We start from the raw sequence: 71,442 nt of genomic DNA, 5'->3' as shown, positions 1-71,442 counted from the left end.
CTCTTTGCACATGTGTCTGTGGTCAGCCCTACGGAGGGCGGCCAGGGAAGGCGGCCAGGACCCGTCCCCCGAGGGAAGGAGACATGTAGCACAGGGAGCCGTGTGTGTGTGTGCACATGTGCGTGTGTGTGCACGTGTGTGTGTGTGTATATGTATGTGAAGGCACACGCCTGCCTGTGAGCCCTCTCCTGCCCGCACCTGTGTTGGAGAAGCAGGAAAACCTGCCAAAAACTTACAAGTGTGTTTCTTCATTTCCTGCTCTGCTGATGGAGGCTCAGTCAACCCCCGGGGCCAAACAGAGAGATGCAGAGCGTCCCTTCTCCCCTCCTCCCTTTCATCCCTCCGTCCCTGTGTCCCTCCGTCCCTCCGTCCCTCCGTCCCGCCTGCCTTCCAAGTTTCATGGTCTGCTGGTTTGCTCCTGGGAATCGCGTGTTGATCCTGACAGAAACGCGTCTCCCGTGCTTTCTGCCGCTGCCTTCGTCAGTGATTTGTATGAACCTCGGGGCCCTCCGTCCTACGGCTTGTATGCGGAAGGTGCACATGTGAGAAAGTAACTGCTGCCCAGGACACGCCTGGGGCACACACACACGGGCACACGCACGCGCACAGCCCCTGCCCCCGCGGGCCCCACCGGATCCCGAGCTGAGTCCGTGGGGCTGCGGTCTTGCTCCCCAGCCCCAAGACGGAGGGTGAGGCTGAGCGGCAGCCGCCCCACGAGGCGGGACCCCCGCTGCCAGGTGCCTGCCGTTGCTCTCCGCCCAGAAACCCGGCCGAGAGCTGAAGCGCGGTCCGTGTCCCTCCGGCCGGCAAATGAGGCCCAGCCTTCTCCCTTTCAGTTCCTCGAGTGCAGTGACTGTGACGCACTTCTGCCCGCACAGAAGATTTGAGGGGACCCCAGCGGAGGAACCAGCAGGAGCAGCAGCCCGCCTCGTCGTCGCCCCTGCCCTGACCGCCCCTCTGCAGGGGTGGAAACGGGCCCACGAGTCCACGGTTTTTCTCACTCCAGCACAGCTGAGTGACACGGGGCAGCTCAGGGTGGGACGCAGGTGCGCGTGGCTCTGGCCCTTGCCCTCTGAGTGGGAGCCTGCATGCGCCGCCCCCCCGGAGCACGGTGATGCTCCAGAGAAGCCTGGCTGGAGGCTCCCGCCCGCTCCTGGTGTCCTGCTTCCCTCAGAGCCCACGCCAGTCTGCCTCTCACAGAGAAGCTCCTGGCAAGCCGTCAGAGGGCCTCCCCTCCAAGAACCTTCTCTGTCCGTCCTTGGGACACGGGCATGGTCTTGTGTGACCGTCTCTGCTCTGCATTTGTCACCCTCCACGGTCTGTACTATGAGCTCCCAGACGGCAGCACCGGAGCCCCCCTGGCCCGCAAACCTTGGCAGAGCCTCTGTGAAGAGCGAAGGAGTTAATGTGTGTGTGTCCTTCAGGTTCTGACGGAAAACGGAGGCTCGGGGGAGCCTATGTGCGTGTGCACCTGTGGAAACCGAGAGCGGTTTGTTTTAAGCAACTGGCTCATGTGATTGCACGTCAAGTCTCAGATCCCCAAGGCAGGACAGCCCGCTGGACACCAGGCAGGGCTCTGTGTTCAGCCTAGAGAAGAATTCCGTCTTCAGGAAACTCCAGTCTTTGCTCCCGGGCCTTCAGCTGATTAGATGAGGCCCACCCACATGACGGAAGGAGATGTGTGTCTCTGCAATTCTACTGATTATAGATGTGAATTGTAGCTGGAAAAAATACCTTTACAGACACATCTAGGCAGATGTGTGACCAACCAATGGGCACCATGGCCCAGCCGATCGGACATAAAATGAACCATCGCTATATATGCAAAGCCCTTCTTCCAGCAGTGCGTGGCTAATAGGGCACAATCAATACTGTGAGTGATTTTGTTGGCTATCACCAAGTGAAGGCTCATTTGAATGCCGACTGAATCATTCAAGAGGCTTAATGGACCTTAAAGGTATTCAAGGGATTTGGTCATTGACCCTGAGATCCTAATAGAACCATACACAATGTCGTGTGGCATTTCAGGGCATGGTCTGTCCTCATAAGCAGTTGGATGGACTCTGTGACGATGAGCAGAAAAAGTTGCCTAGAGAAATCCTCTTCTTCTGTAATCCAACTCCTTACGGGGCTTGTGCCTTCATAAAGATAAAGTAATTAGCAGCGAAATGGGTGGGGAGTCTTGTGAGTTTATCTTTTCTGTTTCGAGGCTCTTAAAAATGTTGAAAAAAATCAGCAATATTGATATACTTCTTACACTCTTCTCTTTTATGTGTTCAGAGAAAATACTTTTCGTCTTAAGCCAAATTATTGCACGGGCAAATTTCTACGCCAGACTTTGATCAGCCAAGTGTGGTACTGACATTCTAGCACAACGGTGTTCCTCCACGCGAGCTGTCAATGGCCCTTGGAAGCTGGTGCGGTAGATGGGGACATTTCTAACTAGCCGGATGGGCCTCCAGAAAACTCAGAGCCATTTATGAATTTCATATTACTGCTGTTGGAATTGCATGTACTCGGAAAAAAAAAAAAAAACAACGAATGTTTGCTTACATTGAGCAGAACGGACTTAAAGTTTTTTTGTCAGTCGTTTGCACGAATTCCACAAACACATCTCACACATTCGAACAGCTTCACTTTATGTCCCTTGACGCAGGGTGAGATGATATGACATTTTCGTGACTCTACAACTCCCTATTGGAATGGATGGAAGTACAGTGTTAGCCGTCGGAACGCTTCTCCGGTTCCCAGCGCGTGAGCGGAAGTCAACAGGCTCCTGCAAGTTTTTGGGACATGGGTCGGAGAGTGAGTGAACACAGTGAGAAATGTTCCTGGCAAAGCTTGGACCGAAGAGATGTGAAATTCCTAAAAGCTACCCATTTGTGTTAAATGAGTTCTAGTCCTCAACCCCCAAGAAGTAACAAAGAAGGATGAGAAGAAGGGTGTTTGGGGTGTTGCTGGTTAGGACCAACGGCCCTGGGCCAAGACTGGAGAATGTGCCGGATTTCTCCCGGCCTCCCCGTGCCCACGTCCTGAGTGCTCTTTCTGGGGTTCTCCATCCTCGCTGCAACTCAAACCCCAGTCCGTGTGGTGTGGACTCCTGTGTCTCTGTGTGGGCTCAGAGCTCTCCTGGGAGCTCCAAACAGGGGTTTGCAGGTGCCGGCCAGGAAGCTCCCCTGAGACATCAACCAAGCAGCAGTTTTGACTCCGTCAAAGACGTGTCTCAGGAACCTCCCTTTCCACCCTGCGCTCTGCTTCCTGGAGAGAAGAATCCCCAGCTACGCAGTTGCTTATGCAAGGAACCCGAGAGTGTTTTCTTCCGCAAATTTCCCTCAAATCCCAGAGCCAGTCACTAACTCCTGCCAGCTCTTCCTCCTTAAGTCCTTCTTGAGCCCATCCTCTCTACACCACTCTGCCACCTGCTTTGGTCTGAGCCACCAGGGCTTCTCACCTGGGCTCCTACTCACCTGGGCTGCTCCTCACCTGGGTTCCTATTCACCTGGGCTCCTAGTTCCCTGGGCTGCCTATTCACTTCAGCTGCTGCTCACCTGGGCTTCTACTCTCATGGGCTCCAACTCAAGTCCTGCTCTCCTCCAGCGTATTTTCTGCGATACAATCAGAATGACGATACAATCAGTTGTGTTTTTAAAAATACAACTCAACACCCCTGACCATGCTAGAATCCCTCCAGAGCTTCCCGTGACCTCTCAGTTAAATTTCAGATTCATCACCTGGCCCCGGTTGAACTCTCCTCCATTCTCCTCTGGGTGACCCTTCTAACTAACCTTCCTTTCCCCTGACCGAGTGGCTCCTCCAAGGCCCAGATCCCCTGTGTGTGCCCGTCACATGCTTGTCAAGAGCCCTGCCACACTTCACCTCCCTCATGGCACTCAGAGGCCAGGTCCCCAGCCTTCCGCACGCGATCCAGACATCAGGCCAGGACAGGTCCTTGGACAAGCTCCTTCGTGTCATCCTGTACGTAAGACAACTGCCCTTAAAAGCTACAGCAGAAGTTTTGATAGAGGACTTTCCTTTGCAGGGTAATTAAATAATTGGTATAAAATATTTAGAAGTAAACTTGATGTATGTTAATTGGCTAATACATGTTAGCTGTTATTACTGTTATAATAATTATCACGGTTAATATTACTCTAATCCCCACCCAACGCACAAGCAACTGTACAAACCGGAATGCTAACGTATTAAGTCACAAGGAGAAGTACAACAGTCACTGAAGCTGGAAACATCAGCGTCTCTTACCTGAATAAACCTAAACTGTCGTAGTAAAATTTAATTCAAGGTTTTGATTTTGAAAAAGCGTCATGAAAAATTAATAGGAGTCACTGTCACAGTCACAATTTTTTATTGTTTTAGTCCATTTTGGTTCTTGCCAAACACCTCCTCCCCGGAGTTCTCTGAATGAAGTCACTTTCACTTTCCTGATTTTACTGTCACAGACCCAGAGAGGGAAGAATCCCACCTCTAGCTATGGCAGAATAGTGTTCCTCCCACTGAGAAATCTTAAAACTATGGATGAAATTAAGAAGAAAATAACGTTGGAAGGTTTTGGAGAGACAGATCTGAGGGACTCAGGTCCAGGGAGAAAGGATGTTTAGATAAGAAAAACTAACACTTGGGATGATTTTCCCCAAGGCGTTTGCCCAATGTGAAGTGACAGAGAGACAACAGCAGAAAGACTGAGGGCTGAGAGGAGGTCATGCTGCCCCATCGTGTTGGCAGTCCGAGTCGGGTACTGAGGGAAAGAGCCCAACGGACACCCCAGGCTGCCAGCTGACCTTGAAGGACAATCACCTAATACTGAAGACACCGGGGATGCAAAGCTTGAAGCGTAGCCTCCAGTCAGGCCAGAGCCTAATTTAATGGATGTGTTCCCTCTCCATTCACATGCTTGTGAGGGAGGATAAAATGAAACTCTTCAGAGGAATGTACCATTTTACGGAATCTCTAAAACTTTCACATGCATGGCTGGAGCCAATTTAAAAACCAGTAGGCATATCAGAACATAGAAGCTAGAGATAAAACTGTCAATAGAATGAGACCCATGGGTGACCCACAAGTAGGAGGAATCAGATGGATTTAAAATAACAAAGGAGAAAACAAAAAAACACAAACCATCAAGAATGTACAGGAGAATGTGTTGTAGGAAGAGTCAGGACAGCTAAGTTCTTGTTTCAACCTTATTGTCCATGAGTCTTATGAAAGTGGGCAGTTTAGTTACCCTCCAGAAGCTTCAGTTACTACCAATAAACTATGGACAATAACGTTTCATCTACCCAGGGGGTGGGGACGAAACGAGATCCTGGGAATCACGATCTCCAACCACAAGTTACTGCTGGCGTCGCTACCTGGGGGCCTCCAGGAGTCTTTGGGCTCAGGCATAACTCAGTAACTCCCGGTTTGGAGTAAGACCTGAGGTTCACTGAGGACATCCCTCTCCTGACTGTTCAAGATTGTTACAGGCTTGTCTAGTCTATGCCATGAGCACTTAATAAAAGTTTATAAATTTACCAATTTTGATATGGGAACTTCTCTTTTCTCATCACTAGCTCAGGCTCCCTCTTTTTCATTCTAGAATTTTATTTATGCTTATGTACTCATGTATATTTTTTTGATTGGACATTTAGACCCAAATGCATATTGGTAATAAATTAAAAAAATGTTGACAATTTTAAAACCATTTTTGATTTCCTTTTTTTTGGGGGGTTGACTATTAATTGCAGAAAGAGTTATGAAATGAGTGGATGAGGGTTTTGCCGTGTGTCAAAGGAAACCCCTGAAAGCCTTAGATTCAGCTCGATGTTGAGAATCTGACTCTGACATCTGGTAGTTTTACCTTCAAAATAGATTCCCTATTTGTATACACCGCCCAAAGTGTCTATGATAATTCCTTTTGTTTCTAAAGAGTTAAGCAAAGAAATGTAAATTGATATACTAGTGTACCAACTCTGCATTTATTTTCTTTTACTTTTATGTTTTTAATTTAAATTCAATTAGCAAACATATGATACATCATTAATTTTTGATGCAATGTTCAATGATTCATTAGTTGCATGGAACACCCAGTGCTCCTCACATCACACGCCCTCCTGAACCCCATCCTCCAGGTACCCCATCCCCCCCACCCACTTCCCTTTTTGCAACCCTCAGTTTGTTTCGTGGAGTTAAGAGTCTCTCATGTTCTGTCTCTCTTTCTGATTTCCTCCCATTCAGCTTCGCTCCCTGTCCCTATGATCCTCTGCGTCATTCCTTATGTTGCCATATGAACAAAACCGTGTGATAATCGTTGTTCTCTGACCGACTTGTTTCACTTGGCATAACACCCTCCAGTTCCATCTATTTAGAGAGAAAGCAGAACTGAGCTGCAGATTTTAGAGACTCTTGAGAAGTAGTTCAACCTTAGATCTAACGTTTTTCTTCTCCTGTCGAATAGCCACTAATTATTTCTGTGTTAGAAAAGTGCATGCACTTCTATTCTGTTCTGTCGGCGTTTGTCTTCTTGTTACGACTACACATATTTTATTTGCAGAAAGAGTTCTTGTTTGTACTCACCTTGCCGGATGCTCGGCTGTGCTGAGTTCAGAGGTCACCTCTACACCACCAGTGTGGTTGCTGTTCTGGCAAGTTCGTGATGACAGGAGCGTCTGCATTATAGGCATTGAGCCTCAGATGAGTCTGTGGGGGAGGCACCACGCCCTGAGCGGATGATCCTTTGGGAGGTCTCACCCAGGGAGGAAAGAAAACGCATAATATGACTAGGAGGGGCGACTTTACTGATCGTCCTGTTGCTCATAAAGTAAGCTCTCTCCTCTTCCACCTCTTGCCCTCTTCTCCTTTCTAGGGAGAAATACACTTTCCTGGGTCATTGATATTGGACTTGGCCATCTACCTTCCTTTGGCCACTGGAATATGGGTGCAGATGATATCAATAGTTCCTAACAAGTTCTAAGAGACATTACAAGGGGCACTTAAGTGGCTCATTGGATTAAGGATGTGACTCTAGATTTCAGCTCAGGTCATGGTCTCTCAGTCGTGAGGTCGAGCCCTGTGTCAGGTTCCAGGCTGAACATAGAGAGTGCTCGGGATTCTCTCTCTCCCTCTACCCAACCCCCCCAAATGCATTTATGTCTCTTTCTCTCAAAAAGAGAGGGAGAGAGAAGCTCCCACAACCATTTTTGTGCTCCCCCCTCCTCCAGGAGGATATCGCAGTGCAGAGAGTGTGTGATCCTCTAGCCTAGGACCAAAATGAGATGATCTACCGAGAGCATACATGACCCTCGCTTCTGCCTGGAGCAGAGCTCCCAGGATCTGAGCTCTTGGGGGGAAAGAAATGTTGCCTCAGCCACAGAGACTTTGAGGGCTTGTGTGTTAAGCAACATTATTACAACAAAAGCTGCCTAATGCAGGCAGATTAAACAAAAGTTGGCGTTGATGAGATTGGATAGTTGGAAGGGATCGTCCTCACTTACACTGTGCACCATGTTGGCTTGTGCATTAAACAGACAATGTGCTTAAAGTAAACAAAACTGCAAATAAAATGTGGGTGCAAAAGGTCAAGTGACATCAGAACAGGCAAGACCCTTACAGGAGCAAACTAATTGAAGAAGTCACGAAACAACTCACATCGGTTTGGCTCTATCTGATACTTAAACGTCTGCAGATCAAGAAAAAAATCAGTAAAATTACAATTCACAAATTGTAGAAAAAATGTCTGTGAAGTACATATGGCTTGACCCGTACTTCCTAGATGGAAAGGTGAGGGTTGGCACAGTGCAGTGACTGCAGAAGTGTGTGCACGGGGCGGATAGACACGAAGCCCACAAGGGGACCCCAGGCACGGCCGGCAGCGTGCTTACGAGCCGGCTACTCCCTAGAGTCTGGTCTCGTCCCTTTGGCCTTTTGGTTGCAGCACAATTTCACATAAATTCCCAGTGGATTAGACATTTTCTTTTATCAAGGAGTCCGAGTTGTCGTGTATTAAATCCCACATACACAATCGACTGCCCAGCGCAAATTACATCTTTCAGAAATGTGATTCAGCTGAATAGTGAGAAGCGACTCCCGGGACGGAAGACATGAAGATTTGTTATCGTTGACAAACAGAGATTGGAAAACAAAAGCTTGTGCGACGAAGGTTGAGTCTTCGGTGGTGTAAGCGTGGCAGGGACCATTCTGGAAATCTCATTTGTTGTCATGCCCGCTGCTCTTTCCACGGAGTGTAAACGAGAGCCAACGGCGAGGACACACTTGCGCTACCTCTGACTGGAGCTAAGCGGCCCGTTCGGAACAGCGAACCTGGGGAGGTGTCTGCAGGCTGCCTGGGCCCCTGTCTGGCACCGTTCATGCTGTGGCTGGCCACTTTGGAGAACACGATGCAGCCGGCACTGCTTCTCTGTGCTTAGATCGGGTCAGAGGCTTTCTCCCATGGGGTTCGAGCATGTGATACGGCCCCCCACCGCGTGATGAGGGCCCTGGCCCATTCACGCTTCCATCGAAGACAGATGACACATGGCCCAAGGCACGTGGGGCTCCACGAGATGAAGGGAAGTGAGAAGGGGAGGCGGACAGACCGGAGGGGGCCCAGTTCCTGCACCCCGGCGGTCATGCCCTCGTACTGGCCCCTCCCCAGTGGTGGGATCCGCACGTGACCCCAGGGGCTCAGGGCTGTCACTCCCGCGATTCCTCCACATAACACAGGACTCCAGTTCCCTCTCTCTGGACACTCTCTCCGACGCTCCCTTCAGTGGTGTGATGATCTTCAGGGCTGCGCCGGGGAAGCCTGTGTGGTAGGACGCTCCAGCGTCCGAGGGGGGTGTCCAGCTTCCAGTCTGCAAGGGGCCGTGGCCCTTGGTCCTGCTGTTGTATGAAAATAAGTCCTCCAGCCACCCAAGGGAGCTGGGAAGAGACTGCTCAATATTTGCTTCTGATGGGACCCCAGACCCGGCCAGTGCACTGACTGCGGCATTTTGAGGTGCTCAGGAGAACACCCCCTTAGGTCCCACTAGACTCCCGATCCTTGGAAACCGTGAAACAGTGTGTGCTGTCTTGAGCCACGACGTGTGGGGTACTTGCTTCCCCAGCCACGGATAGCTACTACCAAGGGGAGAGATGCAGGACACACAGCCCGCAAGGGAGGCCGGGCCAGGCCAGCTGAACCGGACGGCCTTTCCGGCAGCGCTCATCACTTGGTTTTGAGTGGGAGGGAAGGGCGGCTTGTTTTACGTGGATTTGGGATGCCAGATACACGGTTAAGGGTTTCTCCTGAACGTGTCTGCATGTTTCCTGAAGAGATCAGCATGAGAATTGGGGGCTGAACAAATCCGACGGCCCTCCCCACTGTGGACGTGTCTTATCCAGTCCGTCAGGGGCCTGGGAAGAACAAAAATGGAAGGAAAGGAGGATTTGCCCTCTTTCCCTGACGGCTTGAACGAAGACATCCCTCCTTTGCCTCTGGTGTTGCTGCCCTGGGCCGTCGAGTCATGGCACCAGCCCTCCCGTGCCTCCCGGTGCAGACGCAGACCATGGCGCTTCTCAGCCTCCAGGACAGCCCGAGCCAAGTCCTCACACGATCTTCTTCCAGATTTCTGCCATCTCTCTTCCATGGTTCTGCTTCGGGTTCTCTGGAGAGAGACTCCGACTCCCACAGGGTTTGTTACCGAGAATCACTCTACAGGAAGAGAATTTAGTTCTGGGGCTTCTGGAATTGGCTCTGTAATCTGAATAGATTTAAAGATGTGGGATGACCCCATTTCCAGGTGGGAAGAGGGTTCTGGCAGTCTGTAGTGTGGACGAGCAATCGAGAAATGACGGATGGCTACACTGGGTGCTCCTAATCCACCACGTACAAGAGGCAAGGAGGTGGGGGCCGCCATATATGCTTTCAAATGTTTTTGGAAAACTAACGAATATAATGACTTTGGTCTGTTCCTCCTAATTCTGCTAGAAAACACGGGAAACCCAAGGAGGAGCTCGGGGACTGGATTTCCCAGCTCAGGCACAGGGTGAAGGACCTGAAAGTTTCTCTGTGGGTTTCTGAAGGAGCCCCTTTTCTGCTGTAGGGGCCAATGTAGGGTTTTGTGCAGAGGGGGACACGATCTGATCTCTACTTGTTGGAAAACTGCTGGTTTGCCCAGAGAGGACTATAGGGAACCAGGTCCGAGCATCCAGGAGGATGGGTAGTCTAGGTAGCCGCTGTGGCAGTTGGACAGAGCCGCTACAGGCTGAGTTACAGGTGGAAGAAATTCTGGGAGTCTGGTTCCATTATGAAGAGGTGTTGATGGTACTTGTCCATGGGCGGGCCTTGGGGTGTGAAAGAAAGCAGTTACGGATGATTCTGGGGTTTCAGTGTGAACCACTGCCGGGGAAGACGGACCTGCCTCTCACTGCTGTGATGAAGTTGTTTGAGGGAAATGGGTCGAGAGCCCTGGGTGGGCTGGAGTGAGTCTGCAATGCCCATTCGTCATCTCTGTGGAGATCACAGCTTGGTGGACCCACCGTAGCACAGCCGCAGGGTTGGGGAGGAGGTCTGGGCTGGAGGCATGGCAGCGGATCTCCAGAGTAGAGGTGACAGCTAAAGGCAAGATGAAGTCAGCACAAGAGCAGCGTGAGTGTGAGCTGCGAGTCAGGCCAGAGCTTCCCAGCCGACCTCAGAAAAGGTGGAGCGTGTCCAACCCCAAAGCTGAGCTGGAGAAGGAGTTCTTCTGCGCATCCCATTGGTCATGGTGGGTCCGTCTCCAGGGGTGGCTGGAACGGTGTCCCCATGCACTGCCATCTTTGAAAATCCCTGGCCACGGTTTTCCATACCGGATGTCACCCCTCGCCCCATGGCAAAGTTCTTGCTGGGAGGGAGGTTTTGGGGGGCAGCCAGGAGCTCTGAGATTGTGGATAAGGGGAAGAGGGATGTCACCTTTAGGCAGAGGGAGGGAAAACAGAGAAAAGATGGTCTCGGTACCGGAGCTTTGCGTAGCCGTCCGTCTGCGGAGATGTGCGTCTCTAACCCCATCTTCCAATCCGCCTCTTGCTGCCAGTGAGCTTCTGCTCCGTACGCCGTCAGTCACCGCGAGACGCGTCTGAAAACCGCTGTGCTGACCGACCGCGGCTCTTACGTAAGGCAGGGGACTGTCTCGGGCCGCACCTGTCAGGCTGAACTGGGGCAGCTCCTGTGATGGATTCCCAGCCAAATGAGACGCGGCTGCCGGGAGCTGGGAGAACGCACATCCTCGGGTGGGAGCTCGGCGCTCTGGCGGCAGGGCCCGGGGGGCTCGCACACACTGCCCGAGGAGGTTCCTGTCCCTCTCCATGCTGCGTCATGGCTCCCACACGGGCTGGTGCCCAGGCAGCTTGCGGTCGGCGGCAAGGAGCGCCAGGGGGCAGACCCCGCCGAGTCCGGCTGGGTGGGCTTGTTAGCCCAGCAGGTGGCTGTGCCCGGCCCCATCCAGTCCTGGGATACGCCGGGGCTGTGGGATGACTCACCCCTTCCAGCAGGAGAACCGCTGGCAGGTCAGGGTGTTGAACCCCACGTTCCTCGCAGCAGGTTCTAGACTGGGACTGGCAAGGCTCTGCAGGGAGCCGCGGTTCACCCTGCTGGTCCAGGCCACGGGCCTCCTCCTGCGGGCACTCTCTGCACCAGCACCGGCTGGGCACTGCCAAGGGCAAGTGGGCCACAGCCATCTCCACAGCACTAAGTGAGTGGCCCCGTCGGCTCAGCCCTGACTCCTGCACCCCTGCACCCGTGCTCCGTGGGCTCCTCCTCCGTCCTCCCGGAAGCATCTGTCCAAGGGCAATGCAAATCACGGCCCCACTTCCACGGGGCGGGGGCGGGAACTCTGAGCCCCGTGCCTTCTCTGTGACCAGCCCCCACTCCCCCCCACTTGCCTCCACGTTGTCCATGGGCCCCTTCCCACCACCCTCTCCAAGCCCGAATTCCAAACCCCGGGCTCCCCGAGTGAACCTGCTTTCTCTGCCTTCCTTCCTTCCCGGGTGGCCCCATCTTTGAGCCCTAGTTTTCTTTTCTCACTGCCAGAGATGACGGTGATCCCCTTCCAGGCTCTTCCTACTGTGTGGGTTAGAAATGGCGGCTGCGGCTGCGGTCTAGCCTCGTGCCTGGTATATAGCAGGTGCACAAAGAGCGTTATCTAGCCTGCCAAAGCTCCCTCTCTGCTACATCTGGCTCCTTCCTCATTTGTCCTTTGGGACTTGGCTTGGAGGACTCCTCCTACAGGAAGCCCACTCTGATTTCACAAGGCAGACCTAGGTGCCTCCCCAGCCGCTTTGCTTACTCTCAGAGTCTTTGTTCCTCTATTAACGTGTCTGTCTTCTCACCGTGGGTCATTCGAGAGCAGGGATGATTCCTTTCGATACTTTGTGCAGCACACAGATCAGTCACAAAATGGGTTTGTTGAGTGAATGAAAGAAACACAGCGAGTTCTCTCTGATCTGGTACGTGGCTCGCTGGCTCACCTGCCCCCTGTAGCCTGACTGCTTGAGGGTTGATCCCCAACTCGGGATGTGGAGCACAGCTCCCTGACCCGGGGTGGACGGGACTCCTACTGTAACCTACATGCTAGTACTGCTGGGTCCCTCAGGGGCCGGGGACTTAATTGATCAAGGACCTTCTTTTAGAGCGAGATTGTTTGAGGCGACGGAATAGAACTTTGTATCTTGATTGGGTGTCTCCTTCAGGCATTCAGCAAACATCTAGAGAACATGAAATATGGTCATTACGGCAGGCAGGATGGAGTGGGTGTCTGGGGAATTCTGACCGAGTCCGGCTCATGCGGCACCTGTGATTTCCCTCCGCCTACTTCCTGTCATCTTATGTCATTTAGCTATTGTTGTACAATGAACCACCCCAAACGCTTAACCAACGGCTGTTTATTATTTCTCGCAAGTCTGTGGCTCAGCCGAGTGGCTCCTTGGTGGGGTCGGTCTTGCAGGATTTCGGCTACACTCACGTGTGCTTGGCTGTGGGTGGCCGGAGGCTGCCAGGTCGACGGTGGGTGTGGTTGGCGTCTGCAGACTCTGTCCTGCAGGGTCTCCCGTCCCGGAGGCTAGCCTAGACCTGCCCTCCAGATCCCAGGACACGCAGAGCAAGTGTCCCCGACCAGCCAGCATCTCCGAGTCAAGAGGACCAGCAGGATTCAAGGAGACGCCACGGCTTAAGGAGAGGGTCTGAGGGTCTGCACGGTCATGCTCGAAGGCGATTGGGAAAGAGCAGGGTGGAGACCGGGACCGGGACCGGGTTTCTGTGACTCTGCCCCATCGCGGTGTATCGCCGACCGACTTCGTTCCCTGCCGATGGGCCTTCTCTTCCACGATCTGTCTCCCGTGGACCCATTCACCCACCAGCTGCGCCTTCATTAAGGACCCAGGCCATGTCTTTCTTAATGGACTGTGAAGAGCCGTGGGGCATAGGTCACGTGCAGGTGTGCCCGTCTCCGATGTGCGCCCCATCACGCGCTTCGGGAACACCCTTCCCACGACTGGGAACACAACGGTCCGACTTCTCAGTGGCCATCAGAGGAAGCAAAGACGGAGGTCCCGGTCCCCACGCGCCCTGCTCGGGTGTCCCTCCCTCCTCCGCGTCCGCACCTCCACCGTTAGGACGGAGCGCGCACTGCATACCTGAGTCACTTATGGCGAACCCTCACCCCTTGCTTTGCCCCAAACACTGATGTCCTTGCCAACCCCTCCGGCCGTCATGCCTCCAGGACCAACCTAGTTCTTCACTCTTGTTTCCCTGACTGGGCTCCAGACCCCATGGGGCTCCATCGTCCGCTTGGCTGACTCCATCCTCGGCTCCGCTTGGCTGACTCCATCCTCGGCCCCATATCCCGGGGACACTTCCTCTGGCTCCTGGGTCCCACTCGCAGGAGCGGGCGCCTCCCCTCAGCCCCGCGGCTCCTTCTGACTCTCGGAAGGATGCTCAGAGCCAGCTCCTCTCTGGGAGGCCGCCCGGCTCTGGCTCGGCGGCTCCTCACGGCCTCCCCCGCACGCCTCCCCCGTCCCCGCACTTCTGCAAACAGCCGGCGGCTCGCCTGCCTCCAGGCCTTGGGGCTCGTGGCTCCTCTGCGGGGAGAGACCCGGCCCAGACGCCCACCCTCTTTCTCCGTGAGGATTCCCTCACCTCCTGCCTCTTTTGGCTTTGAAAACACAAATATAGGGTTCACGTCTCACAGAAGCCACCATTCTGAAGCGTGAAATTCAGTGTTTCCCTGCACACTCGCGAGGTCCCTGCACACTCGCGAGGTCCCTGCACACTCGCGAGGTTTTACGTCCATCAGCACAGCCGCCTCCAGCACGTTTGCATCAGCACAGAAAGCGGCCTCGTGCTCGCCGGCGGCCACTCCCCACCCCGCCCTCGGCCGGCTCCGGACACACACCCGCCTTCTCCGTCTCCGAGGACTCGTGTCCCTCGACATTCACGCGTGTGGGGTCGTTCATGATGTGGCCCCCGTGTCTGTCATTGCACAAGCTCAGGGTTCCCGGGCTCACCCACACTGCAGCCCGGGTCCCGGCGTCACTCCCGTCTATGGCCGCACGCGGCCCGCCTGGGGAGACCGCGCTTTCTCTGTCGGCCCCCCGGGTGATGGGCATTTGGGTGGCTCCGCTCTTTGGCTATTATGAGTAACGCCGCTATCAGTGTTTGTGTGGAAGTCTTTATGGGAGCATATGTTTTCACGTCTCGGGGGTGTGTGGATATACATAGCCGCGCAATTTCTGGGTCACACGGTAACTCAGTGTTGAGCATCTCCAGGAATTCCTGGAGCGGCTGCCCCGTCGCATCTCCCCACCAACAACGTACGTCTTTGCCAACACGTGCTATTTCTCGGCGTGCGTGTAAGTGGTGGGGGGCGTGAGGGGCCATCTAATGGAGGCTTTTGTGGTCACCCTGTGACGCACGATACGTTTTCCCCAGCCCCCGCCCAGATCGATGTTTCCTGCAGAGCACGTGCTACCCTCTTACTCTGCATATCTGCCCACTAGCGGCCTGCCCGTGTGTACACACCCTTCCCTACGTGTGTGCGTGTGCAGCACACGCCACGTACACTGGCTTTTCTCCAGGGCTGTCAGGAGCCTCTTCCCTGGCACGGTCTTCACCACGGCAGGTTTGCCTCCATCTTGCCCTTCTCACTCCCAGCTCCCTCCACCTTTCTGTCCACACAGCGGCCACTGTGAGTTTGTCCTTGCCCCTCTAGCCTGTAAACCCCTGATTGTCCCATCCTGCGGCAGCCTAGCCTCCATGATGTGGGGTCGGAACCCTGAAGCAGGGACAGAGGGAGGACACCCGGATGTCTGTAGATTACCCGCATCCGGCTCGGCCCACAGTGGAGGCAGCACGGGCTGGGGTATAGTGGGAACTTCAATCACACTCAGTCTGCAGGACCTCACCGGTGAAGGATCGACGTGTGTCCACCTGGTCTAGGCAGGTGTCCTGCAGTGGGCAGGGGCACTGAGCCTGAGCAGGTGAGTGTATCTTTAAGGAATTTATGGCTGGCTGCTGACCCTGAGAAATGTGGAGACAAACACAGGGCATGCTGCAGGTGGTTGGAGGCTACGAGAAAGAAGGTGTGGCCCGGCTAAGCTGGGAAGGTGTGGGACTCCAGGTGAGGTCTTACCACAAAGGCTTGAGGCCGCAGATCATCAGTCTTCCAGAACATGACTTCTGAGCTCAGGCTGCCGCCTCCGGAGGCCCCATTTGGATTTTCTCACGGATACCGTTCTCTGTTCAGGCAGAGACTCCCATTTCTTTGGGTTTTTTTAAAAAATTAAATTCATCTCTTGTGATTTATTGATTTTCCTAAAAGAAAAGTAAATCCATTTTTTATTTTTTCACAGCTTATTACCAGACACTTGGGTCTGGGACACACTGAACAAGAATTCTATTAAAAGTGTTCAGAAATGTTTCCAAATCAAAATCAATAAAACGACATGGGTATATTTTTTTAATGCTACAAAGGAAAAAATGTAGAAAATCTCATCAAGGCATGTTACCTGATGCCAGCAGGTGCCGGGGCTCAGCTCTGGCTGGAACAGACACGACAAACCGTGAGGACTGAGTAGAAGAAGCATAAGAAAAATTGCGTGAGTGCGAAACCAGGAAGACTGAGCTCTGGATCTACGTCGTTGGATTAAGGTCTGAGGTCTGGAATCTGAGGTCTGGAATCCGGGTCGTTGGATTAAGCAACTCCTCCTTCTGTTCCCACTGACTGCACTGTGCAGGCTGTCCCGGACGTGCAGGGAAACAAGTGAAGACCATGGAAGGTGAGTGGTAGCAGATGCCGCGGGAAGGACCTCCCAAACCCCATGTGTGGTGAACAAAGCTTAGTGTTCCTCCCTCTCCGGCTCTTCCAACTCTTTAATGCATTAGGGACCCAGACATGGGCTGCCACAGAGGTTTCCAGGAGACACTCTGGTTATACCTCAGGGACCAGGAAAGAGGACACCAAACACAGAAAATTCAGAAATCCCCAGTTTTCTTTTCCTATTTTAAAATTCTCTGTTCTCTCATGCCGCAGTCTCTTAACCGGAAACTTAGAGGCAAGGCCAACAGTCAGAACCAAGCGTCCACAGGGACCACAGCTTTGGAACGTGTGGGTCAGATATCCTCTCTGCACTGCAGACCTGGTGTCCCAAGATGGGGAGACCAACCCCACATACTCCTTTTCCTTCTCTATTCCTGCGCTGCTTGACCGTGAACGAGAGTGTGGTTGCGACCATGTGTAGCAGAGCAGGTAATTAATGTCTCAGTTTTCTGGCAGAGGAACTTGGGAAAGCGACCCCATAGCCTTGCTTATGAATTCTTGGGCTCAACACCACCCTGCCCACAAGCTGTACACACGTGGTTGTCACCCATCAGAGCATTCCAAACATTCTGAGCACTAAGACCATGGACCAGGCTTTAGATCAGCCATTAAGTGACCATGTGCAGGGCAGACACGAACAAAAGTGAACTGACTGCGCACCACAGCCAGCCCTGAATATAAGCAGGTCAGCTGCCTGCATAAACAAAAGCATGACGTTCTCCACTGCCTGTGAGCAAGACCCACAGCCTCACAACAAAAGATTCAGATTGTCCAAGGTGCAATCCAAAGTGGCTTCGCATGCGAAGAAACAGGAAAGTCTCAATTCTTCTGGGAGGAGTCAATCAACAGACCAATACTGAGACCATATAGACATTAGGATCACCTGGCAGAGACTGTAAAGCAGCTATTATTAAAATAGCCTAGTGAGTAGTCATGAACATGTTTGAAATCAATAAAAAATTAGAAAATGAAAATTTAAATCCTGACGAAAAGCAGATAAAAAAAAAAAATGACTCACACAAAGTCTCAATAGCAGAATGGGGCAACAGGGATCAGAGTCATTGAACTCCAAGACAGATCAATAGAAATTATCTGAAAAAAAGAGAAAAGGATTTGAAACATGGATTGACCCTCAGGCTGCCTCTGGGACAATAACAAAAAGCTTAACATTTGTGTCATCAGAATCGAGGAGGGGAGAAATAGCATCCCGTTGAAAAAATATTGATGAAAACTTTCAAATTTAGAAAAATGCATACACCGGGGTGCCTGGGTGGCTCAGTGGGTTAAAGCCTCTGCCTTCAGCTCAGGTCATGATCTTGGGGTCCTGGGATTGAGCCTCATGTTAGGATCTCTGCTTGGCAGGGGGCTTGCTCCCCCCCCCAGCCTGCCTCTTTGCCTCTTTATGATCTCTGTCTGCCAAATAAATAAATAAAATCTTAAAAAAAAAAAAAAAAGAAAAACGCACAAACCAACAGAATCAAGAAGTTCTGCAAACCCAAAGGCTCAAAGAAATCCATGACCAGACATACCACAATCAAACTATAAAAACTAGACACACAAAACTCTGAAAGGAGCAGAAATTACCATAGGAGAAAAGCCATGTGAAAAGTTTGGTTTTCTCACTTGAAATCCTAAAAGCAAGGCAGAAGTCGCACCATATTGTTCAAGAGCCAGAAGAAGAGAATTGTCAGCTCAGAAATGTGTATCCAGAGAAGATACCTGCAGGAATAAAGACAACATGATGATGTTCTCAGCTGGAGGAAAATTAGGAAGATGTGTTGCCAGCAGAACTATGCTAAAATAATTCCTTACAAAAAAAGTATCTTTAGATAGAAGGGAAAGGATAGCAGAAGGAAAATTAGAACATTAGAAATGAGGAAAACACCAGAAGTGGCAAGTATATGGGTAAAGGTTATAGGCTATTTTATGTTCTGAATTCCTAGAAATGCATGTTAGTGGAAAATAAAAATTGTACCATGGCCTGGTGAGGTTTGTAATGTGTGTAGTATAATGTATAAGATGATGATCATGTAAATGCTTCTAGGTAAACCATGAGAAGTGAAGTGTGTACCTAGCAATCCTTAGAATAACCAGTTTGAAAAATTCAGAAAAATAGTAAGAAAAATATTAAGAAAAATAGTAAAAAAAAAAAAGATAATACTAAAAAATATTTAAATAAGTCCCTTCCCCAAGAAAAGTCATGAAAGGAGAAACAGAAATGAAGTGGAGGGAACAAGCAGGAAGCCAATATTAAAATGGTAGAACTAAATCAAAATATACAAATTATTATAGTAAGCAAAAATGGTCTGTGTACACTATTAAAAGACAGGGTGTGCATAAAACAGCAACAATTACCTAAATGCAGCCTGAAAGAAACTAATTTCAAATATGAATGATCCAAGTAGATTAAAAGTTTAGAAAAAGTTATCTATGTGAATGCTAAAAGAGGATTTGCTATATTAATATCAGACGAAATAGACCTCGGAACAAACAAATCTACCAAGGATAAAGTAGGACACTGCATACTTGTTAAAAGTTAATTCACCAAGAAAATACAGCAGTCCTGGATGTGCATGCATGTAACTAAAGCGTTTCAAAATATATGAAACAAAACCCAAGAAAGCTGAAAAGGGAAATAAATAAATCCACATGATACTTGGAGACTTCAGCTCTCTTCTGTCAGTGAGATATGGAACCAGTAGATAGAAACTCCGTGAGGACAGAGACGTGAATAACACTAGAAGCCACTATGTCTAATTGGTACTTAAGGACACTATACTCAAGAAATGGTACACACACTTCCAAATCCACATGGATCACTCATCAAGAAAACCACTGTAATAATATCAAATGTGTTTTCTGATCATAATGCAATTAAACTGGAAATTAATAATAGAAGGCTCCCAAGAAATTTCCAAACACTTAGAAATTTTGCACTTTCAAAGAATCATTAGGTCAAAGAGGAAGTCTCCAGGGAAATTAGAAAATTGTTTCAATGGAACAACAGGGATAATACAACATATCCATATCATCCCGACTTAGGGGAAGTAGGTAAAGCAGTACTGAAAAGGAAATTCAAATCATGAAATGTATATGTTAGAAAAGAATGAAGGTCTCAAATGAACAACCTAAATTTCACCTTAGGAACTAAAAATGAAGAGCAAAAAAAACCCCACTGCAAACAAAAGAAACAGATTATAAAGACAAGAGCAGAAATTAATCAAATGGAAACAAATACAATAGAGAAAATCAAAAGCTGGTTCTTTGTACAGATGAATAAAATTAATAAGCCTTTAGCAAGGCTGATGAAAGAATAAGAGAGAAGATAAAATTACCAATTCAGAATGAAAGTGTGTTTGTTTTTAAAAACCAGACCATGCAGATATGAAAAGGGCAAGAAGGGAATACTACAGCCAACTCTGCACATATATATTCAACAAGTTATATGAAATAGACAAAGTCCCTAAAATACACAAACTACCAAAACTCACCAAGATGAAATTGATGTCCTAAATAGCCCCATCACTGTTAAAGAAATTAGACTTGTAGTTAAAAATTTCTGATAAATGAATATTCAAGCCTGGATTATTTCTCTGGGTAAATTCTACCAAACATTTAAAGAAGAAACAGCACTGATTCTACCAATCTCTTCAGGGCACAGAAATACTTTGTCCCTCATTTTATGAAGTGAGTGTCATTCTGATCCCTAAATCAGACATAAAAATACTGATACTGTTCATGAATATGTAAGCAGATATTCTTTAAAAACTAATTGCAAATTGACTCTGGTAATACAGAAAAAGATTTAAACACCACAGTCAACTGGAGTTTATTTCAGGAATTAGAACCCGGGTTAATATTTTTAAAAATCTCTCAACATAATCTACTGTATGAACTGTTTAAAAAGTAATATCACAAGGTTGTATTGATTGGTGAAGAACAGGTATTTGACAAAACTCAGAATCCATTCACAATGAAAAGCAAACTGTTCAAAAGAAACTTTTGTAAGTAAAATTCCTCAACCTGACGAGGGGCATTTACAAAAAGTTATAGCTAACATCAGAATGGTCAAAGATTTCCTCCTAAAGTTAAGGACAAAGCTAGGAAGTCCTTAGCTTTGTCCTTAACTTTAGCTTCCCAATGAACCCTATTTGACATGACAATGAAATTCTAGCCTTTGTAATAAGGTAAGAAAAAGAAATAAAACATACAGATAGAATGGAAAAGACAAAACTATCTTTTTCATAGACAACATGATTGTCTATATAGATAATTTCAAATAATGCACAAAGAGCCGTTTAGAGCCAAAAAGTGAATTTATCAAGCTTGCAGGATAGAAAGTTAAAACACACACACACACACACACACACACACACACATTAATAGATTTCTCCATCTTAGTAATAAATAACTTGAAAATAAAAAGATTTAAAAAATACATCATTTGACATAGCTCAGGAAAATGAAGTATGTAAGTATGAGTCTTATAAGATGTGTAAAGGATTCAGATGCTGGAAGGTATAATGTAGGGTTGAGTGTTCAGTGAAGACCTAAATGCACGACAGTCCATGCTATACTTATGGCACCAACATGGTGAAGAGGTCAATTCTTGAACCGACCCATGGATTTAAAATAATTCCAATTAAAATTACAACAGGATTTTTTGTAGCTATAGACAAGGTACTTTCAGAATCTGTATGGAATGTCAAAGGAATTAGAATAGGCAAAAACAAATTAGAATAAAATAAAGTTTTATCCCATTTTAAGACTTGCGCTAAAGGTACAGTAAGCACGACCGTATGGTATTGGCAAATGGACAGACATATGAACCAACTGACGTTCTACAGTCCAGCTGTAGACCCACACAGATATGACTATTGGACTTTGTGTAGTGATGCAAGAATAAGTCAGTGGAAAAGGAACCGTCTTTTCAACAAATGACATTGGAACAGTTGGTCATTCACATGCCACAGGTGTGGTCCTTGAACTTAAATAGCACGTTTAAGAATGTATCACTGATGTCAAAGCAAAACGCAGATTACTAAAATCTTTGAAAAGAAAACAGGAGACCACCCATTAGATGAAGTCTTCTTAGGCAGGACATGGTACCGAGAGCACGATCTATTGAAACAAAAATTGATAAATTAGAGTGGGGATGTCAGCAGCCTTTAAATCTGGAGGAATGGGCAGAGAACCAGGTTCATCATCATGGTGCTGCCGTGCTGTGGGTTCTGAAAGAGGGGGGTTGGCTATCAGGAGGGAAGAATGGGCTGCAGGACAGACAAATGGTCACAGTGGGTCCGCCTCTGTGTGTCCTTGGATGGACACAGTCTTAAGCTCGAGGATGTGGGGACAGCAGAGACGCCTCCCAACACAGGGTGATGGGAGCCCTGGGAAGACAAGGCCATGTGAGGAATGTCTCAAGAGCCTGTGAACCGTGAGGACTGGACAGCGTCCCTAGCTGTGTTGCTATCATCGTGCGCAGTGGCTTTCGTATTGCCCAGAACATTACCGTCACGGCGAGAGCTAATGAGGATCAGCTCCTCCACTTTGCCGTCCTGCAGACGTCCCGAGTGCTTTGGTAAGTCAGTGTTTTCTTATTCATTCGTTCGCCGGGGAGGTCCCTGCCCAACCACCCATGGACCCTGCGTGCTGCTTGTGACCGCGTCTTGGACGGCATGTTTGCAGGTCTCCCTGCGCCTCATGTAGCGTCACCATCAGCAGGCGATCGGAAGCCTGGAGCTTTCTTCACACACGTGATGCACGGGGTCCATGCAGTCCAGTGGGGAGGCACGACAAGGTCTGTTTACCTCGTCTGATTCGGCTCCCAAGGCCCCAGAGGGCAAGACCTGGGGCTCGTCCATCATCGTCTGGAGAGCTGGGGCAGCGTGGAGGCTCCCAGGAAGTCCTGCCGGAAGCCGGCCCTGAGAGAGTGCACAGAACAGGACGCAGGTGCCCGGTGCCCAGCAGTGGACGGTTACCTTCTCTGCCCCCCATCAGTGTGATGGACAGCATCCTGAGAAAGGCGGAGTCCGCTGGGAAGGCACCGGTGAGAAGAAATCTGACTGAGCCAGGGCTGGCTCAGCAGCGCCTGGGCCGCCCCGCCTGGGGTCCTGTGGCCGTCGTGGTTCCCTCGAGTCCACAGACGACTCCCTTGTTCATCCCAGTGACCCCGAGCGCCTCAGGACACCCGAGAGGTGGACTCGTCGGGCCGGGGGCATCAGCACCGGGCAAGGGGCAGTGTCAGCAGCTCAAGAAGGGGGAGGGCGGAGGCCGTTTCAGGATGCTTCATGAGGGAAATCCTTCAAAATCAATCCTTGCCTCTTTTCTTCTCTTCCGGCCACTGCAGGGCAGTGGGGGGTTAGAATGCCTTGCAGTTTGGTGGACACGTGTCCAGGCTCCATAGAGAGACGAGTCCCGCTCTGCACCAGGAGCGCCGTGTAGCTTCGCTGAGCCTCCATCTCCCGTCCATCGCACACAGGTCACCTGCCTGCCTGGTGGGGTTTTTGGAGGAGTCAAGAGAACTGAACGAGAAAGAAGCATATAAGCTTGATTTTTACATTCTTTGGGATACAAAGGGTCCTTAAAAATTTCAGCGCTTTTCTTTTTTCATCTTAAAAAGGTAGAATACTTTTCCCTGCCCTGCACAGCATTGAGGATCCCGTGCAAAACTCCAATAGAGTGACGGAAGGAAAATCGAAGTGAATGCAGTACAGCAGCTCAGCAAGCGTGTGCCCGTTCCTTGAGCAGGAGGGAAGCTGGCACGCCGTAGCGGATCCTTAACGGTCCCTACCAAGCCCAGCCTTGTCCGTACCGCAACCAAGTGATCTTTGGAAACCCACAGCGGACGGTCTCCTCTTTGTTTAAACCTTTGCATGGCTCCCCATGGCCATGGTTCTGCTGCCATTGTGCCCTTAGGACACCCAGCTTTCTGGGATCTGGTCCCAATCACTGCTTCTGCCTTGCAAGATTTTTCTTTTCCTCCAAAAAATAAGACTAAAAGAAGCAAGTAAAAACATTCTCCCACTACTGTTGGCAAGGATGGCCAGAGGGATGGAAGGCACGTTCAACTCGATCATGGATGGAAAGGGACAGAGGGAGCGGGGTCACTGCCGTCGGGAGAGAACGGTGACCCTGCTCCCTCTGCCCAAGGCACAAGGGCGGCGAGCAGAGGGTTCTGCCCTGGGGATTTTGCGAGGGGAATGTGTACCCAGTTTTCCTTCCCGGAGAAGGAGCTGGACTGGGATGAGCAGTGTGTGGGGCGGGAGAGAGAAGATGCTGTCCTCCTAAGGAGACGCAGAGAGCCCTGCAGACTCAGAGCGACAAGGAGCTTACTGCCGGGGCTCGCCGTCTGATCAACTTGCCATCTGTGGGATTTGCAGACTTTGAGCAAGGCTTGGGGATATCTCTGTGCTACAGCCCGGTCGGGACTGAGCAGACATGCTTTATCTGATCCTCTGGGAAATCATTTTCTGAGTAAGCCGAGCCGTGATGGCTTCGGAGGACGGCCAGCTCCCTGCGGCAGAAAGGTCAGTGCGTCTTCCGCCAGAAAGGAATGGCTGTGGGAGGAAGGATGCGCGGCGCCCGCCGCTTTGGAGTTTCCGAGGGCGCTCACGGCATCAATCGGTTGGAGTGGGAGAGGGTGGCGGGTGGTGTCTGGGTCCCATGAGGGCCGTCTCAGGACAGTGCAAGCTCTTCAGGGCCAGGCTGTGTCCCCCGTCTCTAGGACGGAGCCTGCACCATGAGGAGCCCCGTGAGAGCCTGTGGTTTCGCCAGGGGCCACAGCCTCAGTGATGAGGTCATCACCTGGGATCGGGCCGCCGCCGCCAGGGGCCCCTCGGGGTCACACACGGAGCGACAGCAAAGGAGAGGCAGGTGTGTACCCCCTGCTAGGGACTCCCAGAGCTGCCAGCCCTGCCCGCAGACCACCCACCGCAGGCTTTTCCCGGCGGGTTCTCCTCTCTCTTCCCCAGCCGGGTGAGTTCCCGGCTCCGAATTGTACTGGGTGGGGCCGAGCAGGGCCCTGACTTGGCCAAGACGCACCCCTTCCCCATAACGATCAGTGGGCCTGAGGCTAGAACCAGGGCCACGGTGGGTATCCCAGGACTGTGGGCCGTGCAGAGAGGGGGTGTCTGGACCCACCGATTTTCCGGCTTTTCCGCGAGCCAGCGGCCCTCCCTGCTCCACGCGGACGCCAGCCTGCAGGGGCAGGCGCGCGAGGCCTCCGCACGGTGCGGCGGGGCAGTTTCTGAGCTCAGGCTCCGCGGTCGCTGTGGTTAACTCAAGCCACGGCGTGGCGGGTGCGCGGTGCGTGGTTCAGGGCAGCGTCTACGGAGCCCCTGCCCGGGGCCTGCCGACACCGTGAGGAGTGACAGACGAGAGACATGGCCGGCCTGAGGGGGCCTCGGGGCTCCGAGAGAGCACGCGCAGGGTCACAGGAGGGGAGATGCAGCCCGGAGGGTCCCCCTGTCCCCCCAAGTAGACGTGGGCCTGGTCGCCTCAGGGGAGCCGCACCTGCTCTGACGGGGTCATGAAGCCGGGCCGTCAGGGAAGCTCCGAACGCAGACACCACAGCCCCGCTTTCCCCGGCAGCGCTGGGTCTGGGGGACGCGGCAGCCCGTGCTCCCGAGAGCCGCGGGCCTGGGCGCTGGCGCTCCGCCGGCCGTCTTCCGTGGCAGAGACTGAGCCGGTCATTCTGGCTCCGTGGCTGCATCAGCCCCAGGCTGTGGCTCCCCGCGGGGTCGGACCTGGAGCCGCCGCTCTGTGAGCGCCCTCCCTGCTCCCCCACGGGGCCCAGAGGCAGTGGCACCTACAAGGAGAGCACCGTGAGGGAAAATGCTCCTTTACCTGGACACGTAATGGTGAAGGGTCTGGTCTCTGCCTCCGGCCAGGCTGGGCTCCAGGTGCAGGAGACAATGGGGCTCGTCGTGTCCCCATGAGCTCTCCATCGATCAGAGGGTGGGACACGGGCTGCGAAGGGCAGGGCCGTGCCTGTCGCACAGCAGGGGACCCAGGCGTTGCTGAATGGGTGACCCCCCGCGTGAGCAGACAGGTGCAGGAAGGGCACGTGCCGATGAACATGGGAGTGACATCTGCGTCCCACACGGGCTGGGTCATGGCAGATGCCCTCGCAGAGGCGACATCCAGCCCGGGCCTGGCAGGAGGAGAAGAATCCTGCCGGCAGTCACACCGCGGGTTACCCTGGTAGCCGTTCTGTGCTCCGGGACGGACCCAGGAAACGCAGGGTCGCGGAGCGGGGAAGCTGAGATGTGACCACCGGCGTGTGTTGTTCAAAGCAGAGGAACTCCGGGGCAGCTGTCTGCGGGGTGGGGAGGTGGTGCTGGGTCGCTGGGGCACGTGGGAGGCTGGTCAGGGACGCAGGCGAGGATCCCAGAGAAGCTCACCGTGGCTCGCCAGGGAAGGGGCATTGTAGCGGGGGGCCGACCAGGACGACGGGCACTCCTCCTCCAATGCCCCCCACCCCCGTAGCGTTCTGGGTGAATGTTTCTGATCGCCGCTGGGACTCGGCGGCTCCCAGTTTCCTCCAGTCAAGCTCAGTAAACACTCAAGGGGATCCCCGTGGCCATGTGCTGGGGGCAGAGGGCGATGAGCCACAGCTCCTTCCTCTGAAGTGTCTGTGGCCCAGTGGGGACACAGGCATGGGCACAGCACGGGCAGAAGTGCCCTGGGCAGGGAGCCCCCTCTGAGCTGAGCTGCCGGGGAAGCCCCCCAGCCCAGGCTGCTCCCCACCCCTGCCCAGTGTGACCGTGTACCGAGAGGGTCTCAGCAGCCTCGGGGAGCCCTCCCTGTGCAGGGCCTGCCCTGGAGACTGCAGTGCCCCCTTGAGCGGACCGTCCCCACCATCAGCATCAGGGGAGGAGCAGCAGGACCAGCAGCTCCCGGGGTTGGGACAGACCCGTATGTTTGCCTCAGAATGGACCTGGACCCCGGGGCAAGGGAATGCGGGTGGGCTGTGGCAGCCTGAAACTGTGGCCGACCTCAAGCTATTTGAAGTGAGGGTCTGAGGCTCAGAGACCTAGTGCCGTGGGGTGGACCCTCTGGGACCCCACAGGGCCACCATCTTCCCCAGTTCCAGACTGGGGGCACTCAAGGCTTGAAGAGACAAGTCAGTCTCCGGGTTCCCATGCTGACCTGGGGTCTCGTCACTCTCCGAGGTCTGGGGCAGGAGGCTCTGCTAGGATGGCCAGCTGGCCGCCTTTGCAGGGAGTGTTGGGCGTTTGTCACTGTGCCAGTGCTGCCGTGCTGACCAGTGGGTCCGAGTTCAGACACCCCACGTGTGGCGGAGGGGGACTGAACCCTAGTTCTGCGGGACCCCCGAAGCTGAAGGAAGGATGGCTGCCCCACTGAGCCCCAGTAGCGCCACGGAGGGATGGGGGGACCCTGTGCCACCTCTCCAGTCTCCAAGGCGGAGCACAGGACACAAGGTCCCCAGGAACCCCGTAAGCCAGCAGAGAAAGCAGGGCAGTGGTCGGGGGCAATCTACCCCATGTCGTGGGGAAACGGTCTCGGCTTCCCGGCTTCTAGTGAGACTCCACTGGGCAGTGAGTGAATGTAGCTGGGGCTCTGCTCTCTGGACCCTTAGCTGTCCCTGCAGTGCTGTCCCTGCAGCCTGGAAAATCCCCTTGCTGGGGTGAGCCCCCCAGTACGTAGCAGGGAAATGCAAGGAGTCCCACGGGGGCCGACTTGTCCAGCCGTGCCATGGTAAACAGCAGCAGCCCTCGGCAGTGACCCAGGACTGATGATTGTCCCACAGGAGGAGACGGCCAGCCCTGCATCGGGGAGGCCTGTCCTCTGGTGAAGCCGACGTCTTTGTAGTGAAGGGACCCCAAGCGGTTTGGAGGCCACTGGGGCCCTCTGATGTCCAGGGGCACCCCAACTCCTCCCGAGGCCATGATGGACACTCTGGTGTAATTCCACTTCATTCTCAGGGCGAGTGGCCAGTTCCGCCGTCCTACTGTGCCTCTCTCGCGTGTCCCCTCGATGTCCCTTACATACCCCATTGGTCTGGACTCTCCTGCACTGGGAAGCAGCCATTGGACTTTGGGCGGTGTGGGTGCGGCTGGTTCCCGCTGCACCTCTCTCCTGCGTGTGCAGATGGCTGTCCTCTCCCCGTGTCCTCACGTGGTTGTCCCTCTGTGTGTGTCTGTGTCCTGGTCTCCTCTGCTTGTAAGGACCCCAATCAGCTTAGATCAGGGCCTGCTCAATGACCTCTCGAAAGACCCCATCTCCAACTAACTATGGTCACATTCTGAGGTGCTGGGGATTAGGATCTCAATATAGAGTTTGGGGGGCCCCGTTAATCCTATGACCCTTCCTGTCCTGACCACCCCATCCATCGGCCTCAGTGCTGGGGTTCCAGAACGTCAGGCCAACATGTGGGTGGCCCAGAGCAGTGCTGGGAAGGTCATGTTCCCTCCTTCTCCCGTCCCCTCTGTCTAGGAGAGCCCACAATACAGCGAGAATTTGCTGGAAGATGAGTGTCTCCTGGAGGGATGCCCGTTGGGAGCCCAGCTCAGAGGCTTTTTTCCAGCCCTGCTCCCCAAATCCCTGATGCACGGCAGCGAGGGAGCAGGGAACGGGCGCCAGGATGCTGAGCAGAAGCTGAGAGACTCAGACACGAGTCTGTGAACCATGGGAGATAGTCTGGGTTTTCAATCTTTAATTTGTTTTATTAGCGGGTTTCAGGGATCTAACGAGATACACATGTTTTCTCACACAAGAGGATAATTCTTCCAATCCCAGGAGGGGAAACACATCCCTGGTCCTGAGACAGTATTTTTATGACTTTTTTTTTTAATACTTTTGAGTATTAAACTTTTATAGTGTTTTTAAAAATTCAAAAAGGAACTTGAAAACTCCATGCATCCTGTGGCCTGTGGAGAGGCTATATATGTGGGAATTGGGAGGTGGCGGTTGCAGACACGAGGGCTGTGCAATCACACGGAGCCCATCCAGCCCCACCTCGGGCCAGGTCGCGTGCTCTCTGAGCCTCCGATGCCAGGCCAACAGAGTGGGCTTCGTGAGGATTCTGCCTGTGCGGCCCGTGGAGGCCCGTGGAGGCGCGGGCAAACGGCACTCCCCTTCCGGTCCCACTGCAAGAGCTCAGGGGTGCGTCAGGGATGGGTGGGTCAGTGTTTGGCCAAGACTCCTGCCCGATCAGAGGCCATGGGTCTCCCAGCACCTACCACTCTTCCCCTCACACACCTGCAGCCGGGAGGTCTGGGCCTCGGCGTAGCCAAACTTGGACCCAGGCTCCTGCCCACCACCTTCAGAGGAGAGACACCTGTGTGGTTGCCTTTGGGACCAAGCTCCACTACCCCGAGGACGTCATGGGCTACTTTTCCTTTCTTTGGCATTTTCCAGGGGTCAAGAGGGGCAGAGCAACGTATCACCATCTTTGCTCAAATGATGCGCCCGCTGGCAGATGGCGGCTGCTTGCACGGCTGAAAAATAGCCATCATGGGGCGGTCCGGTCCAGTGCCACGGACCTGCAGCCCTTCACGGGGGAGACACGCGGGCAGCATGCAGGGGGCAGAGGCGTCGTGCGAGGGGCCCCCAGGCAGCCCTCGGTTCAGAGACATGGGCATGCCGGCCAGTTCTCGCGGACCTGGAACTGGGTCCCTGGAACCTGGAACTTGCTGGAACCGGAGGGGCAGGAGCAGAGCCAGGAGGGGTCATGTTCGTCCTTGCGGCAGGTTTCCTGAACAATTACTACACACGGCACTCTGCATTCCTTTTAGAGACGGTCACAGCGCAGTTCCAAATGCTTGCCCCCAGGGCGGGGGTGAGATAAAATCCATGGAGAGATGGTTATAGTAAACGCAAAAGCTGCTATGACAGAAGCAAGAAAATGGTGACGAGCGTCCACAGGCTGGAGACCCACGTGCTGGAGGAGGCAGGTCTCGTCGAGGAGGGAGCTGGCATCCCACAAAGTGAGCACCTACTGCATACACCTCCCACACTAGCGATTGTGGGACCGAGCTGCGGGATGTGTGATCCCTGCCCTTTCCGGGGCGGGAAGTCTGGAGAAAGCAGGAAGAGCCCAGGGACAGCAGCAGCACAGTCTGGGGGGTGGCAGCGGCTCTCCAGCTTGTCTCGGCACAGGGGAAGTCCGTGTAGGCTACGCAGGTCGGGGGGACAACACGGGGCTTGGTGTGCAGCCTGGGAGAGCATGGCAGGGGAGGAGACTGGGGGCCCCCCGGGGTCCCCGGTGCCCGATCAGAACCTTTAAGCCAGACACCGGCATCAACAAGCCGCTGGCAGAGCTCTTCCATGAGGTGATGGTACAATCAGAACGTCGACTTTATCGGAGCCAAGTGGCCAACCAAGCCGCGTAATCGCTTCCCTTTCCATGAGAAACGCCATAAACATGACGGAATAGGACAGAGCAGAAGAGGATGAGGGCACAGGAGCCACGAGAACCAGGAAGACGGGCCGCGGCGGCAGGAGCGCGGCTGGATTTCTGCGGACCGCGGGCAGCACCAGATGGATGGACACCAGGGCAAACCATCCATGAAAATGAGCCGGAGAAAGCTCCTGCAGAGATCAGAGCATCTCCCTCCCGGCCAGAGCCAGGAGCCCAAGCGCCGGGCAGAGCAGGGAGCGTGGGAGCCACCTCCAGGGCACTCTGGATAGATGGGCGCAGGAGAGACCGTCTGAAACTCCTTTTGGAACAAAGCCGGGGGCTGGCACGCCTGTGCAGCATCGCGGTGGGGCCTGCTTTGGATCTGCTTTCCGGTCTGAATGCGAGCTCGGCCCAGGTCCCGACGAGATGGGAATCCTCTGAGCATCTGAGCCCGGTGTCCGGCACATTCAGCATCCGCTGATGCTAGTTTTCATCAGGCTCACCTTGGGGAAGATCGGTGACCTGAGTTCTGTGATTCTGTGAGGCTGCAGAGGGGAGCAGAGGACGGCCCCACAGAGGCCAGAGAACTCTGTTCATGCAGGGGCCCTCTAGCTACCTCTTTAGGAAGCTGGCAACACCGGGGTTCTATTCAGGGATGATTCCCAGATTATACCCTAGGAAATAAGAATGAGAAGAAAAATCATCAATAAGAATTAACAGCATTTTTGGACATTTGATTCAATTAAAAAACCACAAACCCTTAAAATATGGCCAAATAGTAAATGGCTATACCCAAGTATGAGATTATACATTGGTGATTGGGTTATGGTTTTTTACAAGAAAAGACTGGAAAGGGGAAAGCAGAGTTTAACAGGAGAGGAAATGCTCACAGATTAAAAGAAGAATTTGTTCCCATGCTGAGAAAAGCCATGGGCTTTTAGATTTGAAAGACTCAACCGTGGGACAAAATAGACTAAGAAAAAAAATGCAAGCCCTTGGATACATTCTGGATAAATGCCAGAACTCTAAAAATTAGGAAACTGTCCAAAAATTGTTAGTAGCATCCCAACAACAAAGGCGGACTCCTGGAATGGAGCACAAATCTTCTTGGTGGCAAGTTTCTACCAGCAACACCACACCCTGTGAGAAAATGTCTTTAAAGATCAGAAAGTATTTTGGTTCTATAATTCTATCCCAGGAAAACGATTACTCAAGCAGAAGACCAAAATAAAGTGATTTTTGTGCATGAGAAAACTCAGAAAATTAAATTTACCTTCTATGGGCTCTTTTTGAAAAGTAACTTGAATATATGCCTAAATAAAAGGAAAGGAAATGAAAACCAGGAATCCAATAAGAAGGACATGGGGTTAAGAATAATGGTAAGGAAGAAACCGGTAATTGTAGTGGATTTTAAATTGACTTTTAGGTATCATACTTTAAAAAATGAGAATGCAGTATTTTTAAAATTTTCCTTGTTAATAGTAATTGCATATATTTAAGATGTACATAATGATACATATGCACAGGGAAATAATTACTAGAGCCCAGCTAATTAATATACCTTCTATCCACAGACTTACCTCTTTTTGCGATAAGAACATGTGAAATCTGCTCTTTTGGCACATTTCCAGTATTCGACACAGTAGCTAGAGTCCTTCTGCTGTAGCTACTTCTCTAGACTTAGTCATCTTGCATGATTGCAACTTTGTATCCATCTCCCCACTCATGTATTTGCGTCTTTGTGCTTTCTGAACATCCAAGGATGGACACAGGTTGTTTTCCTATTTTGGCTCTTTTGAAGATGGTGCAACGAAATGAACCTCTTTGAGGAACTGATTTTATTTCCTTCGGGTATAAACGCAGAGGACAGATTACTGAATGATAGGGCTGTTGTAGTTGTAAGTTTTTGAGGACACTTCATACTGCCTTCCACAGGTCTGCGCCAGCCCGCACGCCCACCAACGGTGCCTAAGGGTTCCTTTTTCTCCATCCTTGCCGACACTTGTTGCTTCTTGTATTTTTGATAATAGCCACTCCGGCGGGTGATGTGTTATTTCACTGTGGGTTTTATTTGCGTTTCTCTGATGAGTAGTGATGTTGAGCCCCTTTCTGCAGAGCTGTTGGCCATCCGCACAGCTTCTCCGGCAAACTGTCTCTTCAGGTCCTTTGCCGACTTTGTAATCGGGTTGTTTTCTTGCTGTTGAGCTCTACGAGTTCCTTATACAGTTTGGATATTAACTCCTTATTGGATATATGGTCTGCAAGTGTTTGCTCCCAGTCCATAGTTGCCTTTTCGTTATGTTGATGGTTCCTTTCATGTGCAGAGACTTTTCAGTTGGACATAATTCCACTTGTGTGTTTTTGCTTTTGCTGCCATACCCCAAGAATTCACGGCCAACACTGATGTCAAGGAGCGTTTGGCCTGTTTTCTTCTAGTGGTTTTATGGTTTCAGGTCTTATGTTTAAGTCTTTAAACTGCTTTGAATTGATTTTTGTGTGTGGTGTAAGATCAGGGTCCAGGGACGCCTGGGTGGCGCAGTTGGTTAAACGACTGCCTCCGGCTCAGGGCGTGATCCTGGAGTCCCGGGATCGAGTCCCACATCAGGCTCCCAGCTCCATGGGGAGTCTGCTTCGCTCTCTGACCTTCTCCTCGCTCATGCTCTCTCTCACTGTCTCTCTCTCTCAAATAAATAAAATAAAAATCTTAAAAAAAAAAAAAAAAGATCAGGGTCCAAATCTCTTTCTTTTGCAGGTGGCTGTCCAGTTTTCCTGGCGTGATTGATTGAAGAGTCCGTCCTTTTCCCTTTAGGTATTCTTGGAACCTTTGACCAAAATTAGTTGGCTCTTTATGGTTGGGCCTATTTCCGGGCTCTAGCTGCTCCATTGTTCTATGTGTCTGTTACTATGTCAATGCCATACTTTTTTGACTACCATAGCCTTGTCATATAATTTGAAATCAGAAATGGTGATGCCTTTAACTCTGTTGTTTCTCAAGGTTGCTTTGGCTATTTGCAATCTTTGGTGATTCCACATGAATTTTAAGAATCAACTTTCCTATTTCTGTGAAAAAAATACCATTGGGATTTTGATAGGGATTGCACTGAATGCATGTATCACTCTGGGGAGTAAGGACATTCTAACAATATTAATTCTTTCAGTCCATGAATATAGATTATTTTTTTAATTTATGTATTCTTGAATTTCTTTTATCAGTGTCATAGTTTTCAGTGTGTAGAATTTTCATCTTCTTGGTCAAAGTTATTCCTAAATATTATATTCTTTTTGATGCCCTCATAAATGAGATTGTTTTCTTGATTTCAGATAGATCGTGGTTAGTTAAAGAAACACAACTGATTTTTCTGTGTTGAGTTTGAAACCTGCAAGTTTGCTAAACTTGTTTATTCATGTGTGGAGTCTTTACGGTTTTCTATGTACAAGATCAAAGCAAATTTGACAACATATGAAGAAGATTATACACCATGACCAAGTGGGCTTTGTCCCGAGGCTATGAGCTCCTCACACACACGAGTCAGTCAGCGTGACGGGCCACATTCATGGGATGAGGGATGGAAACCACAGGAGCCTCTCAGGAAGTACAGCAAGTGTATTTGACGAAGTTCAGCACTCATTCCTGATAAAGACCATCAGCAAAATCGGTATCCAAGGATGTTTCCTCGACATAATAAGAACATTTGTGAAGAGCCCACAGTGAACACCATAATCAGTGGGAAAATAGAACCTTTTCCTTGAAGATCCAGAAGACAAGGAGGCCCACTCTCCCTGCTTCTGTTCGGCATATACTGAAGGACCAACCAGGGAAGGCGGGAACAAGAAAAAACGGTAAAAGACACTTCCGTTAGAAGGGAAAAGTAAAATCATCTGTTTGCAGATGGCGGACCATATATCAAGAGCACAGTAACTGAAATATTGAGAAAGGGGATCTGCACGTGGCTGGATGGAGAACCCAGAGAACGGGAGGGGAGGGGAGAAGGTAGGAACATGCAGAAGCTCTCACTTCCACCAAAAGGTAGAAAAGTTTTATATAACTTTTAGAAACATATTAGACTGAATATATGTGCTAAGAAATTAATGGATTCTGTCTCTTCATCATCTGGATGCCGACATTAAAAAAAAAAAAAAAGAAAGAAAGAAAAGAAGCTTAAGAACTACTTTGCACCATACTCAAAAATCATGTCCAGTTAGATTGTAGATCTAAAGTTTAAAGTTAAAAATATAAATCTTTTAGAAGAGGCATTGGAAAATATCTTCATAGGCTTGGGGTAGGCAGAGTAAAGAGTAATCATTATCATAGCATGAAGACTATTTAAAGAGGTGTATTTAAAACAAAATGAAATACACTGAAAATATTTGAACAAATGAATATATCCAAGTAAATTGTACATACTTGTAAAATATAAACCTGGTGTGTTAATATTAATGCCACACAATGAAAAATTCAAGGCAAGAGCATGAAGGGCTAGTTCATCAGTCATGCTTTACTTTTTTTTTTTTTTTAAAAATAGGAAGTAGAAAGAAAAAATTGTCATGGGCATTCAACCCAATCAGTTGGCAGAATAAACATTAGTCTGAGCGCACACTTACACCCCTCAGAACCAAATAAAACAAAATCTGGAAGGAAAAATTACAATGCTAAAAGCAGAAATTAATAAATTTTTAAAAATAGAGAAGATCAAGAAAGCCAAAAAAAGTTTTGTTTGAAACGATGGATGAAACGAACTTGGCAAATAAAATATGGAGCAACAGTGCAGATAGAAATATCATGGATAAAACATTTCAGAGCTATAGTGTAGCTTGAAAATATAAGGGAATACTGCCTTCGAGCCAATTTTGTGCCCATAAATTTAATATCTATGATGAAATGGAGATTTTATAGAAAACTGTAAAATACCAACATTTACTAGAGGAGGAAAACATTCCAGAAAGATCTATAAGCTCTTTATAAATTGCAACATTACTCAGAAATCTTTCCCACAATTTTCTCTACCACTCCAAGTTCCATTGAGGCACTAGGAAGGGGGGTTTTGGGGATAAGTTTCCCAAGACCTTAGAGGAACAAATAATCACTTTCTAATACAGAGAGGGGGAAGGTGAGAACACTTCCCAGTTCTCTTCATAAAGCTGAAGAGTTCTTGATACCAAAAAATGGACAAAGACAATACAAAGAATAAAATTACGGGTAAATTTCCATTGTGAAAATAGATGCGAAAGTCCTAAGTAAAATATAATAAATTGAATTCAGTGGTATTTATCAATAGCCTATGTGGCTAGGTCGTATCTACCCCAAGCTGATTTCAAGAATGCCCAGGTTTTTATGACATTAGAAAAAAATCCATTTATGTAATTTATTATATTAAGACATTTAGAAAGAAAAACACATATCACAATTCACAAAGAAAAGATAATTAATAAAACTGTAATTCTCTAATGTTTAAAACCAACTAACCAACCAATGCATAACAATACTGACACCCTAACCATTAGCAGATTGGGAACAAAAGTAGAAACACTGAATCCCAAAACACATTTCTATCTAACCGTCTAAATACCACATCCCTGGTGAAACTACAGACCAGTCAGCTCCCTTTAGAGACGGGAGCCCGGCAGGAACTGTCCCTTCAGCACTGTCTTGAGGCGGGGGTGGTCGGGCTGGGAGCATGAGTTATGGGAGCCGGAGAGGAAGAACCGAGCGGTCCTCACGTGCAGATTGGGCGAGGGTTTACACAGAGCTGGTCATGGGGAGAATGGACAGAGCAAACTCTTAGAATTGGTGAGAAAAGTCATTGGGATGGTGAGAACCTGCATAAATGAGTTTATCATAACTAAACCACCCACTAAGCCACCAGCATGATGGTCACCTTATGTGTTGCTGTGATGGGGCTAAGAGAGGCCCAGTGGGTTGATGAATGTGATATCTGGGTGTGTGTGAAGGTTTCTGGAGGAGGTTGGCCTCTGAATTACAGTAAAGAAGGTCTGCCTTCCCCAGTGCCAGCTACCACCACCCAAGCCTTGGAGGGACAGGTGGAGGAAGGGCGAATTCTCTCTTACTCTTATGAGCTGGGCACCCATCCTTCCCTGGCCTTGGACATCCAAGCCCCTGTTCTCAGGCCTTCAGACTGGGACCAAGTTGCACCAATGGCTGTCCTGGTCTCCGGCTAATGGACACAGATGCTGGGACCTCTCAGCCCTCCATGTCCACGTGGGCCATTTCCTATAATAAATCTCTTGTCCACATCTCCATGTACCCTAGGGTTCTGTTTCTCCAGAGAACTCTGGCTAATAGTCAGAAATTATAGTAATCGTAAGCAATAAGAACCGTGTTACTTAGTAATCAACCTACCAAAATTAATAAGCTTTTTTTTTTAAGAAAGAAAATACACTTCTGTTGCAAAACTTAAAGGAGGACTTAAATTCTAGACATGCACTATGTTTTTAGGTGGTTATTGTCATATCTTAAAGATGGCAGTTTTCTCCAGAGAATATCAATTCAATGATGTCTGATCTAACTTATAACAAAATTATTCATGTCAGAGAACAAATTGATCCTAAAATCTGAACAGAAATTAAATGACTAAAAAAAATAGATAATGTTAAGAAATAAAAATAAAAAAGAGTGAGATCTATCATATGATAATTAACATATACCAAAAAGAAGGTCACGGTAACAGAGTGGACGTAAAGACCATGCAGAGGAGGAAACAACCCGTGTGGGTGTGGTACGACCAACTGGCTTTCCACATGGAAAATAAAGAAATCCCTTTGGAGGGAAAAGCTGTTGTGAAACCCTGTGAAGTCATAAACAACCTTTGTTTGCCCCTTGGTGTGTTTTGTGGACGTTGACGTGCTCACTGTGGCTGCCGAGATGCTGCTGGACACCTCACCTGGCACAGGGCAAAGGCACCCTGTTCCTTCTCTAGAAGATTCTGATGCTGGGATACATTGCTCCAAGGGTTCAGGTAGGACCCCGTGTACCTGGGTGAGGGCTCGGACAGCGGCGTGCGAAGGATGACTCTGTGCTGTGCATCCCGGACAGACTGGGGCCAGCCTCCGGAAACCGCTCCATCCTGAGACAGCAGCGCACCAGGCAGTTTGGGTCTCCTTGGGAGAAAGATGCCAAGTGTGTTCCAGAAGTGAGGGATCGTGGGGCCCGTTTCTGGCCTCTCCCCCACCTCCTGCACACGCAGGCTCAAGCATGGAGCTCCTCTCTCCGAGGGAGAGGCGACCCCATAGCCTCGTCCTCGCTGCTACCCAGGAGACCATCCCTGGGCGCCGCCATCTCCATGGGTCCCTCCAGCAAAGGCGAGATTCAGTGTCCCCATCTGAGCCCCTTCCACGGGGAGCCCATCCTGCTGGGGTGAGCGTTCCGTGCAGAGGTGAAGCCCCGGAGAGTGACATGTTCGGCTGCACATGGGGCAGCTGCTTTCTCCCAGAAAAAGAAAAGGCTGCCAGGGTCTTGGGCAGGAGAACCAAGGGGACAGGAAGAGCCTGTCTGTGACAGTCCCATCCTACAAGGTCCCCATCAGCTCTGGGATAGCTCTATGCCTCTCTCCCACCTCTTGCCCTTAGCCACACTTCCGCTCCCTCTCCCTTCAGCAGCCCAGGTCCTTAACTGCTGACACTGGTCCCCTGGCTCAGACGGGACAACCAGGACAGAATGGCGTGGGACCCATGGCGTTTCTTGCATGATGTCCTCGGGATCCAGAGGGACACAAGAGGTCTAAGCCAATGGGAGCAACATGCCTTCCTTCAGACCAGAGAGCCGAAAAGGACAGATTAAATCCCCCAGTGACTCCCTAGGGGAGGCACATGCCCAGTAGGAGACCCCAGTGGAAAGTTTCTTCGTTGGTGGGGGCAGAGGATAATGTGGAGGACATGCCCCTTTGAAACCATTTCCCATGTGGCAGCAAAACGTGGTCTGCCCCATCTGCTGTCTGCACAGGTGAACCCCCCCCAATAACGAGGAGGCACAGTCCTGCCCTCACCTCCCGCAGCAGCGAAGGGCAGGGGCCCCCCGTGCACGGAGCCCATCCCTCCTCCCAGGAAACGGCTCCGGGGCGGGAAGGGCCAGGCAGGGACAGCGTTTCATTACTGTTCCCGGCCCCGTGATGCACGGCTCTGCTGTCGGCTTAGCGGGGAGGCGCACAGCCAGGATCACACTGAGCTCAGCTCCCAGGATGCAAGATATTAAATCCATCAAACTAAATTAAAAGCTTTGGCCATCTCTTGAACTCAGGGTTGAGAGGCAGCCCTTTCTTCTTATTCTAACTGCTTCCCGGGAGGACGCCCAGCCTGCGGGGATCTGCAAGGATTCAGGGTTTGAATTATTTAAAGATGGAGCAGGCCTGGGATATGGGAAGGCATCTTGCCGCAGCAACACTGTGACAGCTTCCCCGCAGAGCTGTGGGGATGTCCTGCTGGCGGGGAGAGCAAAGTGTGTGTGCGGAGGCATCTGGAGGCACTTGCCTGTCCCCTGGTGGGGGTCCCAGCTTGGGAGATCCCTCTCAACAGCTAAGGGGATGCTGACTCTGGCCCCCAGGACTCAGGCAGCCCTTCCACTGGGGGCCTGAGGCAGCCCTGCTTTGAGGTGGATGTGGTCAGACCTGTGCGTTCCCCTCCTGGCCCCAGACCTTGGAGCTGGATGGATCACACTGGGGAAGCCGGTTAGACTCGGAGGACCTCCCGCTGCGAACGACGTGCCCTGTGCTGGGCTCTGCTCCTGCACCCCACACCCCGCGCCCTCATTCACCCCAAGCACAAAGGTGGGGGGCCGCTGTGTCCGTTACCCTGAGGGTTACAGCAGGGAAACAGAACAGACCATTCCCTGCTCTCAGGCAGCTGCAGCCTGGTGACAGATCTGTCACACGGTGCGGTTCCACGAAGGAAGCAAGCAAGGTGTGTGACACAGAGTGGGATGAGCTCACTAGGTGCGGCCGCTTGGACAAGGGGAGCAGAGACCCCTGGGACCAGGAGCTGCCTAGCACGGAGCCAGCGGAACTGAATTCGGAGCAGAGGAGAAGGTGCAGGCCTGGAGGTGGGCCCCAGCGTCGGTCAGGGAGAGAGAGGGCAGGCCAGATGGCTGGAGCTCAGAGAAGGGGGTGGAGGGTCACAGAAGGGCCACTAAGTGGCCAGGACCGGATCCCATGGGACTTGGGTGCTAAGCACTGATTGGCTTGTTTTAGTCACTGCAAAGTCAGGGCTGGGGTTCCAGCCAGTGGTGCAGGCTTTGGTCGGTCTTGTCATGGGTCCCTTGGCTGCTGCAGCCGCAGGTGACTGCCAGCCTTTCCCCTCACTGTCCCCACTGCAGTGAGCTTCACCAGCACGTGTCCGGGTGGGCCCCCTCAGCTCTCACACCTGTTGGGTCAACATCCTGAAAGGCCATTTCTAACCACCTCGGTTAAACCTGAAGTGGCTCATTGCATGACGATAAAGAGGTCCGTTCTCCAAGGAGATGTAACTGTCCTTAACATACATGCACCTAAAGCAGAGGGTCACACTGTGTGAGGTGGAAGTGAATGGCAAGGCAAGAAGGAAGAGGTCTACCCTCCTGGAAGAGCTGGAGGCTGCAGCACCCTCTGTCAGGAACGGGCAGATCCAGCAGCTGAGCTCAATGGCACCACCTGCTGGGTCTAATCCGCCTGTGTAGACCACTTCCTCTGACAACAGTGGAACAAACATTCTTCTCAAGGTGGCATGGAGCTCCCACTACAATAAACCACTCTGGGCCATGAAACACATCTTGACACATTTTTAAGGATTTTATTTATTTATTTGAGAGAGAGAGAGAGAGAGCTCACCAGCAGGGGAGGGGGAGAGAGAAGCAGACTCCTCACTGAACAGGGAGCCTGGTGTGGGACTTGATTCCAGGACTCTGGGATCATGACTTGAGCCAAAGGCAGATACTTAACCGACTGAGCCCCCCCAGTCATCCCTAGGTGAAAGAGTGTTAAGCAGACTCTGCAATGAGCAGGGAGCCCACACTTTAACAAATTTTTAAAAATAAAGATAAAATAATGTCTGCTTTCAGGAAATAATGAAATTAAAATTAGAAATCAAGGACATGGAGACAGCTGGGAACTTCCAAAAGCACTCAGGGAGTTAAACAACATACTTCTAAATGACACATTTGTCAAAGAAGACATCTCAAGAGAAAGTTAAAAATATTTTCAATTAAATGAAAATGAAAACAGAATTTTTTGAATGTGTGGGATGCAGCAAAGGCAGTGCTTGGAGGGAAATTTATAGCATTGGTTGCATATATGAGAAAAGAAAAAAAGATCTAAAATCAAGCGTCAAAGCTTCCACCTTAGGAAATTACAAAAAGAAGAGCAAATTAAATGCAAAGTGAACAGAAGAAATAAATAAAGAAAGGAAGGAAGAGAAATGAAGAAGATATCATTGAAATTGAAAACAGGAACTCCAAAGAGAAAGCAAGAAAAACCAAAAGCTGATTCTTTGAGAAGATCAATAAAATTGATAAACCTTCAACCAGACTAATAAAGAAAAAAATGACACAAGTTACAAATATCAGAAATGAAAGAGGGGATATTCCTGTAGTTCTCATGAATGTTAAAAGGATAATGAGGGAACACTATGGAAAATTCTGTGTGCAAATATTGGATAATCTCAATAAGAGGGACCAGTTCCTTGAAAGATACGTGCCCAGGCTCACACAAAAAGAAACAGATGATTTGAAAAGGACTATATTGATCAGAGAATGGAATTAATACTTAACCTTCCAAAGCAGAAAGCACCAGGAACAGATGGGTTTACTGGTGAATTCCACCAAATATTTAAGGAAGAAGTTTTGCCAATTCTCTTCGATCTCTGTCAGAGGACAGAAGCAGAGGGATACTTCCTCTCAGTCTAGGAGGCCAGTGTTAGACTGAAACCAAAACCAGACAGAGACACTACCAGAAACTACAGCTATAGCCCAGCATCTCCCACAGACACAGATATAAAAATCCTCAACAAAATATAAGTCCTCTTATAAAAGGACTCACACACTTGCACATCACAACTCAGTGGGATTTATCTTAAGTGTGCAAGGCTGGCTCGACATTGGGCTCTGGGTGATGAGGATGTGTCCATGCAGGTGCATCCCTAGGGACACCCCACTCGGGGGGGGGTCCCTAGGGAGGGAGGGGTGTGTGTGTGTGTGTGTGTGTGTGTGTGTGTGTGTTCAGGGAATATTTGGAAAATGCTCTATTGTCTGTTCAATTTTGCTGCGAACCTAAAACTGCTCTAAAACTTGAAGTCCTTTTAAAGGAAAGAAAAAAGTCCTACAGCACCTTTTCCCTGAAACCCTTCTCTTCCTTCCCTACTCACCGTGACACTGACCACCTCTCCACCCCACCTGCATATTCTCCCCCCTTTCCCCGACTCCTTTGTTTGCACCTGTTTCCACCACTGCAATGTACACCCTGCGGTTAGGGAGACCTGATCTGTTCGCTCACATTCGTGCCACCTGTGCCTAGGACGGGGGTTGGCGTACAGGAGGTGCTCCAGTGCTCCCCACGCACCAGATAAAGGGATGAGTGGATGAAGAGATGGGTTGTATGCTCCACAACCACACACAGGGTAGGGGCCGTGAACCCTTGTTGCGTGAACAGCGCCTGGCGTGCGCGCCAACTCTCCGGGGCAGGCCTGCGGGTTAGGTGAGCTCATTCCGTGGAAGGCTCCCATCATGACGTGAGGCTGGGGGCAGCACCCGCTCCAGCCAGCGGCTCAGTCAGTCCTGGGGTCCAGATGGACATTGGGTGCCCAGCGTCCGAGCAGGGATCAAGTGGGGAGAGTCAGTCACCTTGACAGGATCCTTCCTCTCTCAGCATGTGTCTACACTCTGCCATTATACGTGGAGCAGGGGTGGGGTGCCGAGCGCATGGGGTTCTAAAGCTGAGGGTCAAGCAGGAGGAAGGGGCTCCTTCGAGGTCGAAGACTGTGGCATGTCCCACCCTCCTGTTCCCCCACCTGCTTGGCCTGCCTCATCCAGTGCCCCTGCCGGCTGTCCCCACTGGGACACAGTCCTGTCCCGCACCGAAACAAGTGCTGACTGACTCGGGGGCGTATGGACACCCCCACACTGACCCGGTCACCCTCAGCCCTAGGCTTCCAGTCCAGGCCCCGCTGGGATGCCGGTACCAAGAAGGTCTGTGCTCAGCTGTGACGAGGCTGCTCAGCCCCAGCCTGGCCCCAAGCTCCCAGCCACCCCCCGGCTGATCTTCAGTGGGGAGAGACAGTGACCGCTCTCCTGCCTGTGGGCAAACGGGCCCATAATCAGAAACCAGGTCGGGGTCCCCGTGATGTCACCTGATGAGCATCCGGCCCCTTGGGACAGGCCAAGCCGGACCCGGGCCCAGAGACGGGCTGATCCAGGGGTCACTGGGCACCATCAGACTCTTCTAAGTTGTGAGACACGGACTCTAGCCCCCACCCTGGTCCCCGAGGCCCCCGGAGTGGACTGCACACATAGTGTCAGCTTTCCAGCGGCTCCCCAAGGCCTGGCGCAGACGCCCTTCTCCGGGGTGCAGAACCGGGGAGACCTCCTCCGCTGCCCTCCAGGTGCCAGCCTCCAGGTGCCAGCCTCCAGGTGCCCGCCTCCAGGTGCCAGCCTCCAGGTGCCCGCCTCCAGGTGCCAGCCTCCAGGTGCCCGCCTCCAGGTGCCAGCCTCCAGGTGCCAGCCTCCAGGTGCCAGCCTCCAGGTGCCCGCCTCCAGGTGCCAGCCTCCAGGTGCCCGCCTCCAGGTGCCAGCCTCCAGGTGAACTCGCAGCCCTTCCACGGAGACCCCGCCAGCCCGAGGCTTCAGCCCGACGGCGGCCCTTTTGCAGTTTCTCCGACACCCGCCCGCCCCCAAACCGTGGTGTCTGCCTCGTGACACCCAGCGGGCTTGTGGGCCTCAGCAGGCCAGGGTGCCGCTCACAGGGGCGATGCACGCTCTGCCCCCAGAGGAAGCCGAGAGCTCGGGAGAGCCTCTTACGAGAAACTGGCTTTTGCTTTTGCCCGGACGGCCGAAGCTACGCAATCCAACGTTTCTCAAGAGCACCAAGGAGCCTAAGCCAGGATGGCCTGTCTGCGGGCGGGAGGGGTGAGGCACGTGGTATGAGCGAGGGAACTTCGTCCGGGCTTCTCAGGACTGACCTTGAGCGAGGGAGCCGGTCTCTCGGGGGTGGGGTCCGGACCGGCTCCTCTGTCTGTGATTCGCTGGCAGGGCTCTTTGCCGGCTTAGCTCCCATGGCCTCTTCTGTGTTGCACTTTGCACACAGGGGCCCCTCCCAGCCCTTGGGGGGACGGCCAGGAGCCCCAGGCAACCGAGGCAGCTGTGGTTCACACTCTCGGTTCCCTCCTGCAGGTGTGTTTCCTGCGCTCTCTGGTCCTGGCTGCGGGCACGGTGGCGCCTGGCGCAGAGCGTGGCCCGGGAGGAGAAGTCAGGCTTCAGGCCAGGAGCAACTGTGCTCCAAGCCTCATCCTGCCATCTCCACACCAGGGACCGAGCAGCTGGGCCCCTGCTCCTCCACGGTCTCTAGTGTTGAACGCCGAGAAGACTCGAGTTCCACGTGGAACAGACCCTGCGTGTCCGACGCTCCCCGAGCCTTATAGCAAGAGCCATCGTTGTTATCATTGCTATTGTTCATTGGACACTTTCCGGCTGATTTTTGTTCCAAAAAAAAGGAGGGGGGGAGCTGTTAACTATTTTTATATTAAAAAGAGAACAGAAAGCCCGATATATAGACACAGCAGCGTTCCACAGACTTTGGTGCGTTCGTGTGCTGACTAGAGACAATAGACACATTTTCTAGCCTTTAAAAGGAATTGTGTGCCTTAATTAAGAAAAAAAGAAAGTTTTCTGCAAGCATATTAATTATCTCGCCTGTCACATGAGGTATTTGTTCCAGATGACAGGCCATAATTAGCGCGCAGAACAGAGTGAGGTTCCCAAGGAGAAGACGCGTGTCGGGGGAGCCTGGGCTGATGCGGCCGCTGGCAGGCCCCGGGTGTGGGAGGGCGGGCCTGGGCAGGCGTCCCTCTGGGTTCAGGCGTGGGAAGGAGGAACCATTTGTCACTGCCTCCCCGAGGACCCCTGAGACGCTGTGGCTGTCCGTCGACTCTCCCTGGGAAGAGAGAGATCCTGTCCCACAACCCAGCCACGGAGAGAACAGCTCCGTTCCCAAAGCGACCAGCAACCAGACGCGTGAGCCTGCAAGGTCACCTCTGCTGCCCCGTCTTTCCCGCCAGGCTGCACGGGGCCGACGCGAGGTCACACAGCAGGAATGTGGCAGAGGCAGGCTGTCGTCCCTGATGGCTGCTGTCCGTCGGAATTACCTGCTCTACTAATGCACGCGCTCGGAGGGTCGCGAGTCCCGTGCTGGGTGCCGTCCCCCAGCGAGGCAGCCAGGCAGAGCTATGAGCCCGGCCGCTCCTGCCCTGGCGGGATCTCTCCATCGGGGCGCACACCAGCACGTCCACACACCACCCTTCCTTCCCTCCTGGGCGCTCTTATCCCACGCACGCTCCTGGACAGGCCGTCTGTCCGTACCCTATGGAGGAACTAGCTACGGCAGTGACCTGTGGCCAAGGGACACCGGCGGAAGGGGAGCCCACCCCCCCACACCTGCCCCTGCCGTGCCCCATTTGCAGACGGGATGCAGAGGGAGGTGTGGGGCCCTCCGGGGCGCACGTGAGCCTGCAGGATGGTCACGGCGTGGAGGAGAGCAGCCCCAGCTGCGGCCACGGCGGGGCTGTGACCTGCTTCTGCGCGGGGCCACGGGGCTCTGGGACTTGTGTGTTACAGCCACCCGCGCGTTCTGACTAATACAGCCACCAGGCCCGAGACCCGGCCGAGGCAGCCCCGCTGCGGAGGCCGAAGCGGGAGGCAGGGCTGTCCTCCGGGAGAGGCGGGGCCTCCTTGGCAGCCGTGCACACGGTTCCCTTCTCGAGCTGGTGTGACCCTCTGGGGTCCCGGCCTGGGGCCCACGCTCGGCACTGAGCACGGTGGCCTCTCAGAGGTGGGGGGAGCGCGGGGGAGATGACCGCCGTGCAGAGCTTCCTTCTTTCCCACCACGGGGCTCGTGGCAAGCACCTGGGAGCACCTGGGTGAGGTGCCCCCCCATCCGCGTTACCCCGAAGGCTGCAGCTTGATCGGATGGTCGCAGCGGCGCGTTCCAGCGCTGGCGGGCACCTGCATCAGACAGGTGTTAAATACACCGTCGGGTTCAAGTGTTATTGTCGGATCTGGGGCCTTCATCTCATCACGGCTCACCCGAACAGGTTTTGATGCTTGAGAATATTTCTTTCAAGGTTAATTAAAAGACAGGCATGCTGATTCGCCGGAGGGAGGTCTCCATGCACCCAGGCCACCCCGAGTGTCAATCTTCATTATCGGCAAAGCTCGTCGCCCGCGCTCCGTCCCCACAGGTCCTCCTGCCTCACACGCGTTCCAGCCAAGCTGCTCCGCGCGATGAGGGGCCCTGGCAAGACACGGGTTCCGACAAATTTTATACCATTCATAATGCAGGAGAACCGCGGCTTCAGAAAACATGCTTTAAATATTAACGTCCTGAAGAATGTGTTCAGAATGGACCAAAACACATAAAATAATTATCTCCTCCAGGTAGTACTAACTGTGGACGGGCTCAGAGAGGGGCCGTAGAGAAAAGCCAGCCCCGTCCTGGCCGCGTTCCCCTGCACGCCTGAAATCTGCTGGAGCAAAGGCACGCTTCTCTCCGGGTCAGAACTTTCTTCTGAATCCCGGAATATTGCTTCGACAGTCTTGACTAATGGGTTACGAACCAATTAAACCCAGGCCGAAGCAGAGAGCTTCTGGAGTTTAATTTTTCTTGGTAGGAGTTCAATGCAGGGTGGCCATTGGAGAAAAAGTCGATTATCTTCTGGCATCATGGCAGCCGCAGCCTGTCAATGAACTAATTCACCCGGTAAAACATTTAATGACCATCTACTTAGGCCAGCTCCTTGTACCAAGATCAATCAGACCCAAACCCGCACTCCGCGTCTGGAGCCAGCCCACAGGGGCTAAAATATCGGCACGCCGTTAGAGCCTTCAGAAGGATGCCTGCTTTTTTTTTTTTTGGACGCAATCTCTTCTCGTCCCCCAACAGGGATGCAGGAATGTGAGCAAACTTGTACCACTGGGGTCCGCAAGGACAGGGGCATCTGTGCCTGGTTCCTCGCTGGACCGCACCCCCCGGGCACGACCCTGGCACATACCCAGGAGCTTTCAGTGCAGTAGGTAATTCCTCCAAGGGACCGAGGAGGGCAGGAGGACGGCGGTTGCTACAGCCAAGAAGTGAGGCAGATGGTGGGTATCTCCTGCCCTGGCGGAGAGAGGGGGAGAGCAGGAGAGAGGATGTGGAGGATGTCATGGGAGTGGGAGGAAGGAGAAGAGGCGGGGAGGGGAGCAGGGGGGGATGGGAGGGGGGCAGGGGGGAGGCAGGAAAGAGAGGAGAGGAAGATGGTGAGGAAGTAGCAGGAGGGGGAGGAGGGGAGGGGGAAGGGAGGTGGGGAGGACGTTGTGGGAGGGAGGACTGGCAGGGAGGAGGGACAGGACAGCAGCAGGAGCCCTGAAGGGCAGGAGGCACCTGGGGGACAGGTGTGCTGCAGGGTCAGCTCCCCGGGGTGGGTGGGGGGGGTCAGCTCCCCGGGGTGGGTGGGGCTCTCCTGGCGCAGGCGGCGGGGGTGGGGCCTGGCGTCTGCCGCGGGCAGTGGGGCGCCGAGGGGGTCTGCGGGTCCTGGCGCAGGCCGAGGCGGCTCATTCTGAGATAAGACGCGGGGAAGCCATTTCTGTTACAGGTGCCGCCTGTGCACACCGCGGCCGCTTCAGCATAACATTAAATTAAATGTGCTTTTTGTCTGTCTTTTAACATAAGGCCCCTGCAGGATTGGGTTGTGATTTTTTCCAGACTGGCTCTCATTTATCTGGGATCCGCCGGCGGCGGCTCCTCTGCTGGCCCGTGCTCGTTGTCGGGAAGGGTTACTAGAGCAGCTCGTCCCTCTGCTCCCTCGGCCTGTCCTCCTCCCATCCCTCCGGGCAGACGACCATCAGACCAAGCGAGCCGCTCTTCCCGAGGCCCCGTCACGGGCTGCCTGACGGTCCGCAGACCCACGGACCTCGTCCCTGGCTTTGAGGCCCTGGGCGCCCAAGGTAGGAGCCCTCCACGTGGACTCCCCTCAGCTCACGCCGCAGACCTGCTCTGATCGGAGGCCGCCTGCGGGCTGGACACCGGAAGCATCTTGCTGAACATGGGCAGGCTCTCCGTGCTGGTCACGGAGCCTGGGTCGGCCTGGAAGGGAGCCCCAGCCCCCTCCTCCAAGAGTGAGAGAGAAGCCCCCTCCCCGTGTTCTGGAGGCAGCCTCTGGGAGCTGCCCCTCCAGAGGTGGGCGGAGCTGACTTGTTTGCAGATTTGCTGTCCGCTGGGGAGATGTGCCAGGCCTGGCTGCAGGAGGGCACCGGCCGGGGGCAGGGGGCCACCCTGTGTGGGGGAGTCTGTCTCCAAATGGCTTCCCAAGGAGACGGGCCTCCTGGGGGCCAGCGACAGACCTGAATTCAACTCTGTCCCCAGAAATGTCACACGTGACAGCACAGTGACGGACCCAGTGAGTCAAAAGTGTGACTGGATGGCGCAGAGACTTAGCTAAGCTGGGGGCTGGAGTCGGGACAGACTGGCAGGAGGGTTGGTCTCCTGGGCACCCCGAGGGATGGATGCCGTCTGTGCTCCCTCCGAGCTGCGGGTGCCGGCCAGCGCCAGGCCGTTGTCCCAGAAGCAGGTGCTCGTCACTGGCCTGAGGCTCTGTCTCTCGCCTTGGCTCTGCTGGCCTGGAAGGGGCCGTGGACACGCATGTGACCAGAAGACCCTCAGGAGGGCGGGGACTGGCCACAGGTGGTGCTGGTGCTTACGGGGTACTGCGGGGGTGCTGAGGTCGGTTTTCAGGTGCTGGGTCCTGCGAGCTTCACCCTGGCTCCTCTCCGGGCATCCAGCTTGCTCTCCAGCTTCCCAGACAGGCCCCTGGAGACCGTCCCCCTAGGGGCGGTGGGGAGATCCATGTTGCCTTCTTTGGGGCCCGTGTCGGTCAGGATGGTTCTGGTTGCGCCGTGGTAACAAGCGCTCCGCTTTCTGCGTTTCTCGCTTGGCAAAGTCCCCCGCAGGTGAGGCTGTGCAGGCCGGCGGTTCCCTCCCCGGCGGGGGCTCCAGGATCCAGAGGCTTCCTTGGGGAATCCTTGTTCTTTGGGGCCACTGCCTCTCCCCCCAGAAGGCATCACCATCCTCACAGCTCATGGATCATGTATGGTCACTGGGTTCTAACCCGCCTAAAGGGCGTCCGGGCAGTGTCTGCAGGAAGCCCAGTGGGTGACAGAACAGTGTCCACCGCCCAAGTGCCCCCAGCAATATCCCAGTTCTCCCAGGGGAGGGCAGGAGCCTTGCTCCCCACTCACTCCACCACTGCTGGCGTGTGTCCCCGGGCAGGGCCCCTGTCTGTGCTCAGCAGGCACTCTCTGAACCAAACACAAATCCACGTCTGAGTCTGGCTGTTTTGGAAGATGCTGGGCCAACCCAAGCACCTCCTCGTTAGGCTGTCCTTTCCTGCAGAACCCTGCGGAGCAGGAGCCGGGAGAGGGACAAGACTGGACATCACAGCACTTGTCCCCGCCGCCACACCTGCCTGCAGATCTGTGCTGAGCAAGGAGCAAAGAGACACCTGTCGGGCTTCCTCAAAGCTCAGGTGGCCCAGGGCAACACAGAGGGGCAGAGGCTGCGGCCCCAGCTGCCCAGAATGCAGGGTGGGTCCGGCAGAGTTTAGGAGGTGCAGGCACCTGCAGCGTTGGGAGGGTCTCACAGCCGGGGAAACCCTGGCCCCAGCCCCTGGGTGCACGAGAGTCTCGGCCAGAGAGGAGCAGGTGCGGGTGGGAAGGTGCTGCTGGGCGGGACCAGCCGCTGGGTGGGGGAGGACACCCAGCAGGAGCCCCCAGCAGAGACGAGGACCGTGGACCGAGCTTTGGAAACGGGGAGTTGGAGTTGGGTTACAGTGAAGTCCTGTAGCCATGCGGGGGAGGGACCCCAGCAGAAACAGTTGATGGGAAAATTGTCAGGACGTCACTGCAGCTGGGTGCCTATGACATCGGCGATACCCTCCCTGGAGGGCCGGTGAGCCAACGTGTCTTGTCCACGTTGGTTTCCTCTGCTGGTGGCAGAAACAGCAGACCAGGCGCAGACCAGGGCGATGCCAGCAGAGGGGCCCCGTCCCATGGCGGGCTGTGCCCCTGCACCCTCGGGCGATGCTCTGCGCCCACTCTGTCTTCCCCGTGCAGAGGCACAGCTGCTTCAGCCCGCCGTCTTCCTGACCACGCTGCTCCACGCGAGCCTTACTTCCCGTGTTTCTATGGCAATGGGCCCTGATTCTATTAAGTGTCTGGACGGCGGATCACTGGGAACACAGGCCGGCAGGCGCGGCGTGAAGCCCGGCAAACACCGTGCATTCTGGGAGTTTCTTCCCGCCCCCCACGCCCATCAGATCCTCCGGTCACGCTTGGTCTGCAGGCGCCGAGCGCCGACCACTCGTCCAGACTCGTGTCCCGGGCTCCAGCCCGCATCCCGCCCCGGCCAGTCCTTCAGGTCAGCACCAGCCCCGCGTCTCCCCAGCCACCAGAGGGAGCAGAGCTGGGGAAGAAAGGACGCCCTCGCTCGCACGGGATGCCGCTGCCACTGCCCCCTTCGAGGCACCCCCACCCACCTGGCCACTGTGTCCGAGGTGTACCGCCACGCTGGGCCTTCTTGGTCCTCAGCCGGGAGGTCCTGCAGCCTGGCAGGGTGACGGTTCTTTCAAGGGGGACAGCTAATTCCCTGGACGCTGCCGTGGTCTCCGCGTTGATGCTCGGCGTGCTCGGGACTGGCCCGGGGCTCGGGAATGGCTAATCCGTGCACCTGCCGTTGTTCACGGGTGGAGCGGGTCCTCCTCCCGGCCGCTGGGGTCTGCACCGTTCCTCTGTGCTGCAGAGAGGTAGTTAACCTTCCACGCCTCCGTTTCCCCATCTGTGAAATGGTGCCATTGGTGGACTCTATGCTACCACAAGGATTAAATGGGAGACTGTCCGGCACACGTTGGACACCCGGTCAATGCACCGTCATCGTCCCCAGCGCCTGGACGGCACCCGCCGAACACAGTAGGTGTCGCTCATGAAGGTCCCACCAGGGACACAGAGGACGTCCTGCCCTTGTTCCCACGTCCTCGGTCTGCTCCCAGGGGCCACACCAGGGCCTGCCTTCACCTTTTGTCTTTGCTTCATTTCCAAGACGCATTTTATTCGCTAGGAAGCCCGTCTCTCAAAACTGTCCTTTCAATGCCAAACATCTGTATAAAGGTGCAAAAAGTAGTAACTGAGACTGTCGCAAAGTCATACGTATTCTCAGACACGGCCCCGTGTGTTCACGTACATGTTTGGAGAGTAGGTCTGCGTAGTGCGTGTCTGGAGGCTCTGACTCCCGCAGCTCCGGGGTTTTCATGAAGAAAGTGCGTGGAAGGACGTGGGGGAAGCTGGGAGTGTTCTCAGGACGCGCGTGTGAGCGTGCACGTGTTTGCTCAGGGATGGACACGTGTGTGGTCACTTGACGGGGCTGGTGGAAGTGTGGGCAGATTCTAGGAGAACTCGCTGCAGGGAACCCTCCCGAGGCTTGAACGCGGGGAGCCGCTGGAGTGAGAATCTGGACGGGGAGCCGCTGGAGTGAGAATCTGGACATGACCCTGCGGGTCCCTAGCGGGTCCTCGCACCAGGGCCATTCACAGTGTCCTCTGTGGACAGCAGCCTGATGCTTGTCGACGCCGGCCCACGTGATCACAGGGACCCCAGGAGGCTATTCTGAGCACAGATGTAGACCATGACTCATACTCGACCAGAGAACATTGAAGGTTTATCCCACGCAGATGTCCCTTTGGGCACAGTTCAGTCGGGATCAGTGGAGCTGATGCACAGGAGTTCAACGACGAACCCTCCCCTTGATTCCAGATCTGTGACTTGCACCCGCCCGCCAGCTGGTGGGACGGGCTGCAGCGGTCTCTGTGCGTTAAGCTGAGGAAAGGCTCTAGGTTATTAAAGAGGCCGCCTTATCCCCAAGTATTCATACAGGTCGTGTAGGGCCTTTGTGAGCCAGAGCAGTGCAGAGACCGCACTCCCCAGATACTCAGTTGTGTGAGGGGTAATGTGCCCTTCTGGGGGCGCCGATGTCTCCCCGGGAGCAGCGCGCACAGCCAGGAGCTCCCCGAGTGGATCGGTCATCAGGGGCTGCCCGTTCTGGCAGCAGGGGCTCCCCGGCCCCGCCTCCTCTGTGCAGAACCCCAGGGCCTGCGGGGTCCCAGCTAAGACACAGCCTCACTGTGTTTTAGGTGCATTTTCTCCCCCAGGCCTAAGTGTGTTTGTTGGCCTGAAAAATAGGATAAAAATACTGCCCCATAGCGCGTTGTGGGGTCTGGTAAAGTAATGCAGGCCACGGCCCCACACAGAGAAGTCCCTACAGGGGTCCTCCTCCTGCGACGGTCTCCTCCCCAGGGAAACACCCCTGGCTGGGTGGGGAGGGACGGGGGGTGGCCGTGCAGCGGCTCCGTGAGGACGTCACTTTGTCCCAGTCCCCTGTGTCCCCCAGCACCTGCTCTGGACCCCACAGTAGTTGCCTCAAGAATGGTGGGTGCCGGATGGATGGAAGGATGACGCGGAAGCGAGCCCGTTAGCAGGAGAGCGGCCGAAGGCGGAGAGAAGACGGAGCGGGAAGGGGCAGGGCTGGCGACCCCAGACCCGCGGCGAGGTCCGTCAGAGGATCCCACAAGGGGATTGTCAGGGTCCGACGTGTCATCTGAAAACATCAGACAGGTGCCTGCAGTCAGTCACCGTTAGAGAGGACAAGAGCCTGGGGGACAGCGCGTCTGGGAGCCCATTCCCAGACCCCGTGACAAAGAGAAGGAAAGAGTGGGCTCCCCAGGGGTAGGAAGAGTATCCCGGTGCTGCGCATGTGCACGTGTGAAGGGGCCCGAGAGAACACGGGGTGTCTGTTAAACTTGAACCTCAGAAAACCATGTTTTTAGTGTATGCCGTGCAATATTGGATCACACATAGGCTAATGAATGTTTAGGATTATAGGTTTTGTATTTTTATTTGCAAATTCTAACACTGTGTGTGTGTGTGTGTGTGTGTGTGTGTGTGTGTGTGTACATTAACTTTAATCTTCCAAACAGCCCTACCAAGGAAGTTCTATTATGGTTTCCACTTTCCATGTGAGGAAGCAGAGACAGCCGGGGATTGGTCAACCGCTGAGGTGTGGTGGGACCAGGAGCTGCTCCCGAAGCCGGTTCGCCAGGCTGAGCAAGCTGGGGGTTGAGACGCATCCTCTGGGAGGACGGGGAGACCTGGGGGGCCAGCGGTGGGGGGGGGAGCGGGGGATGGGGAGGCCCTCTGTCCATCGCCCACCACTGCCTTCCCGGTCCTTCCTACAGGCTTCCTGCCTCACGGGGGTCACCAAGGTGACAGACTCAAGTTCAGACTCCACCGGTCTAGGGAGCACTGGCCTGGCATGTCCTCAGGAGGGTTCGCTGGGGGTGATGGGGTTCTTCACGGGGTCTGCAGGGCTGGAGGAAGACCCAGGTCAGCACCCATCAAACCCGCAGTGACCCTCCCCTCGTCCCTCGTCCTCCTGTCCGCGTCAGCCAGGCATCTTCCGAGGCCTACCTACCACGGCCGCCCCTCACGGACCCTCCCTCCGCCAACCCCGCCCGTTCCATCCCAAGCATCACCCCTCCACCCGGACGCTCCCCAGAGACTCAGCCTGAGCAGAGACTGTCCCCCAGCCTCGCCGCCAGCACACGCTTCCCCCGGTCTCCCAGGGAGGACCGGCCTCTCGTCCCTTCTCCTGGCGCCGCGAGAGCTCCCTCCCTGTTGAGCGGCCTGGATGTAGGGGGATTGATGTGTGTGTCTGTCCCAGGAAGGCTGTGGGCTCCCCACGGGCTGGGATCACGCCTGGTCCGTGCCGCCCGTTCTGTGCTGAGTGTTGACTGGCGTGCCTCCTCTGGGATGGTTTCCACGTGCCTACCACCCCTCACCCGGCCTCTCCACACCCCGTCAAGGCCTTGTCCCCGAACTAGCTGTCTCCGACTCACTTCTCACGTAGCACCGTGGCTGAGCAGGGCTCCAGTGGCCGCGGAAAGTCAGAGGACAATTTTGTCCTCACCCCTAATTAGAAGGAAGACGGTGGATTGGATCACGCGCCCCCAGGAGAGTGTCTGGCTCCTGGGACGGCGTCTTCATCACAGACGGCACGTGGTTTATATGAAACCCGGTCTGTGCAAAGTCGTGATGGGAGCCCCGGGAAGCGAGTGCAAGGAGCACACGGACGTTTCAGGGCACGGAGTGCGTCTCCACCGTCCACTCACGGGCTGTGGCTCGTCCGGCTTCTACGGTGTCAGTCCCGGGAAATATCGGTGCTGGGGTCCCACGTCGGCGCCGACGGTGTCTGGAGACGGGGCCTTTGCAGAGGTCATTAGGGCGGACGTAGTCCTGGTCTGGCCGGTGTCGCGGTAAGAAGAGCTTGGGACACACGATGACGTGGAAGTCTGACCACGTGGGGACGTGGGGGGAGGACCACCGTCGGCAAGTCTGAGGGAGGGGCCTCTGGAGAATCTGCCCCACCCACAGCTGGATCTCCGATTCGGGCCCCCGGACGTGAGGCAATAAATCTGCCTCGTTTCAGCCGCTGAGACCCAGGTCCCTGCTATGCTGGTCCCAGGGCGCTGACCCCGTGGGGCACTCCACCCTCCCCCTGGCACTTCTTCTCCCCTCGTGGGGAGAAGAGTCCACGCCTGTTTTGTGAGCCTGAGTCCCCTGCTGCCGCTCGGCTCTGCATCACGAGGACAGACGATAGGACATGACTGTTTTCCTTTGGTCGTGCGGGTGGTAGCCCCTGTCCCAGGGCCGCCTGCGGGACGAATCATCAAGGCCACGGAGGGTCTGGGTGGGAAGGGCGCCCTCCCCATAGCAACACATGGGTACTAATTTGACCCACGTGCGACCCTCACACTGGCCTGTGGCTACTTTCCAGGACGGGTCTGCTGGGGCCAGGCCGCAGGCAGGGTTCCCAGGAGCCCCCGGCGGTGGGTCTGCTCGCCCCAGACAGCCAGATGCGGGGCACGGGGTTGATTCATCCCAGATACCCTGCTGGCATTTCATCTCAGCCAGTGCTGGACGACAATCTCATTATGTGTTTGAGTCTTCAGCACGATAGCGAGGAATGGAGTCAAGCCATAAAATCAATTATTGCTGCAGAAATTGTCATATAAGACAAAACGTCATCAGGAGACAAAAGCAGTTATGATTACGGCTTAATTTGTCCTGTGCTGATTGTGGAGTGAGGCCCACGGTCTGCTAAGCTCACCTGCCCTTCCTGCGCCACGTCCCGGGCCTGGGCACGAGGTGGGCAGCGAGGGCCGTTCTCAGAGACACCTGTCTCTCTCCCTCGGCCTCTGTCTCTCTGTGTCTCTGTCTCTGTCTCTGTGTGCATCTTTCTCCACCTCTCTGTACCTTTCCCCTCTCTGTCTTTCCCGTCTCTCTGTCTCTGTCTCTCCACCTCGCCCTCTTCCCCCTCTCCCCCAACCCCAGCTCCGTCCGTCCGTCCGTCCGTCCCTCCGTCTGCTCAGAGTACGTGTGACACAGTGGACAGTCGAGCCAATGTGGAATGTCCTGTTTGGGGGTGGGTGTCCCCACCGTGCACACTCCCTGGATCTTGGGGTTTGCAGGGACTGAGCCCACACGACGACGCGACTGTGTGTTCCCTGCGGCGACCCGCAGCCCAGCAGAGAGAAAACACGGACTCGGGCGTCCGAAGGCTGCTGCTCGTCTTCTCTGCGCCTCTCATGGCCTTGGGGTTTGTCAGAGCCTCAGTTTCCCCCTCTGCCAAACGTGGGGCTGGGGGAGCAGTTTCCTTGGCTCGGTGGGACCTTGCAGGAGCCACGGGCAGTGCGTCCTCCTTCCCGGCGTCTCCGAGGCCCGAGGACTCACAATGGGACCTGGAGGGCCACGACAGCCACCACGCAGCCACGTGGGGAGGTGCTTTCTGCGACAAGACAAGGGCCGTGGGCTCTGGCTTCCTCTCCCGGCTTCTGGGAGTATGTGGTCACGTCCCGGGGCTGCCTGGACACACAGGTCCCTCCTGAGGGACCCGTCTCTGTGACCTCTGGCGCCAGATTGTCCATGGTCACAAGTCTTGACCCTCTCACTCCCCAAACTCCACAATTCTAAGTACTAAAGACCAGGCCATGGGTGGTCACGGTTTCAAGGACCCACACTGGTGCTGTGGGGCCAGACATGCGTGGGGGACCCCGGTGTGGGTGTGAAAAGCCTGGCAGCAGGAGAGGGAAGCTGACTCCCGCAGGCCCACTGGGAGACGGAGGCCGGAACCCATACGTCGTGTCTCGTCTTCCCATGGGCCACTTCTGTGTCCCGAGCCCAGACGAGACGAGAGGAGGCCTGGCTGCAGGGACCCCGAAGGCCCAGTCTGGTCGCTGGCATGGCGGCTTGTACCGTTGTGCGGGAAGGCGAGCAGGATGGACATCCGGGGCCTCCTGCCCCCCTCCCCCGCCAGCCAGGCCGGGGCCAGGGAGCAGGGACCGTCAGACCGGCCTGCCCGCGTCCCCAGCCCCGTCCCCTCCTCCCTGCCCCGTCCCCTCCTGCCAGAGGCGCAGCCACGTCTCCACAGCCAAGACAGAGCTCTCCTGTCCCCACAGAGGCTTGCGCGAGCTGCTGGGGACAATTCCAGAGTCCGTGCGAATGCAGGAGGGGCCTCGGCTGTCCTCTGCATCAGCGGAGACGCCCCAGCACAGAGCCCGCAGGGAGCTCATCACCCGAACACGGGCCGTCTGCAGCTTCCAGGCAGCGCAGAACCAGAAAGGCATATTTTCCTGGGGACGGAGCCCCTCACCTTCGCAGAGACTGAGGGCACCTCTGCAGAAGGGCCTCTGCTGCCCCTGCCTCTCGCTCAGTGCAAGCCTGCTGGGAGCTGGGAGCCAGACCGGCTACGGACGCACGGAGGAAAGCCCCCACTGGACGCTCTGTGAGGGACAGTCTGCACTGGGCTAGCCCGATCAGGGCCCGGGGACCGGGATGTACAATGGGCCACCTGCTGCTGTCCGTCTGCTGCTGTCCACCTGCAGAATTCCTGTCCACAAAGCAGGAAAACCAAATGCACACACAGGCCCGTGCACCCCCTGCAGAGGGTGTGGGGCATCCGGCGTGAAGCGCGGAGGAGTCCGGGCCACGTAAAGCTGGACAGACTGACGGGAAGCCCGGCCGACGGGCACGGAGGGGCGCACACCGGCAGGGAGCAGGGGGCCCTGAGACAGCCTGTCGGCTGAAAGTAAAGAGCACCCGGGGCGGCACTCAGTCATGCATGTCAACGTTTATGGAGCGCCTACTGTCTACCAGGGGCTGCATGCTGCCACTGGAGGACGGGTGACCCGGCTCTGAAGGATGGAGAGCACACGTGATTAGCCCGCAGCCCTCCGCACGGTGAGAAAGGCTTGCGGAGTGTCGGTGGGGCGAGAGCCGGTGGAGACGGACCCCAGGAGGACATACAGCAGGGGAGCGGGGTCTGGGCTGCGGACGGAGGGGCACGGTCCCGCTTCCAGCTCTGTCTCCCAGGAGCTGTGGATTCCGCATGACCCGCGCCCTGGACCTCTGCTTCCCCGCCTGCGCTGGGGTGGCCCGAGCCTCAGCTGCTGCCTGGGGGTTCCTGCATCCTCCGCTGGGAAGCGTGAGCCGCCGACTCCCCTGAGCAGACGCGCACATGGTCCCCCGGACGTGTGCGCGCCTGAGTTTACAGTAAAGGTCATTACTGCGAAACGATCAGTTACGTGGGTTCGGAGAAGGAGTTGCCCACGTATCTGACCAGTGAGTGTCGTCCCACCGTGAATGTTGGCTGTTGGCGTCTTGTGCCGCATGAACAAGGCAGGCAAAGGGGACGGGGCACGTGGCAGGCAAAGGGGACGGGGCCCGTGGCAGGCAAAGGGGACAGGGGCCCGTGGCAGGGTGTGTGTGACTTCCTCGCCAGAGAGGATCCAGCTCCCAGGCTCGTGGGGATTTTCTTGCTGTAGAATTCCAGGCCTGGTTCGCGAGCTGCAGATGCGACCTCGCTCCAGGCCTGCGTCACTAACGTTGTCCGCGGGATGGTGTGAAACCCGCACCCTCGCACACGAGCCCACGGAGCTCTGTGTGGCAGCGCGGCCGACTCCTGGGGTGTGCTCCCGTGACGATGGCCAGTGTCACCCGGCCGCGGGGGCCCTGCAGGTGGACAGGAGGGAGGCCCCGTGGCACCGGGGACCGCCTTGAATGGTGGGGCCACAGCGATCTCAAGACCACGGGGGAGCCCGGCGCGGAAGCAGTGGCTACTGGGTTCTGAGCATCGACTACCTTTGCTCTCAGCACAAACTGCTTGAGTTCATGTGAGTGATTGTGAGTTTGCGTCAGGCAATTTCTAGTGCTGGCTCAGTGACGACCGGCGCATTTCCCAGAAGTCTCCCAGGTGCTCGGGGAGCCCGCCTGCTTGCCGTGAGTGCGGCCCCACGGCCCCAGCGCCCAGCCGGGCCCAGGGGTCCAGTGAGCGCCGGCGCGTCACCCACTCAGTGAGCACCAGTGTCCACACCATTTAGGAGCTGCTGTTATCCCTCGTGTTTAAAACCTGCCTGCAGGTGCTGGAGAATGTTCTCTCGAGCAAAGGGCATTTGAACTGATTCCTGGTGGACAAGCAGGACGGTCGCATACCAGGAATCCAGCGGCTCGGTGAAGGCCGCCGGCGGGAGAGATGGCCAGGGGACGCTGGCGAGGGAGCACGCCTGGCCGTGGGCACAGCGATGGCCACAAGGGGACAGACGGACGGGGGGTGAGGCCTTCCCTGAGGGAGAACCCTGTTTGCTCCGCTGAGGGGTCTTAGCAGGACGAGGTGCCAAGTGCGGCCAGACCGTCGCCTGCCCCTGGAGGCAGAGTCAGAGGACCCCGGGCAGGCGAGACAGACACTGTACCGGCCACGGCAGGACCACACCTGGGGTGAGCGGCAGAGCTACCGGGGAGGGGTGGGCGGTGATGTGACGCCCGTGGGGAACTGGGAGGTGGCAGGTGACTTCCATCCCTCCTGAGGGTCGTCACTTACCACTCACTATAGTCTACTGCTTCACGTGTCCGTCTGCTCCTCTGAGGACAAGGGTTCTGTCCATCCTCTCTTAGGTGCAACCCCTAGGCCGAGCCTTGATAAGACACAATGCAGGGACCAAAATGGGGATGGAGGAAGGCGTCAGCCCCGCAGCCGAGCAGGACTGGCTGGTCAGGACGGACTGGAGAGGCCGCCTGCAGCCCCCGTCCCTCAAGGCTCAGGAGCAGCCTGAGTGCACCCCTGGGTCTGCGGGGCCCTTTCTGAGTTGCAGCTGACCACCCGAGGAAGGGAAGGGAAGGGAAGAGGGCGGGCGTGGGCGTGCTGGCTTCATCTCTCTGCTCAGGGAGGCTGGACGCAGCAGCTTGGCCCTTTGGGAGGGTTCCAGAGGCGGCTGCTGAAGGAGGCAGGGCCGGCTGCCGGGGAGCAGGCCGTGGTCAAAGTCATCCAGAGACCTGTTCAATGTCGGCCAAGGAGGGACACAGTGCAGAGAGGCTCAGATGCTCCGTCCTGGGCCCCCATGCTCTGTCCTACGCAGACCCAGAACCACAGGGCGGGAGGGGAGCTCTGGTCCCCCGGAGACTGTGGTGGGCTCTTCCCAGCCTCCTAGAGCTGCTCAGCCAAGTGCAGCACCGGAACTGCCCTGGCAGGGGCTGAGCGGTTCCGGGGGCCCAGGGGACAGTTGGTGACTCTGACGTGAACTTCTCCGACACTTGGCTTCTGTCAGATTTGGGTTTTTGGTCTTGCATAAAGTATACCACCTTCTTCCCCAGAGGTGCGGGCTCTGGCTCTCATGCCCTTTTCTGTTTCGGTTCTTACAGCAGTGGACACAATGGGCTCCCTCCGGCCTTCCTCCTGCTCCCAGGGCAGCACGGATGCCCTGTGCGGGTCTCCAGACCTCCCTCTGCCTTCCCTCTCCCTCGCTGCTGGGCCCATGCCGGAGTGTTCCATCTTCCATGCCTCCTGCTCTCCTGAGAGATCCCTCCGGACCCTGACCCCACAGTCCGGACCCCAGCCGATCAGAGTGACCGACACACAGGGGGTTGGCCTGTGCCAGACACACCACCTCTGCGGGGCACAGACCCTCTTGCGCTTTATGCCCAGAGTTCACTCGGCAGCGGCTGCGATCTTTCTGCTGCAAAACACAGGTACACACAGAGATCAGGGGAACGTGGATTCCAGGCATTGGGGATAAACGGTATTTTCTGGAGCTCCCCTGCCCTAAACGCCTCCTCTGGGGTCTTAGGCCCCTCTCCCTGCGTCCTGCACACCTTCTGTTCTAATGGGAGTCGTTCCGGGGAAGGACCAGAGGCTTATTTCCTGGCAGAGAGTAAACCCAGAGGGGCCGTGGCGCACGCACGGGGAAGGCAGGTGAGACCCTGTTAGCTCGGGAGGACAGAGCAGCTTCAGTGTCCCTGGGGGTATTCGTCAGGGAGGAGAGCCTCGGGGGAGCCCGGCCAGGTCGGGGCCGGCCCTCAGAAATGGCAGATGGGGTGCGCTGTGCCCACACAGGGCGGAGAGCATGTTGCTGTCAAACCGTCCGCAGCCTGCCGCCATGCGCACACGTGGGTGTAGGTTTGCCCGTGTTTTTCCCGCAGAAATAGGTTCTCTTTCGTTGTACACCTTCTGCTGGGCCCAGAGTGAGCGGACTCCGTGCACAGAGCAGCCTCCAGTATTGGCTTGAAGGCGAGGAGCGGGCAACGGCTCAGCCACACCGCACGAGGATTAGCGGGGAGGGGATCACTCCGCTCCAGCACCTTGAATCCTCAGACAGCAAGGTGGAGACACTCGTTGGGGCAGAAGAGGTCCTAGAAGGAAAATGAGGGACACTGAATGGCAGCGCTAGACTCACTCAGGAAACAATTAAGTGGTACCTAGAAGAAATTGGATATTAAGGTCAAACGCATTCTCATGGCTAAGTGGCCTTTCCTTGTTGTCACTTCAATCCTATATTCATACGTTTTCAGGTCTTGCACGCTCTGGGGCGCTCACAGTGGGGACAGTGCAGAGTGACCATAGACAGCTAAGGGCTGGTGATGTTTCTCAGAGCTCACAGTGTCGGTGGGAGCTGATGGGCTGTGGTGTGTGACCTGGGCTCTGTCGAGTGTTGAGCCCGTGCGGTGGCCGTGAGGGTCAGCGACAGGCCAAGAGACCAGGAAGCGTTTCTCCGAGGCACTAACGACCACAGGAGCAGACTGGAACCTGGGACAAGGCTGAAGGTCGAAGACATCTTCTGGGGTGCAGAAAGCTGGGGATGGGATTGGAGAGACAGGAGAGGCGGAGGGACCCACAGAGCTGGTAGACTGGCTGGAAAGTAGAAAAAGAGATGCGCGTGGCTTGGAAAGCCCATGTGTGGTCTGTAAATCACACAGAGATCTCTGGAAACCCCCACCACCACCCCCCAGTGCTCAGGCCACAGGCCGTGCTAAGGACGCCTTGCCAACTGCGCCCTCCAGATGTTCCAACCCAGCAGTGACCTGAAGTGGGTTGAATCTGCAGTGAAGCCCCAACACGGCTCGATGCTGAGATGAACGGTTTACCCAGCACCGACCCCCATGACCTGGCCTGAGGAGGAACAGGCTTCCTGCTCGAAGGAAATATTACCTGAGGCTTATTTCCTGTGGTCCCTGCTGTTCTTTTCTCCTTCTTACAGTCAATGTCTAGAATAAAAGAAAGATTATTTGAAGCACGGGGAAGAAAGAAATGAGACCCGTGTCGTGAGGAGACATGGCCGAGCCGATGGGCTCTTGCAGAGGTGACGGCGACGGAGACTTCAGTGCCTCCGACAGCGGCCCAGGACCTCGGAGAGAGGCAGGAGCTCAGGACCTCGGAGAGAGGCAGGAGCTCACGGAATCTCATCAGACAGATCCGAATGGAAACGCGGGAAACCCATTTGGGTGATCTGAAGTGAAGATTGAGGAAGCGGGTTTACGACCCGGCGGGCACACTGGGCTTCCCCGGCCTGGCCCCAGGTCTGCGTCCTCTCCACCTGGGGCTGCTCCCCTTGGGCGCCCTGGCTGGTAAGAACACGTCCCACACGTGGGGAAGGGACCTTCCGGAGCACGTCACATGGCCCAGCTGAGTGCTGTGGCTTGGGGACATCGACCCTTCCCTCCGGTGGGGAGAATTACAGAGGCGCGTGGTAAGTGGTGTGAGCAGAGATGCGGCTGCGGGGAGGGACGGGTCAGCCGAGGACAGGGAACCGCACGGCGTGCGACGGCTGGAAGCAGGCGGCCGTGAAGGAAACACAAGCGTTGCGAGATCTTGTCCACGAGGTCACAAAACTACGGCTTCCAGGCACTTGGTAACATAGCGGCGACACCTGTTACAATCTCCATTTTAGTCACTGAAAGAAGAAGAGGTTGTGTAACGAGCTAACGACAAAGAGAACAGAATAATCAAACACACTGGATTAGTATAAATAATTCAAGAGGAGAAAGGAAAGGGGAAAATATGAGACCAATAGAAGGCTAATGGTAAGATTATAGATTTAAACCAAATACGTAGCAATTACTATGTTGAATCATATGAAATTGTCTTTTCGTTGGTGAAAATCATCGAATATTAGCAATTCATGACTCAGCTCAGTACATTAAATGAAAATTAACTGCACCTTCCAAATACGAGGCGCAGATTAGCAGAGCAGATTTAAAATTAAAAAACAAAAACAGCAGCGAGAACAGCACACATTACACTGAGAAGGAGAGGAGAGGCGGGCGACAGCTACGGGACAGGAGGAAGAGCCCGCGCAAGGACTGAGGGAAGCGCTGCTGGACGGGGACAGCGGCAGCGGGGGCTGGCAGACGAGGAGGGACACCTCACGGCGGTCAGGCTCCGCTCGGCAGGTGGCGAAAGCAGGTCCGAGTGGCACAGCCACCACCCCGCGGAGCCTCATCGGTAAGCCCCGAAGTGACGGGCCTCAAAGAGGGCACCGAGGCACCCGCAAGCCCCGGCCCCGGCACGGCCACCCGGCATCGCGGCTCGCACCCCCACGCCCGGCGGGCTTGGGGGGACGTGGGCTCCCGAAGGACAAGCTGCTCAGGACAGCCGAAGCCGGAAACCGTGCGAACGGTGCGGAAATAGAACGCGGGCAAGAGTTTTGGACTATTGTGGCACGGGATATAGAGCAACAGAAAGAACACAAGCCTGGGGCGCCGGGGGCCTCCGTCGGTTCAACGTCTGCCTTCGGCTCGGGTCGTGATCCCGGGGCCCAGGGATCGAGCCCTGCCCTGGGCTCGCTGCTCAGCGGGGAGCCGGCTTCTCGTTCTCCTCTGCCTGCCCCCCACCCCACTCACCCTCGTGCGCACACACGCTCTCTTGGGCTCTCTCTTTCTCTCTCAAATGAACGAATAGAATCTTAAAAAGAAAAAGAACACTGTTCAACGCAGGGCCGCGGAGGGGTCTCATCGCTGCGGCTGAGCCGACTCGCCTCGCGGACACGGACGGCCGTGGCTGAGGCGGGGAGGGTCCCGAGAAAGGCTCTGGGGCGCCAGGAGGATCCTAGTGTTTAAATCTGACTTCACGCATTTCCCTTTAGAAAAGAGCAGTGAATTACACACAAAAGATTTGCGAACTGTACTTCATTTATATTCTAATTCAATTAAAAAGCCAACAAAGGAGTTTCCTACGAGGATTTTTTTTTTAATCAGCGTGTCAGACATCATGGTCTGACTGCTTGGAGGAATACAGACGGCGCCAACTTACAGTGACGTGCACGGGAGCCCACCTCTAGAGTCCGCTTCACAGGCTGCGCCTCTAGGGACTGTGTAAGAACCAGCTAGGAGGAGGGCAGACCCCGCGTTCCGCTCTCCTAACGTAAAAGGAAGTGGTTGGTTAGATCTTACCATCCCGGCTAAACAGCGCCCGGGAGCATCTGGAACTTTCCGTGGTGCCTCTCAGCGGCTCTCGTCACCTGAAGCGGGTTGAGGTTTTCTCCCCACTCTGCACCCCTCCTCTCAGGGAGGGGGTCCCAGGCTGGCCCAGACGCCCTTGGGCTCCGTGGTGGCCGACACGGGCTCCTCCCCCTTCTCGAATTCCCGAACGAGGAAGGTGCATGGAGCCGTAAACCCACAGCTGACGAGTCCCGTGGGTTAGAAACCAGTGTTTCTTGCCTCAGTCCGTTGATATTTCGAGACTGTTTGTTACTGCGGCACAACTCTCTTGAGCCGACTTTTAGTGACTTAACCCCAGCAGGAAAGACGGGGATGCTGGAGACCCTCGGCTCGCTTCCCGAGAAATAGCTCTGAGACCCACAGAACAGGCCTTCCATGCCCCCCCCACCCCGCCCGTGTAAAACTACACAAAGTAACTACGCCAGGCGTCCACTCTGGAACTCATCACTGGCAAGGGAAATGCTTCCTAAAACTACCCTGGATTAGGGAATGTGGCAGACCATCTTCAGACCGAAGGGAGCGCTCTTCTCGACAAATCCACAGTTTAACATGAAACGTTTTTCAAAAGATTACCTTATTTGGATAAACCAACAATAAATAACACTAGCGTTATTGCAGGAGGCCAGGAGTTTGACTGATTTGGAAGTTATTCAAATCGTGAGCCACCGAATAATGGGACGGCGTCCCCAGGCACGGTTGCAGAAAGGAACCCAGATGTGACATTATCATGTGAGGGAGTTGAACTGTTCGTGAACGTTCCCCACTCTGCCTCGGGCTGGTTTTGAGGCATTTCCTCACTCCTGTAATGAAAACATGCTTAATACCCTGCGGACTGTGAGGCTCTCTTGAGATCCATCCAACCAACTGGTCTTCACCTGTTCGCTCTGGGGTGTCACGGTCTGTGGTTACGGAAGAAGCGGGATCTTGAGTCTGGTGGAATGGGAGGCACGGCCTTTGTCCTTGACTGTGATTCTCTTTACTTGTTGACGAATGGCCCCAGGACCCACCTAGTTCTCCAAAAGTAAAGTGAAATCTGAGAGTCATCTTCCTCCTATCATGGCCAATCCCGTGTTAGCTTCCTTCAGTTGTGGAGACAAACCGTAACGCCGTTTATTGACTTGCCGTTCTGGAGGTCGGAAGTTTACTGCGGGTTTCACTGGGTAAACTCAAGGTGCCCGTAGGCATGTGCTTCTTTCTGGAGCTTCTCAAAGAGAGTCTGTCCTTGCCCTTCCAAGCTTCTAGAGACCGTGTGCCTTTGTGGGCTCAGGCCCCCCTTGGCCATCTTCAAAGCCAGCAGCGCAGGGTCCAGTCCTTCTGCGGACGACGCTTCCACAGACACCTCGCCACCTCTGACTCTCCTCGTCCGCCCCCACTTCCAATAGGGCCTCGGTGATGACTCCGGGCTCCTCTGGGTAACCCCGGAAATCTCCCCATATGGAATCAGCCCATTAACCATGAACCCCATCTGCAGTCTTAACCCCCCTTGACCTCGTAACCTAACATATTCCCAGTTTCTGGGGAGTGAGGACACGGGCATCTTTGATGGGGGATGGGGGAGTGTAATTCTGCCAAAACATCCCAGTCGAACACCAATACCTTGCAGATTTGTTTTCTTAGCAGCTGGGGCCTGTCCTGATCCAGCTGAATTCTCCAGTCTCATTTTCCGTCAACCCTACACTGAGCCATGAGTTCACAGAAGCATCCTGGCTGGCTGAGGTAGCCTAGCTGTAGCTGTCTCAGGCAGGTCCTGATTTGCAGGAATAATTACATGGTCACCTGGTCGTGTTCCCTCCACGCCAGACCACTGCCCCTCAGTAACAGCAAACGGCCACCCGCCTGCAGCCCTGCCTTTCAGTGCGGGCTGGACGCTCTGTCCCAGCTCACCCTTCAAGGGGAGTGATCCACGTCCTGTTGCCATTGGGTCGTCCGGCCCCATGGAGGCATCCTTAGTCAGTCTATGCTGTCCCTCCCACGGGACTCTGTCACTGAATGTGGAGAGCGGAAGGGAGACGTGTGTTCTCTCTCCCTCCCTGAGAGTGAGGCCCTTGAAGGCGGAAGGCATCTCAGGTCTCCCGATGCTCACTCAGGAGCCCTGTGCAGAGTCGACCCTCTGTAGACACAGACAGGGCTGAGACGACTCGGCGTCCACCCTCTTCTACCAATGTGCGGGGCTCGGCAGGATCGGCCCCTCCTCAGCTGCACATAAAACCAAATTTACCTACAAAGATGCCACCGAGGACCTTACCATTCTTTTCCGTTTTATTCGTTGAAAACTTGAAGCTGTTAAATAGAGCAGGAGCGAGAGTTTTAAAAATCAGGTTTGCAGCCTCTGTGGAGTTAACTGGCAACGTCCATCCGTGGACGGATCCTGTCCGTGGATGGATCCTGTAGCAGAAGAGCAGACGGGGAAGCGTGTGAGACCCTCCACCCAGAACCACTGGCGGTCTTAGCGCCTCTAAAGGGGGGCGACCGCAAGGTGGGTCTCCTGTTGGGATGCCCTGGGGTCACGCGGTTCTGCTTATGAAATACCCCAGCCAGAAACGTGACGCAATCCTCTGCCTTCAGTTTATAAAGAGTAGGGAACAGAAGATCAACGTCTCGGCCCCACACAGAGCAGACTTGCGAGGCCCGTGTGGCTGGCATTCTGCAGGACGACCGCTCTGATGTCCGGAGACGTTAATGAAAGGGGGTGAAACACTTCCGAGCAGTGAAGGGGCTTCGGTTCTTAACCACTGGACAAGGGCTTTGGCCTCGTGGGGATTCTGGATGAAGCCGGCTTACTGTCCGACATCCATTAGCACTCAGTGATATTTGACTATGAACTGCGTGTTGGATAAACATCCCAGATCGGGGTTCCTGGGGGGCTCTGTGGGTTAAGCGTATGCTTTTGCCTCAGGTCATGATCCTGGCGTCCCGGGATCGAGCCCCACATTGGGCTCTCGGCTCAGTGGGGAATCTGTTTCTCCCCCTGACCCTCGCCCCCTCATGCTCTGTCTCTCTCTCTCTCAAATAAATACATGAAAACAAAACAAAACAAAACAAACCATCATAGGTCATGGTCAACTGTTAGATGTGATCGTGGTATTTGGTTACAAATGAAAACACCCATTCTTTAGAGATACACATTGGAACATTTAGGAACGAAATGACATGATATTATCACTTGCAAAAAAAGTAAATAAAAAATGAAAACAAAAAGTTACAGATGAAGCACACGTAAAAAGTAAGGTCTCCCTGCACGTAGATATGTTTGAAATTCTACACAAATATAAAAAAAAATAGGGATCATTGATTATATGCCTGAAGTGATCACATTAGTGAACAACATAGTTTTCTCCCAACTATGCAGCAAATATTTCCGCCAATCCCGGCCTGGGAGGCTGAGATCGTCCGGGAAGATCTGAGCCCATCGCTGTGTCTGCTTCAGACCAGCACAACCAGCTGGGAGCCGCCGTATTTTATACCCTGGAAGTCTCGCAACCAGCGGCGTCTGTGAGTTGCTGCGACCTCGGTTTCTGGTCTTTGCAGACAGCAAGCGGGCTCCCCTCCCCTCCACCCCGCACCACGCCCGCAGGCCCCCCTACACACAACAGACATTCAGAGCCTGCCCCTGGCGTGAGTGAGGGGCGGAGGGCTGAGTCTTTGCACTGTTGCGATACCATAGCTTATGAATGAATGGATGAGGCTAATAAAAAAGACCATGTTTTGCAGGAAAATTGCTTCACGGTCCTTCTGGGTCCAGACACTCTTTTTCCACCGACATTGTGTCTATAAATCCATATCTACCAGGCCAAGCTCTCGAGTGAATGACTTACCCGCTTCCCACTGCAGCCCCAAAGATTCTGAAAGACTCAGAGACCGTTTGAAATCAAAGGGAAGATTATTTCCCCATTGAGAGCGACACACACTGAAAACTAGGGAGGCAGAGGTAAAAAAGAAAAAAAAAAAATCACTCCAGCTAGATCTGGTGTAGTTCAAGTTCATGAATCTCCACACTGATCTCCTAGTCAGTTTTCCGCATAAATAAAAATAATAATAAAACCCAGAGCTCTGGTTTGCATTAGAATCTCATAATATGCTATAAATCCATGCCAGAGTCAGCATCCAATTTGAGAATTATTTCTCAATTTTATGTCTCCCGTCCTGCCTCTGCCTCCTCCTGCTTATTGAATTCTTTGCTTCCCTCTCCCAGCCGGGCTTGCCTCCCTCCCCCTGCCCCGGCTCCTCTCTACCCCGTCCCCAGAGTCCCCTCCTGCCTCTCCTCTTCCTCCATAATGGAAGTAGGGACCCTCGTCTGATCAAGCATCTGTGAGCTGGTGGAGTCAGGACAGGGCCCGCCGAGTGCCCTCACTCAGGTCTGGGTCACGTGCGATAATGGAGCTTCTGTTCCTTCAGAGCTGAGTTACAAACACAGCTGGAGATGGAGGCTTCACTCCGCAGGGCATCCAGAAGGCTGGGTGCGGGGACGGGGTCTGGTCTGGACACAGCTGTGTCAGCCCCTCCTCCATCCCGGTCCCTGGCTCTGCTCCCCGGTGTTTTTCGCTCTCCCTGTCCACTGGAGAGATGGCTCTGGGGTGCAGGGGAGGCTCACACCTGAGCCAGGAGGAAACCAAGCCGTGGCAAGGAGCCTGGGGGCTCGGCTCAGAGACCTGGCGTGGCTCCCTCCTGCCCGCCCCGCACGTCTGAGGTTCTCATTGGCTGCACTGTCTCTGTGGCCAGAACTTACTCCTGCTCTGTGGGGGACAGTGGGTTCTTGGGCTGCGACAGTGACTGGTGCCCACAGGATGGGTCCTCGAAAGAGGTGGTGGGAAGGAGCACATTCTGTAAGTGGACAAAGAAGCCGAGGTCGATGTCCCCCTTCTGAGCTTTGGGAAGGATAAGATGAGGCAACATCCCGGAGGGTGGCCTAGAGGGTGGGGAGGAGGACCTGAGCTCAGGTGGGGCTTGGGTCCCCAGGACAAATTTCTCTGTGAAGGTGGCAGTGATTCGGGACCCCATCTGGGTGCAGCCACAGATGTGGGGAAAACAACCCACACAGAGAGAACACGAAGTGGGCCCTGAACTGGCCGACGTCTGCGGGGTCTGCAGCCAGAAGTGTGGCCAGTGTGGTGGGTGACGGATGGGAGAAAGGGAGGGTCACCACGTTGTGGGTGGTAATGCAGTCGCAGGAGGGTGAGGCCTGGGCCTGGGTGTGGTGGGAAGACCCCAGACTGCTGCAAAGAGCATTGGGACCCGGGGTGCTCGATGCTTCACTCGCTCGCGCAGGTGCAAAGAGAGAGGAAGCAGTGACCTGAGGGGAGCCTGCCCTGGTGATGCAGGCAACTGTGGCCGTGTGTAGAGGTGACGGGGACACAGTAACATGGCCACACCGACAGGCCATGCCTGTGTGGAGATCCAAAGACCAGTCTCTGGTTTCTGGTTTGTGCAACTGGGGAGTGGTCTGTGGTTTCCCAAGATGGAGAAAGCTGGCAGTGCTGTGGACCTGGTGGGGCGGGGGATGCAGGCCATTGCTTTGCCAGGTGATGTGGGAGACATCCTGGGCATTCACGGAGAAATGCTGGGTGGTATGCTGGTGGGTGCAGGGTCTGGAACCAGAGGCGTCCCAGAGAGAAGCCCGAGTCGTGAGCACAGAGAGGTCGGCCCCGGAGGACACGTAGCAGGCCTGGACCAGCTGCTGTCTCTCTGCTAGGCACAGCTGCAAACCTGGAAACACCACGGGAGACGACCACTGGGAACTCTGAAAAGCAGCATGAGGAAGAAAGCCTGGTCAGGAAGCCAGGAAACAGGGACAGCACCGCAGCAGGTGGCCCAGGCCTTCCCACCTATCTGAAAAGGAGACCCTGGTGCTCCCTGCCCCCAGCTGAACAGAAACAAAGGCAGAAGTGGCCCTTGATTGGACGTCAATGCCCCCAACAACCCAGAACCACCCAGTGGGATCTTTCCCCGAGATCAGTGTCCAGGGGAGACATTCCCCCTCCCTAGCAGTCCTGAGACTGCCCCTTCTGAACTAGAGATACAAGAACAGCTAGGGGTAAGGCAAGAAGGACCCCCCAAACAAATGGTGCAACCTGGGGACCCTCTTCATCCCTGAGACAGTGAGGAGCTGGGGTGGGGCGGGCACACCAAGGATTTGCTGGCCAGGGACTCCTGAGACTTCCCTCCCCTCCCCATCAAGAGGCACAAAGGGGCCTGGTCTGCAGAAACCCCTTTGCTCCCTCAGGAGGACCCAGGAGGGACCAATGGGGATACCACAGGCACCAGATAAGCTGAACAGCCCACAATTATACCACAAGGACTCCGGAAATTAAACTGCTGGTGGAACAGCCTCCCAAAAGTAGGCCAGGACCTGTATGCTAACACCAGCAAAGTGGTAGTCTGCTAAAATTAGAGGTTTAAGGAGGACCCAGAGTGTCCTCACGTAACAGACAAGATGTCTGCAGTACCGTCATCGTTGCCCGTCCTACCAAGAACCATGAAAATCACAACTTCAATGAGGGAATATAACTAATAAACGTTGACATGAAGGTGTATCTGATGTTAGAATTATCTGACCAGATTTTAAGGCAGCCATCCTAAAAATGCGTGAATAATCAATTAAAGTTGTTTTGAAGCAAATAAAAAAAAAAGGAAATCTCAGGGGAGAAATAGAGGTTGTAAGGAAGAATCAAGTGGAAATCATAGAATGGAAAAGCACAGTAACTGAACTTCACAAACTTGCCAGAGAGATACCCTAGTGCAGCAGAGATGAGGGAACTCAGAGTCTGTGAACGGAGGATGCAACAAAGAAAATTCTCTGTTCTGAACAACAGAGAACAAAGACAGGGAAACATGGACAGAGTCTCTGAGACTGTGAACAATAAGCAAATCTCCAATATCCATAAGAGAGGTCTCAGGAGACAGTAGGGTGTGAGAGAAATAATTGCTGAAAAAGTCCCTAAACATGGTGAGAGGCATAACTCCACATATTCTGAAAGATGAACTAAGCCCACGTCAAATAATCCCCAGAACATCCATGTCTGGACACACCACAATGAAACTTCTGGAAACCAATGACGAGGAAAAAGTCTTGAAAGCAGCCAGAGAGAAATGGCGTGTCACCTACAGGTGAGCATGGAATTGAGTGACAGTGGCTGCCTCATTGGAAACCACGGGGGCCAGAGGGACGTGGGGAGAGGAAGGAGTTGTCTCTCAGGGATTCTGTCTTGGCAACGCTGTCCTCCAGACGGATGTCCAGGACAGTCTCAGATGTAGGCACACAGAAAGACCTGCTTTTGAAGATTGGGCAGAGGAAATTCATCAAATAGATAGGAAGTGGTAAGTGATGAAATCATGTTGCACCAGGAAGGAGGGGAGAAGGAGAGAGAGAGAACAGGAGTACAGGTACAAAGAGCGGATGTCCTCCTCGTTGGTCTTCTAAATCATATATGGTGATTGAAACATAAGTTGTAATACTTTGTTTTGTCCTCACTGCTGAGTTATGGTGTAGAAAGCCGGAATGGGACATGCATATTTGCCATTAGCTTGCCTCTACATGTTTGATATATTACAGACTTTGTTCCACTGGGCTATGACCTTCATTATCTACCAATTACCAGCATTTATTATAAAGCCATGGTGGTTGAGATAGGACGGTCCTGATGCAGGGATAAGGGAATCTAGAAATGGACCAAGTGAGGAACTCCAACATAGGTCCGCACCTGTCGGTCTGAAGTGGAGTTGGCTCTATAAATGGGCAGATGAAGGATGAATCACCAACAAATGGTATTGAGACAATAGATGTTCTGCACGAAATAAAAATACCATCGATCCCTACCTCACATCACACACAAACGTAAATTCCAGGTCGACTGAAGATCTGAAAGAGAAAACCACAGCCCCAAAGCTTTCAGAATTCAACGTGATGCCTTTATGACTTCCGAATCGGTGATGATACAAACTGCACACAGCATGTGCCAATTGTAAGGGGACGTTTGAAGTATTGGAACCTGTTTGCAAATGTCTAAGTCTCAGTAGTATTGACTACAAGTATGGATTTCAATGTTTATATACAACATGCTATAGATTATACATAATTCTTTCAAACTTAAAATAGTTTGAAGGAGTGGAATCTATGTTTTTTTGGTCAGTATGTGTCATGACACCAAGTTCAGGATAGCGGGCGTCTCTGATGACCGGGGTTGGGATTAGTGGGGACGGCACGGGATGCATTGGCTCTCTTATTAACATTTTATTTTTAAAAGAAAATCATTTAAACCAAGTACAGAAAAATATATTGTGTTTTGAGAAGACCAAATGGTGGGTATGGAAATGTTAAATTCTGTATATTATTGCTTGAAATAGGACCCAATGAAAAAAGAAACACTGAATACAGAGTAAGGATGCTGGAATCGTTAGGTTCAGACCCCAAGGCACCCAGAATCATGCTCAGGAACCTATTCTTGAGTTTACAGCTTATTTCTTACAGGAAATATCTAACGAGTTGACGTTCCTCCTTAAGCCACATCAAGTGAGTATTTACTGCTGTCGTCAAGCAAGTCTTGACTCAGCTTGTCCTTGTGCTGCTGTCAGCAGGGGTACTGGGGAGCTAAGCAACCTGGTGCTCATCGACCTCCCTGCTGGAAGACTCAAGAGCCCTGGATTCCACTTCTTGATGGATTATGGAATTC

The sequence above is a fragment of the Neovison vison genome, chromosome 12, assembly GCF_020171115.1.
Source record: "Neovison vison isolate M4711 chromosome 12, ASM_NN_V1, whole genome shotgun sequence".
Lineage (NCBI taxonomy): Eukaryota > Metazoa > Chordata > Mammalia > Carnivora > Mustelidae > Neogale > Neogale vison.
The sequence above is the reverse complement of the archived record's forward strand: the minus strand, read 5'-3'. Positions refer to the sequence as shown.